The sequence below is a fragment of the Maylandia zebra genome, linkage group LG3, assembly GCF_041146795.1.
Source record: "Maylandia zebra isolate NMK-2024a linkage group LG3, Mzebra_GT3a, whole genome shotgun sequence".
NCBI lineage: Eukaryota > Metazoa > Chordata > Actinopteri > Cichliformes > Cichlidae > Maylandia > Maylandia zebra.
Genome location: NC_135169.1, coordinates 12,883,451 through 12,955,539, shown reverse-complemented (window position 1 = coordinate 12,955,539; position 72,089 = coordinate 12,883,451). Strand labels below are relative to the sequence as shown.

Below are 72,089 nucleotides of genomic sequence, written 5' to 3'. Positions count from 1 at the left end.
GCTGGAGCTACTTTCACAACTTCACCAGTGATTGGAAGATCAGGCCTGTTCACTTGTTGTCGATTGTTTTTAGCTTCTTGCAAAAAAGAGTAAGGCTGGGCTTATTCAAGTTTCTTAAAAGAGCCCGTCTATGTCTGCTGTGAACGACTGTCTTCGACCAAAGAGGGTGGTCTATGACACCAATTGTCAGCCACCTATGATGCAGTATTGAGATCCTTTCTCAGACGCCTCAATCCCCACTCACACCTTTTGTTAGGTCACCTCAATAGATCACCCAACTAGGTGAAGCAAAACAGCGGTTTCACTCAAAACCTCTGATGGTAATGACCCACACCTTTTTCACACCTTGGGCCATGTGATGAGGCACATGATCAATAGTGGGTCAACAATCCTCTTCAGGGATAACTCCCTCTGGGTTTAAATTCCTGACACTCTCCACCATTTAGTTTTAGGACTGAAGAAGCCTCTTGGATGGGAGTTGAAATATCTTCACAAAACCTAGAGTCCAATGCTAAGGTATCTCTAATGCATAACTGAAGGGAGAGGAGAGATGGATGTCCATGAAGGATTTGTGTCAGTGCTGCACTAATGAGGTGAATTTAGATAATTCATCTATCAATTTCCCCCCACTTATCCAGTTCAAACTATGACTGGACTGGAGCCTAACAGGGCCAACACAGTGAGACAGATGGGGACCCATGCTTATATTCACACCCACAACCAGTTTAGAAACACCAGTTAGCCTAATGCATGTCTCTGGACTGTGGGAGGTCCTGGGTTTGAATACATCATCTGGCCATGGCCTTTCTGTGTGGAGTTTGCATGCTCTCTGCGTGGTTTCTGAATAAACAGTCATCTGCCTCTATGTGTTAACCCTGTCCAGAGTGTACCTGGCCTCTTGCTGTATGGGAGCTGTGATAGGCTGCCACCTATGACCCTGAATTGGAAAGTTGAATCAAATGGATAGAGAAAGTCTGTAATCATTATGTAAGTTATCCATTGATTTAATAGATAAGCAAAGAGGCCAAAACCCCCACATGCTTATCAAAGTCTACAGCAGCCAAAACATAGGTAGGACCTTGAATTGTTGATCGGCACTGACAAGTAAGAAGACTTGTTAGTCTAATTCTCCGTGTGTGTTACAGTTTGTTTCCAGGTCAGTTACCTCTCTGTTTGGGTTCTGGCTTCTGCATATCAGTTTTTGACTTTGCTTGATAACACATGGTAGTTGTTGACCTGTTGACCTCTGTGCCCCTCCCCTCAGTTAGAGCTAACACACCTTTGGATTAGCCAGTGAGCTGGGGCCATTTCATTTCCTCACAAAGGCCCACAGTAACTTTTTACCCATTTTCTCCTCACCCAACTAAATGTTTAAAAATTGTTCAGAGGGATCACCTATGTCTTTTTCGTCCTGCACTTGGTCTACACCTTTAGAAAAATTGTGACATAGAAATTAAAGTTTATTTTAAGGTTTAGGTTAGATCCAGAGGATAGGAAAATATACAATGTGCTAAACAATAAACATACTACTCACACTTGACATCATGATGAGCAGATCAAGTGCCAAGTGCAGCAGATGGCCCCGCCCCTCCCTGACCCTGGTTCTGCTGGAGGTTTCTTCCTGTTAAAAGCAAGTTTTTCCTTCCCACTGTCGCCAAAGTGCTTGCTCATGGGGGGGTCATACGATTGTTGGTTTTTTTTCTGTATCTATTATTGTACAATCTACTGTACAATATAAAACACCTTGAGGTGACTGCTGTTGTGATTTGGTGCTATATATATAAATTGAATTGAATTGAATGAGCTGATGAAGTTTGATTTAGCCCAGTAACTAAAAAATCCTCCTTCCTATAGGCTGTGAAAATAAATAACTACAAAGTTCATGATTTATCTCAGTTTTTTATACTGGAAATTAGAGGAAGTGATATTTTTGAGATTTGGTGGATTTTATTTAAATGACACGACCCACTGGTTTAGTTTTTTTTGTCAAAGATATTAAGTGACTGGTTTAGTTTGCATGTTTGTTGTTTGCTAGCAGGGCTACTAAAAAAGAAATCAGTGGAGCTTGGCCACTCACAGAAGTGATTCGTTTTTGGATTTATTCTGGAAATGGCCCTGAAATTATAAGATTGCAAGATATGGCAAAATCTCACATGCGTACCATTTTAATGTGGTCAGCAAAACATCTGGAAAGAAAAACATCTGGGCCTACATCTCCTTCTTGATCCAAAGACTCAGTTCTCGTGTGGAGAAAATGTTCAGCCTCTGGTCACCTCATATTATGTAACTCATGTCTGATTGGTTGCAACACTGTTGCCAGTCTGCCAGTCTGTACCGTGCAGTTTTGCTGAATAGGCATTAGTGAGGCACCCAGCAGGGAAACAATGTCACAGTGATTCTGCATGTTTTTCTTGTGTGATGATATTAGCAAGGCTGCCAGAGCTAGCACAAGCTGAAATTTCTCACTCGGTAAAGGTCCTATAGTAAACTGTATGTTATTTAAATGAAAGGTTTTCTGTAAACAAATGCAGCTTCAGAAGAAAGCCTAAAGGAAAATGCACTGAGTTATATCTTCTTATAGAAGTAGTTCTAATCATGCTCGTCCAAACTCTGCAAGATGTTTGCATTGTTGTCGTGGGGGTGGAAAGATTTTTAGTGCCACTTTAAAAGAAAAGGAAGATGTGTCCTGAAATGAACTTGAAGTGCTTTTTGTTTTTAATGCAAACTGATTTGTCATTAACCGAAGCCTGGGCCTTTCTCTTCACACATCACTGCTAAATGAAAACCTGAGCTTGTCTTGATGCATCATCCAGGTAAGGAAATCCCAAATGGTGACGAAATGTTTCTCCCACTGAAAACCCCGTGTTCACATGAACACAATCAACGTTTTGGAGAAACCCAAGCTTGCATCACTCACGATGTAAGTCAAACACCAGCTGTGAAGTTAGTGTTGCAGTGTAGAAACCTGATGCCCTCAAGCAGAATGAGGAGCAGTTGAAGACATGCGATAAAGTCAGGTGTGTTCTATTTAAATTAAAGTGTGGAGGCTTACAGGTATCAAACTGCAGCTGTGACAGCCTTCACTGTCTGCAGAGATAGGAAGTTCCTGATAGGAATTTCTGTGTAGGTCAGTTAAGTTCTTCTACACCAAAGTATGTGAACATTTCTCTTTAGATACAGCATCATGCAGAAACTGTCCATAATGTTATTAAATGCTGTTCAGGATAAGGATTTGCCTGTATGGAAAAAATGTTCGATATAGTAAAAGAATATATCCACTTAACCACTTTAGCTGCCTGACTTCAGAAGAAAGCATGCAAAGGAAACATGCCAACACTGTTTCAGCACACTGTGTTCTTCGTTTGTTCTGCAGCAGGTTTTTCTTATCTTTAAATCTGCTTATCTATGTTGCTCTTCAGGTCCAGGACAAATAAAAGGCCTAATAAGGAAGGTAGGATAAAGTTTTATCCCTCTGATGCCAGAGAAAAGACCCAGATTTTCCCAGTCCCAGCAGTTATCGATGTGCAAGCTGGCCTTGTCAGCATGACCAGACCTGCTTCACTCATACTAAATATTGATTTTATGTGTCAAATTGTGTGTAAGAGGTTAAACTGAGGGCCAGTGTCCCATTTTTTTAATCATGAAAAAAAACAAAAACAGTTTTCTTTTAGGTAAAACTTGTTTCTGTAGGTCAATCAAATCCCTCATTATGTGGAGGCGCAAACAGAGACAAGTCCCATATTTTGGCTCTATAAGACACTTTTCTAAATGGTAAATGGCCTGTATTTGTATAGCGCTTTACTAGTCCCTAAGGACCCCAAAGCGCTTTACACATGCAGTCATCCACCCATTCACACACACACACATTCACACACTGGTGATGGCAAGCTACATTGTAGCCACAGCCACCCTGGGGCGCACTGACAGAGGCGAGGCTGCCGGACACTGGCGCCACCGGGCCCTCTGACCACCACCAGTAGGCAACGGGTGAAGTGTCTTGCCCAAGGACACAACGACCGAGACTGTCCAAGCTGGGGCTCGAACTAGCAACCTTCCAATTACAAGGCGAAGGTGAGTGATTGTGAAAGCAGCATAGGTGCCTGCAGGTTAACCTGTCATCACCTTTTGCTGCATATGCAATGCTCAAGGTTGAACATTACAAATTCACAAGCTACACTGACTTTGGTGGGATGGGATGAAATTGACCATAAATGAAATCAACAATAAGCCACCTTAAAGATGGAACTTTAAATAACACTTTGAATCTGAAATTTTTTAAAAATAATTTTGTTTTTTGTAAGTCCTACTAGAATTTTTTTTAGAAAATATACAAAAAATTAAATGCTAATAAGGAATAAAAGAGATGCTTCCATGTATTATTATTGTTCACACAGACATACTTTTGCATTTAATGGCAATTTACAGGTTGGGAGATGAGGTCAGGCCAGAGTCTCTGTGCACTATGATGTTTGCAGATGACACTGTGATCTGTAGTGAGAGTCTGGAGAGGTGAAGGAATACTCTGGAGAGAAAAGGGAATGAAACAGATGGAAAGGTGAACATGCAAAGAGCAGAGGTAGAGAAGGATGAGCTATATTGGGTGAACCATCCAAAACAGCAGACAGTGCACAAGAGAAGTCAAGAGGAAGCAGGGTAGAGATGAGCATCATTTTTGGGACAGAAAGATAGCAGTAAGAGTGAAAGGTTTACAAGGAGGAAAAGAGGAAGATCCATGGATATAGTAAAGGAGAACATGCACAGGTCTGCTGTGGTGCCCTCTAGAAGGAGCAGCCATCCATGCTCATAAAGAAGACACACACGTGTGTTTATGAGGTTTTCCAAAGTCCTAAATGTTTAAATTTCAAGATTAGTCAAACCATGTTAAGATGTCAAATGAACATCTTTTTTTGAAAATGCGACACTCCATCTGATATGAGATTAAACCATATAAAAACTCTTCTGTCGAGATGGAAACTTAATGAGGTGAAATAGAGAAGCTGAGCTCTGAAGTCTACTCACGCTGAGCCGCAATTACAGCTCCAGGCTGCAAAATCAGGTAAATGATGAACTCAGCAAAACAGAAACACATGAAAGCTGACTGGACTAAAACTTCAGCTAAAGTTTGTGGAACATGTAAATTGTTTCGGTGTTATTTCAGCTGCCGTCTGTGACCTTAAAATCCATTCCTCTGTCCTCCTCGAGGGTCAGCGGAATGACTGGGAGCCATGTGGCCTCACCTACACGGTGCAGATGTGGATTTTATGGTGTGACATGTTGTGAACAGTCATGTGAAGTTGTTCACGAGAATGACCAAGTATAATGGGAATAAAAAGCATGAACGTTTTTGCATATTTGTAGAAATATTTGTGATATTGTCATCAACCTGACTTTCCTTTTAAGTAAAGTGGGTTAAAAAGCTGCAGAAGCCACAGAAGCTCCACACAAAAAGGCCCCAGGCTGGTTTCAAGCCCGAGACCTTCTTGCTATGAAGCAACAGTCCTGATCACCGCCCTAGTTTCTTAATCTGAAGGAAACTGGCTGATGTTCTTCGTAACCGCTCGAAAACCTCTCCCACATTTTCAAATTGCCTCATCGTGGGATTCAAGCTTCTCATCTTAGTCGTTCATATTTTGAATGATTGTCCAATAAAGAGATCAGTGGATTTCCTCACTTTACACTTACAGTTACAGTGATCCGCTTTGACATTATATCCACTATTAATGCCTCACTAAACAGTGTCTTTATATCTGTGGCTTAGATACTAGAGTTAATACAAAAGTGTCACTAACAGAGACAAATCCAGGGGAATTTGCACTTCACGTGCCTTATTGTGAATAAATCTTGATACTGGGACTCCATGAGAAAACAATGGGAATGTGTCTTGAGGTAGAATCACTTGTTCTCATCCTTTCTGCAATAAAAATCTGGTTACATTAAACTAAAGAAATGTACAAGTTCAACTTCTTTTTCTTTCCAGAAGTGAGGCACACTCAGTTATTATCATACTGAATTTCATTGAAGACTAAAACAACCATCTAATCTGGATTTCAATGGTTAGTGAACTAAAGCTGCATGCATGCTGAGACAAACCTTTAGAAAAATCCAGATCGCTAACTAATCAGTTTACTTATCTGTCCAGATTATTTAGAAATGCACACGGGGAAGTTTGCTCATGGTTATTTGCCAGAAACTCTGTGCTGCACACAGGTCAAACAGTTGTTTATATTTCATTACGCTGTCAGACTGTGCCCGCAGACTCAGAAACATCTTTTCAGTAGATAGATTTTAAGTTGTGCTGTAAGTGTCACACTTGTAACTGTTGTGAAAAATTATTAAAACGAGTTTGTACAGTACAATACAACTTTTATTTATATAGCACATTAAAAAAAACAACAACGGTACACCAAAGTTACAATAGAAACAGGGAAATTAAGACATGATTAAATAAAAGACCATTAACCAAGTACCACATATGTCAGCAGGTTGAAGGCACTAATTATACAGGAATAAAAGGAAATATGAGAACAAACTTAGTAAGAACAGATAGATATAACTAAAAGATAAGTACATAGATAAAAATGGAGCAAATTCTAAAATAGGATGGAAAAAAAAACAGATGGAAAATCTAGGGTAAATAAGTGAGTTTTTAAATGAGATTTAAAAGAGAGAATGGAGTCTGATGCCCGAATAGCAATGGGAAGGTTGTTCCACAGGTTAGGTGCAACCAGGGCAAAAGCACGGTCACCCCTGGATTTAAAGTCTAGATCTATGCTGAACCAAGAGTAATTGGTTCAGCCCAGGGACATAAGGACTAAGGAGATCAACAAGATAGCTAGGGGCTAAATTATTTATACGATATTTACGTACGATATTTGATGGGTAATGCAAATCAGCGAGAACGGGGGTGATAGAGGCATGCTTTCTAGCACCAGTCAGAAGATGAGCCGCAAGCATTTTGGAAAAACTAAAGTCTATGAAGGAGAGCAGAGTGAAGAGCAAAGTAGAGACAATTACAGTATTCCAATCTAGAGGTCACACAAGGATGAATGAGCTTTTCAAGATCTTTATGAGGAGCATAGTGCTTAGCTATAAGACAGCTTGAGGTGTGTCGGACACACATTCCACATGCATGTACGGAGCTGTAAAGCTGGAACATTATCCATGTGAAAACTGAGTCATGTGCTCAGACTTTAAAGGACTCTGTGAACACAGTGGAGATTAACTACCTGGTAGAAACTGGACTTCAGAGCAGCTGACTGAGATTATTTGTCTCTCTCTGATTGATAATAATTATACAAAATAACAAAATCTGCCTGCACTGCTGCGTGATGCTGTACGCTCAGAAAGTTGAAAAAAAAATGAAGGTCAATGTCAGCAGAGTGAGTGAGGATGATGGTGATTATTCAGGTTAGAAAGTCCAAACATGCATTCAGCTGAGGTGTTAAAAAATGTAAAAAACCAGTAAAAACCTAGATGATTTTATCACGTACTCTCACCCACATAAAACTGACTGAACCACCTAAATGACAGACTTCTGGTTGTGTATTAAGACAGAATTACATAACAGGGGATCACATGACCTGTTTCTGTTTGGAGTTTCAAGCCTGTGTGTCAAGGCTCTGTGGATTGGTTGCTTTAGCTGTTTCCAGCAAAGATAAGATGACGCGATAAGCGGGAGTGGGAACTAGAAGGCAGATATCTGGTCTGTGCTGGAAATAAATGTCTAAATTCTAGAAATGTCTGTACAGTGTCTGATCCTCGTGTTTGAACTAGTCATATCGGCCTGTGATAGATGTGCACATTTTTCACTCCATATTTCAGCGAGGTCAGCCCTGAACTTCTCTCTTAATCTCTCCTTAATCTGTTACAGCACTCATTTAAATTTTTATATAAGAAATGTTTGTGACATGTAATAACACATAAATATACATAATCAAACTTAAATAAAATAAAAAAAAACAAGAGAAATAGTCAGCTCATGCATAAATAAATAATTTAGTCTGACGTTTACCTGTAAATAAATAATCTGTAAGTAAAGAGAAAAACAGGAGATCTGTTGAGTTAAAAGGTTCAAACTAAAGAGGAGAAAGTGTAACGTGAACAGCAGTTAATCAATAGCCAGATTTACGGTTACGGTCCTTTGCTTTGAGTACACTGAGGCTGAGGGGGAAGAGTGGCAGATGTCTTTCACGCCACCATGAGCTACAAAGTTTTTATTCACTTTTTATTTGGGTTATCAAACAAACCAAAATAAAATACAGTTTTCTATGTTGTTATTGTCCAGCTGACCCTCATTCAGAGTTTCCAGCCGATTTCTCAGACTTTTTATCTGACTTTATACTGTGTATACAGGGAGTGCAAAATTATTAGGCAAGTTGTATTTTTGAGGAATAATTTTATTATTGAACAACAACCATGTTCTCAATGAACCCAAAAAACTCATTAATATCAAAGCTGAATGTTTGTGGAAGTAGTTTTTAGTTTGTTTTTAGTTTTAGCTATTTTAGGGGGATATCTGTGTGTGCAGGTGACTATTACTGTGCATAATTATTAGGCAACTTAACAAAAAACAAATATATACCCATTTCAATTATTTATTTTTACCAGTGAAACCAATATAACATCTCCACATTCACAAATATACATTTCTGACATTCAAAAACAAAACAAAAACAAATCAGCGACCAATATAGCCACCTTTCTTTGCAAGGACACTCAAAAGCCTGCCATCCATGGATTCTGTCAGTGTTTTGATCTGTTCACCATCAACATTGCGTGCAGCAGCAACCACAGCCTCCCAGACACTGTTCAGAGAGGTGTACTGTTTTCCCTCCTTGTAAATCTCACATTTGATGATGGACCACAGGTTCTCAATGGGGTTCAGATCAGGTGAACAAGGAGGCCATGTCATTAGTTTTTCTTCTTTTATACTCTTTCTTGCCAGCCACGCTGTGGAGTACTTGGACGCGTGTGATGGAGCATTGTCCTGCATGGAAATCATGTTTTTCTTGAAGGATGCAGACTTCTTCCTGTACCACTGTTTGAAGAAGGTGTCTTCCAGAAACTGGCAGTAGGACTGGGAGTTGAGCTTGACTCCACCCTCAACCCGAAAAGGCCCCACAAGCTCATCTTTGATGATACCAGCCCAAACCAGTACTCCACCTCCACCTTGCTGGCGTCTGAGTCGGACTGGAGCTCTCTCTCCTTTACCAATCCAGCCACGGGCCCATCCATCTGGCCCATCAAGACTCACTCTCATTTCATTAGTCCATAAAACCTTAGAAAAACCAGTCTTGAGATGTTTCTTGGCCCAGTCTTGACGTTTCAGCTTGTGTGTCTTGTTCAGTGGTGGTCGTCTTTCAGCCTTTCTTACCTTGGCCATGTCTCTGAGTATTGCACACCTTGTGCTTTTGGGCACTCCAGTGATGTTGCAGCTCTGAAATATGGCCAAACTGGTGGCAAGTGGCATCTTGGCAGCTGCACGCTTGACTTTTCTCAGTTCATGGGCAGTTATTTTGCGCCTTGGTTTTTCCACACGCTTCGTGCGACCCTGTTGACTATTTTGAATGAAACGCTTGATTGTTCGATGATCACGCTTCAGAAGCTTTGCAATTTTGAGACTGCTGCATCCCTCTGCAAGATATCTCACTATTTTTGACTTTTCTGAGCCTGTCAAGTCCTTCTTTTGACCCATTTTGCCAAAGGAAAGGACGTTGCCTAATAATTATGCACACCTAATATAGGGTGTTGATGTCATTAGACCACACCCCTTCTCATTACAGAGATGCACATCACCTAATATGCTTAATTGGTAGTAGGCTTTCGAGCCTATACAGCTTGGAGTAAGACAACATGCATGAAGAGGAAGATGTGGACAAAATACTCATTTGCCTAATAATTCTGCACTCCCTGTACTGGGTAACACTGAGGTTCCCTGGATGCTATGCTGCTAATAAAAAGGTAATTCAGAGGGTAATAAATGCAGCACAAAAGGTCATTGACTCTTCCTTCCCTAAAAGAGATTGTAAAAGCAAGCTATCTCTCAAGAGCCTTAAATATCTCTAAAGATTAACTACAGTAGGTTGAAGCAGTAACAATGTTGTATTAGCTCATCCAGGATTGGTGACTTTACCTGTACAGAGACTCATCAGCACAGTGATTTGTTGTAATTAAACAGTTTTTTTTATTTATTATCAAGAAAAGCATAAAAAACATAACAAAGCAGACTAACAAGAAAGAAAGAAAAAACAAACAAAGGGAATATATTAAAGTCATTATATACCTGTGCAAATACACATATGGGGTAAAGAGGAGAAAAAAAAGAGAAAAAAAAAGAAAAATATTTTTGTTCATTTATCCACAGATTTAGAAAAAGATAAACTCCAAGAGTGAATTGTTGTCCTTTACGCTTACTTCCTATTTACCTGAGAACATCTTAAGCGCAACCTCCCCCCCTCAACAGTTGGGTCAAATCATTTGGCAAATAAGAAAGCAAAGGGGACCAAACATTGAGAAAGAGACCCTCATTTCCTCCTAAAACAGCAGCAGTTCTTTCGTGAGGAAAAACTTTAAATAATTCTCTGTACCACAAAGTCACACAGGGAGGTTTATCCTTAACCCAGCTAATGAGAATACATTTCCTAGCTACCAGCAATAGTTTGTCACATAATTTGCGCTGCGAGTGATTTAATGTTACTTCTTTTTAGGGTAGGCCAAGAAGAAAATATAGTAAATATATTATATATATAGTAAATAATATTACTTAATTCTTGAGATATGGAGCTCCAAAATATTTTGATTAATTTACATTCCCAAAAGTAATGAAAAAAAGTGCCAGTGCGCAGTGATTCGTGAACCTGTAGACCTGCTTCTGTAAAAACAGCTGATTTAATATCCCAAGTTGAGACCCTGGAATCACAGCTAAGCAAGCTGATCTCTAAATCTGAAACTTTGTGTCAAAGATTGGTGCCTCCCTCTCATTCCATCTGGAGCCAGTACTCACTGTTCTTCATTCCCCACAGGTGCACGCTGTCCAGCACTCCCTCACCCTTCAGAGAGTCTATTGTTCTCAAAGATATTGCCCTCCCACAAAGGAAAGAGACACAGGGCGGACAGATTGGTCATGGTGCCTCTGATATATGCTACAGTATCAGCAAAAAGATTAATAGAGTGCTCAGAGACAGCAACAGCAGGGAAGGAATAATCCAAGGAGTTCTGAAGCCACGCACTATAAAATAAATGCAGCAGGGTGGGAACATTTATAATCTTGAAATAGGAGAGACTTGGGAAAACAAACTCCTGGACATTCACACACTACAGGGAGTGCAGAATTATTAGGCAAATGAGTATTTTGTCCACATCATCCTCTTCATGCATGTTGTCTTACTCCAAGCTGTATAGGCTCGAAAGCCTACTACCAATTAAGCATATTAGGTGATGTGCATCTCTGTAATGAGAAGGGGTGTGGTCTAATGACATCAACACCCTATATCAGGTGTGCATAATTATTAGGCAACGTCCTTTCCTTCGGCAAAATGGGTCAAAAGAAGGACTTGACAGGCTCAGAAAAGTCAAAAATAGTGAGATATCTTGCAGAGGGATGCAGCAGTCTCAAAATTGCAAAGCTTCTGAAGTGTGATCATCGACCAATCAAGCGTTTCATTCAAAATAGTCAACAGGGTCGCACGAAGCGTGTGGAAAAACCAAGGCGCAAAATAACTGCCCATGAACTGAGAAAAGTCAAGCGTGCAGCTGCCAAGATGCCACTTGCCACCAGTTTGGCCATATTTCAGAGCTGCAACATCACTGGAGTGCCCAAAAGCACAAGGTGTGCAATACTCAGAGACATGGCCAAGGTAAGAAAGGCTGAAAGACGACCACCACTGAACAAGACACACAAGCTGAGACGTCAAGACTGGGCCAAGAAATATCTCAAGACTGGTTTTTCTAAGGTTTTATGGACTGATGAAATGAGAGTGAGTCTTGATGGGCCAGATGGATGGGCCCGTGGCTGGATTGGTAAAGGGCAGAGAGCTCCAGTCCGACTCAGACGCCAGCAAGGTGGAGGTGGAGTACTGGTTTGGGCTGGTATCATCAAAGATGAGCTTGTGGGGCCTTTTCGGGTTGAGGATGGAGTCAAGCTCAACTCCCAGTCCTACTGCCAGTTTCTGGAAGACACCTTCTTCAAGCAGTGGTACAGGAAGAAGTCTGCATCCTTCAAGAAAAACATGATTTTCATGCAGGACAATGCTCCATCACACGCGTCCAAGTACTCCACAGCGTGGCTGGCAAGAAAGGGTATAAAAGAAGAAAAACTAATGACATGGCCTCCTTGTTCACCTGATCTGAACCCCATTGAGAACCTGTGGTCCATCATCAAATGTGAGATTTACAAGGAGGGAAAACAGTACACCTCTCTGAACAGTGTCTGGGAGGCTGTGGTTGCTGCTGCACGCAATGAACAGATCAAAACACTGACAGAATCCATGGATGGCAGGCTTTTGAGTGTCCTTGCAAAGAAAGGTGGCTATATTGGTCGCTGATTTGTTTTTGTTTTGTTTTTGAATGTCAGAAATGTATATTTGTGAATGTGGAGATGTTATATTGGTTTCACTGGTAAAAATAAAGAATTGAAATGGGTATATATTTGTTTTTAGTTAAGTTGCCTAATAATTATGCACAGTAATAGTCACCTGCACACACAGATATCCCCCTAAAATAGCTAAAACTAAAAACAAACTAAAAACGACTTCCAAAAACATTCAGCTTTGATATTAATGAGTTTTTTGGGTTCATTGAGAACATGGTTGTTGTTCAATAATAAAATTATTCCTCAAAAATACAACTTGCCTAATAATTCTGCACTCCCTGTATGTCAAACCATTTCCAACAGAGAGATTCAACTAAACTTTGCTGCAAATGTTAAGAGCTCTGAGAGAAAAGGAAAAAAAAAGGGGGAGGGAGATGCAACCACATGTGATTCATGCCCATAACTCTACTAGACATGAAGCAGCTGGATGTTGGTCTTTGTTTAATTTACCTGTGGATGTATTTGGTCTGGTTACTGTCAGCTCTCTCAAGGGTCATTCAGGGAAGTGAGATACATAGATGAAGGAAACTAACGCATTTAGGAATAGTCAACAGTCAAGTTCCTGTGGAAAGAAATTCGACAGCTGTCATTTGAGAAGTTTTTTTTTTTTTAACTAGGTCAGTGTCATGCTGCAAGATGGCCCTGGGTAATCCTGAGATCCTTCTGGGAAAAAACCATGTTGTGAAGGAAAAGGATTGATGTGTATAAAGTAGCTCCAGAAGTAAGAGGATTAAAGTGAAAGCACTATGCCACAGCCTCCTCCTGTTAGACACTGACACAATACTAAGACTCACCTCAGAAGCCTCACAAACTACCATCAGAGACAAAGAAGCATTCGTATCACATTTGGCTTCGTGAGATGATGGAGAGCTAAGAAGAGCCAAATGTTGAGATATCGAGCAGTGGGCCTTTAGAGCATACCTGCAAGATAACCAGAGAGCTTTCATCCTATACTAAACAAAGACATAATGTACCCACTGTAAAGATAATAGCTGATGAAGATGAGGCAGAAGAGGAGTACGTACCTACTGTTCCAGACCTGGTAACAGGTGAACAGGATCATGTGCACCAGACTGATTATGAGATAAAAAAAAAAACACTGTTGAAGCTAATGTTTGAGGGTGAGGTTTGTAAATGTTTCTCTTCTGTTGCTGATGCTTGTCACATGCTCTTCCAAACTGAGAACTTAAACAGTTAATAAAGAGTAGCCTCCCACTCATCCTACTGCCAATTAATGCAACCAGCCTAACAGTCAAACTGTTCTGCACTCCCCTCAGCTATCAGACACTCTGACTGCTCTCAAAGGCATTTCCCTGCTATAGAGGTCAAGATCCAGGGTGGAAAAACTGTAACACAGACTTAAAGTAAAATCCTGTTTATTTTTTTTTGCAAAGGACCAAAGCCCCACTCAGGTTACCCAGCAGATCATTCCCAATCGTCATTAGGAAAGGCACATGGGGTATAATATTTGCCAAGTTAAATATGTGAATCATCAAGAATGGTCATAAACCAAAATTCTGAGCAAACCCATCCGTCTTCTTTGCCATTTATGCTCTCCAGGGTTGTGGTTAGGTCTATCCCCCAGATTTTAGCAGACTGAAATCAGCAAAGACACCATCAACACTTCGATGGCTCATCAAATGAACACCTGTCACAGTTACCCTCTTCTGATTACCTGTTGAGATCTTCAGGTCTGGATCAAAGCGGCGGACAGGCCAACCACTGCAGTCGTTGAGGCTGCGGCTCTAACACGAACACCAACATCATTCAGTGTTTTAGCAGTGTTCATGAGTTTACAGAGAAACTGCTCCTTGACACTGAAAGAATGATCACAGTTCACGTGTAATTTGGTGTTTAAGTGACTGGAGATTAAATTTTCGTTAAACCATTTGGCTTGCCCTCGTGCACTTACAGGCATCAAATTCCATTACCTTTCTTGAGCTGCTCCTTTACTTTTTTACTTATTGGCCTTACACAAGTGGAAAGTGAGTTTCTAGTCACGAGATGCAGCCTTCAGTTTCCTTTATGCACACGCACATGATCTGGTTTACAGTTTCCCCAAAAGTAGATGCTTTACTTTGTAACTTAAAGAATTTGGTCCAGATATGGCCTAAGACTGTTCATCATTTCATCTCTCGGTGATCTTGGCTTACTCAAAAGAGTAGGTTTAAATATTTGGCCAAATAGAAGGCACGTTTTAAAACCAACACCTCTGCTCAGATACCTGCCATAATCAAGAGCAGTGGCGACCTCTGGAGGACACCACTGCAAATTACAACAACAAACCTCACGTTTATGTCAAGCTGATGATTATTATTTTTAATACTTTACTCTTCATCATCACTCATCTACTAACTTCATCTTGATTATGTTTGATAATAAAAAATAAGATTTCCTTGAGTTTTTAGTGTTTAAAGTAGAATTAGACCTGCTGTGATATATAGCGTGGAGACAGTGGCACTGACAAAAAGACAAGAAGCAGAGTAAAAGATGTTAACGTTTTTATTAGTGACCAGGAGAGACATGATTATTGTTACAGCTCAGGTTGAGTGGTTTGAAGATAAAGCCAGAGAGACTGAGATGGTTTGCACATGTGCAGTGGACGGATAGTGGATATATTGGACAAAGGATGCTGAAGATGAAGCCGGCAGGTAGCAGGAAAAGAGGAAGACTACAGACAAAATTCATGGCTGTAGCGAAGGGAAGGCATGCAGAGAGATGGTTGTTATAGAAGAGGATAATAGGGATAGGGTGATATTGTGACCCCTGAAGGGAGCAGCCAAAACAGCGAGAAAAAGGCAAAGAGTGTTCCTTCAGTGAGAGGCAGGTGTTTTTAAATTTTTTAAACTTAAAAGTTTAAAACCAGATTTTCCTTCAATTGTGAAATTGTGTAACCACTAGATGGAGTGAGAGGTTAGTGTGAAACATACAGTAAGCGCCGTGAAGGCCTCTCACTGTAATCTGCTATAACGCTGTTAAGTTGTTAACTTGTTAGTCGTTGAATTTGTTATTTTGGGATGTTTTTGATGAAAAGAATAAAATTCTCTATCCAAAATGTTTATCTGACAGCGATACACAGCTGTCGTATGGATGGATGTCCCGTAGAGATTTGGACACCTTGTTTTTAAAGCGATAGTTGTCTCTGCTAATAATATTACACTCAACAGTATTATTCTCTTCTTTTGCTGAAGCTTCCCTCTTTAATCAGCTGTGGTCTACAGTAACAGAATAAATGACCAAAAGTCAGGATCTAAATAGAAAACATTTGTGTGCAAGTATGTATGTGTGTGAAATGCTACATTAAAAAAACTGCATTCTTTCAATTGAAATTATTATTTTGTTTTGCAATATTCATTAAAACTTTGGGAACCTCTTGAAGTTCTTCTCAGTTGGCCCTCTATTTCTGTTTCTCTTTCTGTGGGTATATGTGCCCTTTATCGCTCATGGTGTCAGGGCACCTGTTCTTGCATGCTTTCACGCTGTCTGATCTTGGTCTACTTTGCATGCAGTGGGGTTTCTTCACCCTCAAAGTGGAAACAAAGGGCGGGGGAAGACATGTGCAACATGTGATGGAAACACAAACCTTATTCCGGGTCAAAGAAATGGATCAACAAAGAGAAGGGTGGACAAAAAGGAAAAGAGGAGTTGCATGAAGCAGAGAACCTTCCGAGCGGTCCACAACAAAACAGCATCATGTTAATGTTGTTTTTTCTTCCTTCCTTCAAACCTCCTCTTTTTTTGTCTCTCCGGTCTCTTGTTGCTTCTCTGTCTTTAACGCCCCATCTGTTTGCTTCTCCTCTTCCTTCCTCTTTCTCTCTTTTTCTTCATACATTGTGACTCATATGTACTTTTTCCCCCTTCTTCCCCTCTTTTCTTCTTCTGCCGGCCTCTTGAAACTCACGCTCAGTAATCTCTGTCGCCCAGTTTTCCTAGGTTTTGGTATGAAAACATACATGTCTTGGTCTTGTCAGCATAGCAAGGTCACATTCTTTCATATAAGTAAGTGAGAGTTAAATAAGATACACAGCAGCTCAGAATCTTTAGCATGTAATCAGTGTCGGGAAGGTTACTTTTAAAATGTATTCCACTACAGATTACAGAATACATGCCCCAAAATGTATTTTGAAATGTATTCCATTATGTTACTGAGAGTAACGTAATCTGAATACTTTGGATTACTTAATAAATATCACAGCAATGTACTATTGCTGTGTGATTTATTACTGTTACTGAAGGTTACTCGCCATACCACTACCAACTACATTTAATATAAAATGAATAAGTGGGGTGGACATTAGGTAAGGCTGCACTTTTTGCAGTGATCTCATGTAGAAAACTATTCTGCGCGTATATAAAACAGGTCTGCGACTCCGAAACTGTAATAAAGGGACCTCTGGCTAATATGTCAGGATCCGTAGCCAAAAACTAGCTTTACTTTGTTGTCTGGGTCAACTTTGCTAGCGAGAGACAGAGAGAGGCGTTGAAAGGCTGCTCCAACAGAACTTAGTGTTTCGGAGAAAAACACGAACACGGTGTGCAGTCGAGTCTTAATAGCGTACTTACAGCTGGGCTCGTCAGGCACTCTTCTTGGCTGCAGTGGTTGTTATTATATTTACATGCTTCCAGCTCCTGTTTCTGTTCAGTGACAACTGATACTTTTCGACTCTCCTTTTTCTCCCTCCTCGTGCTCACAGGCACATAACGGGTATCTGGTCTTTAAGTGATGACGTGATGAATCCTGCTTCTGGGCCCAAACTACCCTGTGTTTAATAAGGCTTTTGTGTTTTTAACATGTTTTAATGCTTTGTATCTTGTTCTATATATTCTCAAAAAGCCCCTAAAAACAGTCAGTGATCACTCTTGCCCTCTACCGGTTTTTATTACCACTATTCATTTTAAAGCTCAGTTTTTAAAACCTTACGATGCAACTACAGCCCAATTTCTAAATGATAGAAATGTTTGATCCAAACATGAAAACTTCTCCAGCATCTCTCACTTCAGATGTAGCTCCTCACCCAAGAAGCCAAGAATGAACTTGGCCTAAATCTTCATCAAATCCCCCTAAAAGGTAAACATTCCAATACAAGCTGGTCCCCTATAGATGCAGCCCCCCCTTGCCAGCTACAACACTGGCTGGCAAGTTGAAGGGACCCTGTAGATTGATGTCCGTGTGACACCAGCCGGGTAAATACTACAGAGTAGTATTCAGATCTGCCCTGCAGATGCACCCTCTATCTTTCTTTATAAGATCTCCTTCATAATAATAAGAATATATACTTTTTTCAGTCAATTTTCATTCTTCAAAAGAAGACAAGTTGACAAAAGACATGTAATGGAGCACAGAGTTCAATCTTCCCAAGTGAAAGGTCTGTGAGAAAAAGTGTAGACCTACATACCGGTAATACTAATTTACACTCCTGCACATTTCCCCTTACATCAAAGAGAAGCATTAGACATCCATCTACCACAGGGCCAGAGTTTGACTGTAATAGCAGTTACTTCCTGGCCATCTCGTGCCATCCATTCACAGTAGGACCGTGCGTACTCGCCGTTACACTACCAAAGTCCTCCTCTTTGCAGGCGGGCATGGCACAGCCTCACAGAGATGCACCGACAATATCCATTCACCGCACACTGGCCAACGCAAAACTGCAAGAAGCCAAGTTTTTCGTTTTTTTCTTTTCTTGCCTTTGATTTGTAAATACCTCTGTTTCAGTGCGACAACTTCCAGGCTTGTATCTTATGACCATCGAACATTTACATGAGAAAGTTGACAAAGGCTGAAACAGCGGAGGAGGCCTTGCAACAAAGAGTCCCATTTATAGCGTACAGTCAGGGAGAGACAGTGAGAGGGAGGGTAGGAGGAGAAGCTGGGAGGGGAGTTGAATTAATGAATTAAAAATGTTGTGAAGCAGCGTCCGTCTGAATAGTTTTGGGTTTATATAGAGAGGCATGCTGGGTGGACCCTGGAGGAGTGGACAGCGCAAGCTTCTTTAACTTGTCCCTGTGGGGACACAGAAGGCTTCACATGCAAGGAGAGGCAGACTGTGCTCATCCGATTACATAATGATCCAGCAACAGTGAGCCGGAACCGGTACTGCCAGTGCCAGCGTGCTGCTGCGGTACACTGACTGACCGCTGGGACTCCTCATCCAGGCCTCTCCTCTCCTCTGACGGCTTTCATGTTTTTCTCAGTGAGTTTTTCTTTCTTTCTCTTTCTTTTAATCTTTTTTTAATGTATTTATTTATTTTTTAGAAATATAGGATGTCAGCAACGTAGGAGGACTGTGAAAGAAAACTAGGAAAACAACGAGATGAGGTGAAACATGCGAAACGTGTCAACAAGTGCTATTTGTTCAGCACCCTGAAATTTCACACCTGTTTTGGAAGGCAGATAACTTTCACCTCTTCCCACATGTTTGGTGGAAAGTGAAATTAAGTACATTTTTAAAATTTCCAAGCTGTGGGCAAAGTGAAAAGTCAAGGGAAAGGTAAGAAATGCAAATATTCTTAAAGGAAGCGCATAAACAATCTGAAAAACTATTCTAAAATGTATATTCTGTAGCTGTTTCCACTCACCAAGACATGATTATAAGGTTAAGTTTTGTATTGTTTTGATATTTGTGGTTAATGTAGCTGACATATGTTAAATCTTGGAATAGTCACTTTTTCTTGCTATATTATAAACATGAGAAATCCTGCAGTTTAGTCTTTGAACTTTTTTCTATAGGCTTGAGGGAAACTGGTGCTGAGTTTTGTTGCAGCGGCTGTGTTGTGTTTACAGTGCAGAGGGGTATGAGTGGTGTGTAGCAATGGACGAGTTTCCACTTCTAAATCTGTGCACTGTGACACAGAGTTCATGTAGCTGTGAAGTTACAAAAGTTTCCAAAAAACAAGCCTGACTTAGTCATCGAATACTTAATTTTGGAGCTGGATGTATCGGAAGTCGAAGATTGTTGGCACTGTACCACAGACATACATTACTAACAAAGAGCTCTACAAACCACAGAGGAAACAACAGGTGTGGTTCTGTTTCACTACTCTACAGAAAATCTTTGCTGGAAATATCTGGTCAAATGAATCACTTCTTCTCATTGAGAAATCCCCAGAAGCAGCCATTCAGATTTATATCAGATTTATATCAGATTTATATCAGATTTATAGTAGCTTTGGCTACTGCTGACTTAGAAGAAGATGGTAAAAGTCACTCCTGAGTAATTCCCCTGTGGCCAACAGCCGCTCGCCATTGTTTAATATGGGCCAGCGTCGTAACTCTCCAGTCACTGACTCTTGGAGACGGAAGTGAAAGTGAATTGTTTCATGTTGGATTTAGATGTAGTCTGGTACAGTCTGATGCTATTTTGAGAAATACGTCTGGTCACTGTAGACACTGTTTACTTCCTGTTTGTAAAATGTGAATAAATGTAAATCACATTTTATAGGTGTAGAAATACAAACAATCTGAACATTATGTAAGTTCAAGTTAAAATAGCAGAAAATGATGTCTATAGCTTATTATGACACTCATATGGAGTTGCATTTAATGGGGAAATGTACTGCCGGAGGTGCATGCACTGAATGAACTCCAGCAGCTTCAGATGCACAAGCTTTAGTACATTCTGAATAATAATATTATTTACTTGTAAACAAACTGCATGTCACATATTAAACATTAAGCAATTGGTTGCAAATTATACATTTAAAGGTATAGTCTGTAATTTTATAGGTTAGTTAATAGGAGAAAGGATATGTAGAACTCCAAAGGCAGAGGAGAAGATGAGTTGAAGGTGTTTATGAGCCATGAAGGGACATCAATTCATGTCTGCACCTTCAGACTTATGACATTATGGATCATATCTATGGATTATCATCAGAGAAAGAATCCCCTTCCCCAAAGAAATAAAATGTGAAGGAAAGCGACAACACCACCAGCATCTTGATAAAATGTCACCCTCTTCCACTTCACCACAAGCATGATCTCCTGACTTGTCAGGGCTCTAAGACACAAATAATTATTTATTGTCACAAATAATAATTATCAGACATTCAACCCTCCTGTCTCCAGACAGCTGCCAATAAGCCAGCTAAACATCAACAGCAGGTTACAAGCTAATGCTATGTTAGTGAATGCTAGGCTCAAGTGTCCTTAAAATCATACTTTGCCTCTGATAAAGTGTTTGATTACATTATCAAATCATATGAGAATTTATTTGCTAAGCATCCATGTCCAACAATGTACATTCACTTCAAAGATAGCTAACGCTGGCAAACGGAGCTAATAAAGGCTAACAACAGCTAACAGCGGAAACAAAACAGTAAAAATTACGACAGTTCAGCACATACTCAGCAACTCATCTTAGCATCCAGGGCTGGACTGGGACAAACAATCGGCCCGGGCATTTTGACTAGAGACCGGCCCACCAGGTATTATAGGAAAAACCATAAAGCCTTTGAATGAAAACAAACGCTGTTGTCACAGTGATGTACACTGTCTTGTTGGTATATATGTATCAGTCTAATAAACTTAAACCTACACCATCCTCCCTATTCTGGTACTCTAAACAGTACCCGAAAGTAGACTGCTTGGTCGAGTTAACCTCCTGAACTATCTACAACACATGGTGAAAACCTGAAATTAAGACAGAGAAGACTAGAGGTGAGACATGGTGCTGCTGTTGTTTAGCACGACATCCGCCGGTTTCTTCTTTCTGGCGCGAAGTGAGCGATAAACAAACAAGAGAGAAAAGCCGATCAGCTGATCATTGATCAGTTTCATGATTGAAGTAGAAACAGGGGAGGGAGGGGGAGAGAATGAGAGAAGAAGAGGCAGCTGTGCAGCAAAGACACAGAATAACTCCAGCTTTGTGTCTTTTTCATTGTAGCTGAAGTCCGGGACAAACTGTGCTCCTTTTCACCTCAATACGAAACGCATAATATTTTCTCTGAATACGAGACGATTCCGTTTTTTACGGGATGGTTGGAAACTCTAATAACTAACCTTATAAATAAAATAAGATAAAACAAGTTCAACATCATTAACGTCATAGCACCCGCCCAGCAGTATATAAACTCCATCGTGCTAGCTAGTACGCAGTACGAGTTATTGTAACTGACTGTAAAAAGTCAGCATAACGAAAATAAACTCCACCTAAACTTGGTTTAAATCTGACCCAGATAGACTGCAGGTCATAACTTCTTACCTGAAGTTCAGTTCACCGCCTCGGGTCTCTGCTCCTCCTGCCTTTCCGTCATCCACCTGCCAGCGTGTTGCATCTGCTGGCCTCCACCACTTGCTAATGTTACTGAATCTGTGGAAGCTCCGCAATAGCCACCACCAAACAATTGAGTTATTTTTACACATCTCCCAGCACCTGGCCAATCCACCACCTTTCATTGTTTATACCGTTACGGGAAAAAAACTAAAAAAACCCAAAACCCATAAAAATGAAAAATCACCATCGGTCCACCGGGCAAATCGGTATGCCCGATGGCCAGTCCAGCTATGAGAGCATTTGTAATTGGTCAGAAGTGAGTTTCACTGACTAATCAACTCATCCCTTCACAAGTAAATAATGGCAGATGCTTCCCACCTGGCATTGACAGCTGAGGTCAACAGCGGCCCAACAGCCTTCCACAGTTAGGGAAAAACTCTGGGGTGGAGTACAGTGCAAGCGGTATTTCAATCATGCCCCAATTTAATGCTAGTTTTGTCTCTCTTGGCTGAATAAAACATGTTCGTCCCATAGCTGCAACCATAGCTAGAATTATGCACTTGAATTGGGAGACTTCAGTTGACTGCAATCTACTGACATGTAGCAGTGAAATATGTTACACACTGTAACTTTACTAATGTGTGCTACTTAGTCAAGGTTCCCACTAATTATTCCCAAACCCTCTAAATAGATTCATCTTTTATAAATATGCCTTTTGCAATAGTTTAAATAAAGTTTTCACATACAAAGAACAGCTCGAGTCTGCAAAAGTTTTAGTGTCTGAACTTCAGCCATGAGACAACAGCAGCTCATTTGCATGGTAGTGTGAGGTCCAGAAAGTTCGTCTTGTTTGGCCTGAGCAGACGCCCTCTTGGCACATTGTTGATGCTTAGATTGTCCTTTCAGTCCAGTGCACAGGCCGCTGTGGTGTGGCCAGTGGTCGCAGCCATTCAAGCTGTGCTGTATAGACTCTTTTCAGTGCAGCGTACTGGCTGCTGTGGGTTCTTTATGATTGTGGACCCTGGATGGAGGCCCTGAGTAGAAGGGATTACTCTCGCCTCTGGAATACTAATGACGCTCTTTTGTCAGCGATCTGCTTCCTCCACCTTCCCTCCATCTTATTCCTTCCTCTTTTCCCCCCACCATCCATATCTCTCTCTCTCTTCCTCTTTCACTCTTTTTGTCATCAGATGTCCAACTTTCTCTCCATCCTCCCCTCAAAACTAATTATTCTCTCTCTCACCCCGCCCCATCTCGGCCCCCTCACAGTGTCAAACACTGCATACTCGCACACCATCAAACACATTCGCAAAGACACACAACACACACACACTTCAGTGCTCAGTTCTCCTCTCCTTTCCCCCCGTCTAACTTGCTCTCTCGTTCACTCACTCAGTCGTATTTTTCAATGGTGGCTTTTGTCCCTTTCATCTCCGCAAAAACAAAGGATTCTTGTGCACACAGGACAGAGGGGAGGAGAGGGCTGAAGGGCAGGACACAGAGGAAGAGATCCTAACCTTGAGTGGTCATCCAATAAGTCATGTTGAAAGTGTGGGAATCCATCAGTCTTACTGTCAGCAGGAGGGATATTTGCTTTAGCTCAGCTAACATTGGTATTCTTACCCTCTAAAGAGACATTTGATGAAAATGAAATTGTAAACAGACATTTTGGCTTTTATTACAGTTTGCTTTAGTATGTCTTTATTTATTATTTGTTTATAGAGAAGTGCCCATCTATGGATGCTTAAAAATAGCAAACAATAAATTTCTTTATGTCTAAGACTATACTGACAGAGGAAGTGTTGTTGAAATTTAAAGTTTTTCTTATCAATAACGCTCATGAGGAGATCTTTGTAATAAATCTCAACTGTTGTCCAGCAATTATAAAATCAAAGTAAAAGCAATGCTTGACATTAAGAATTCATCCACAGAAGAAAATAGTGCCCAAACAAATGCACTACCATAGGTTTTTCTACAGTGCACAACTTTGAAATAATATTTTACAAACGTGATTGTAAAAAGATTCGGATGCTGTGTAAAATGCAACTAAGAACAGAATTAAATGATTTGCAGATCTCATAATGCCCTAGTTTATTCACAGTAGAACACTGGGCTGGCAACAGGTCTGCAAAACGAGTGGGTGTGAAAAGAGCATCTTGGAGAGTCAGAGTTTCTCAGAAGTGAAAAATGGGCAGAGGTTCACCAATCTGCAAAAGCTGCATCTACACATTATAGAACAAATTCAGGATAATGTTCCCTAGACTACAATTTTATGAATACCAAATCAACTACAGTACATATTATTGTCAAAAGATTCAATTTAATGCCAGATGCCAGAAATTAATACAGGATGTTGCATTAAAAACAAATGATTCTGTGATGGAAATCCCTGCATGGACTCAGAAACACTTCCAGAAACCACTGACTGTGAACACGGTTCACTGTGCCATCTTAAAAATGGACTGAGGCAAAGTAGAAAACTCTTCTGTTGTCAGATAAACTGAAATTTAAAATTTCTTTTTGGAAATCATTGACAACATTCTCCATACTAAAGAGAAGAGTGACGATCCAGCATATCACCAGCACTCTGTGTGCTGCATTGTTTGGTATGGCAGTGTACTAGTATCTATTTGCAACTTGCACATCTGTATAGGCACCATCATACTGAAAGGTGTAGCAGGTTTTAAAGTGACACATGCTTCCATCCAGATGAGATCTATTTGAACAAAAGCCTTGTAAATGATAGCAAAAACATTGTAAACCAAATCAAACTGCACAACAGTGTGTCTTCATAGTAGAAGTGTCAGTTGAAAGAAGAATGGATGTGACACAGTTAAACACGTCCCTTCCTCTATCCTAACGTTTTTAAGACTTGTTGCTGCCATAATACTCAAAATATCCTTCTTTTTTTCCCTTAAAGTAGTAATTTTAAAAATGGATGTGTTTTCCGGGCCCTCTGACCACCACCAGTAGGCAGTGGGTAAAGTGTCTTGCCCAAGGACACAATGACTGAGACTGTTGGAAAAGGGGCTCGAACCGGCAACTTTCCGATTACAAGATGAACTCCCAACTCTTGAGCCACAATCGCCCCGTGGCTGTTTTAAAATAGCCTAAAAAACAGATCCTGATTCTTTATTATAATTAAATTACCCATATTTCACGTGTTTTTTGCTTTATTTGTTTATTATAAATGGCAGACAAATATAACTGGAGAGCACAGTAGAAATATTTCTCTTTTGAGCTGTTGGCGTGTAAAATGAGCTAAAATAAGACAGAATGTTGGACTTATAGTTACCACGTGAACTTAAACATGATAAAAAAGAAACAATAATGCTGTTCTGTGTCTGCTTAAGGTTACTATATGCCAATATTGTGTTGCCACTTTGTTGTCTTTTCCCCAAGTTAATAAAATAACCTTTTACTTAACAGCTAAAACAGTGTCCTCAGTTGAAACGAGCAGGCTTGCTAAGACAGGGACTAGTTTCTTGCTAAATTCTAGTATTTTTGTGATATTTCAGGACAGTAAAATTGAATATACGGAATAAAGAAGGCCTTATCCTTTAAATTAGTTTTAGGTGATGCATGTTTTTTTTGGACTGTGTTGTTTTTGCAAACCACACATTCCTTTGAACAACAGCTGGGGTTGTGTTACTAACGCTAACTGCTCAATATATATCCAAAGCACAAGTGTGCATTTACTGTATGTGTAGGCAGGCTTTCTGTAGGGTTCAGAGTTCAGCTGGAGATGGACAAGGCCAATCACATGTGCCCGCCCCAGACCATGCCTTCCTCCCCTCTTGCTCCCGTCCACATCTTAGTATTCATAGCAGTGCAGACTTCAACACAGATCTCTATTCATTCACTCAGTGTGAGCTGAGCATGGAGAGAGGGGAGACAGGGGTCAGGAAGGACAGGAAAGGACAGTGTGTATCAGATTGCCTCGATCCTTAGGCCTTTGTTTGTGTTGTTTTTGTTTATGGTTTTGTTATATTTGCTCCGGAAAGCAGAGGCAGTTTGAGACAAAAGGGCTGTTTAGTAAACAGCGAGCGCAAGAAGAGGGAAGAAAGGAAAAAGAAGGATGTGTAGAAAGAAAGAGTGCAGCCCAGATGAGGGTGAGGTTGTTGAGAGCACAGGAGGGAATCAATAAAGTGACAATAAGTGTCCATGGCAGCCAGAGGTGGGGTGGCAGGCCTTTTAGTTAATATACCATTGACACTATGAGAACCACTTAAACCATCACTTATTGTACCGTAACAGGGTATTGCCAGTCACGCACATGCATGTGACAAACTCTCTAGTTCAATGATGAAGTTGTAGCTTTGGATATTAAGCCATAGGCTTTAATATGCTGCTATGATGAGTGAGTCTTTTCATCACATTTTGGAGCCTGGCTGCAGGGATTTGTTGTCAGTCCTCCACAGCAGTATCAGAAAGACCTGACCTCCAGCTGGCTTTCCAGTTCATCGCCAGAAGGTGTTGGATTTACTTACAAGCCCATCAGAGTCTTCCAAACTCTTAAAATCATTTTTTTGGAACTGGATTTGTGCATTAGATCATTATTGTGTTGAAACAGGAGCAAAAATATCAACAAAATGCATACATGTAACTTTGTCCACTGATATACTGTAGTTATTTCTTATGTTTACTTTTTATTTTTCTATGGTAGACATTTAAACATCTCTGACTAGCAAGTCAGCTCATCACCTGCTAAAGCAGCATTAACTTACATGCAAACCTCTATTTTTTCGCTAATACCAGAGCAGCTACACTTCCCTAGCTTCTACTACACACTCTGCCAGTGGCGGTCCTAGCCTGTTTGGCGCCCTGGGCGAACACTCCCTCTAGCACTTTTTCTTGATATTTATTTATAATCACCTCTGTTAATCCTTGATATTTATAATTGAGTGATCTGTATATAATAGTGCTATTTCTTAAATGTGTAAAATCTGTAACATAATGTATTGTTTGGAGTTTAGTTTGTTACTGTTACTGTTACCATTTCTTCTTGAAGCAACTGTAACCCACATAATTTCCTTAGGGATTAATAAAGTGTTCTGATTCTGATTGTTTCAGGATGACCTGCCATTATCCAATGACACATCTGCTTACCTGTATCTTTTGCTCGTTTCTCCTCCTCTTCTTTTCTCTTTTTCCTAAACTGAGCACCTGATGGCTTTGAACTTTTCTTGTCCATCTTCCATTGGTCTTAATTTTGAACTCCAGTATGAACACAAATCCCCCAACCCGAGGATCACCACAACATAACCTACACCTTAGTTCACAGATTCACTTTGTCTAGGCTCTATTTCTGCGATTTCGCACAACCCAGGATTCAAATCATGAATACATAATGGGCTTGGATTTACAACATTATGAAGGAAATGTGCTCTATTTGGAAGCAGATAGAAAACCGATCTGTGCCTATGCCATCCCCAAAATGCGCTGGCCTGATGTCGGGGCAGCATGAGTAGGAGTAACTTTTTTGCTGATGCTTGTGATGCCGCCCCCACCACAATGCCGCCCTGGGCAACCGTCCATGTCGCCCGTATCAAAAACCGCCACTGCACATCCCTCGCTAGATCCCTGTCACCTAAATTAGCCACTAATACTAGTAGCACTGATAACAGCAGGCTATTTAAAAAAGCTAGATTTAGCCACTGTAACACCATCCAACAGAAACTCCAGTTTTGAAACCTCGGCTTTATCTTTACAGTGATCTTCACCAATAGCATGCTAGACTTTCATTTAGTAAAACTGTAGATTGAACTTCTTGGAAAGTTGGAAAGTAAAATCAACCACACAGCAACCCATATTACTCATCAGAGTTTTGGATTGAAAATTACTCTAAAAAGCACCAACACTACAAAGGGGGTTGGGGGGAGGGGGGGGGGGGTAGTCATTCAGAGCAGTGGAGGTAACTCCTAGCTGGTGACCACAGCATTAACAGTTTTGCTACTAATATTTCACTAAAAATATTCAAGACACTGCAGTTTTTGGGCCTTCTGTGTTGGCTTTACTCTTCAAACCCTAGTGTTATTTACAAAGTACATGTGCAAGAGGGCAGTTTGTCATGTGCTGCAAATGCTTCACAACTAATGTCAGTCTTAAAGTAAAAACACATTAAGAAGGAGTGAAAACTGCTTTTTCTCCTCCTTGAATCGCTACCTTATCGTGGTGGAGGGGTTTGTGGGTCCCAGGGATCCCAGGGGCTATGTTGTCTGGGGGCTTTTGCCCCCTGGTAGGGTCTCCCATGGCAAACTGGTCCTGGGTGAGGGACCAGACAAAGAGCGATTCAGAAGACCCCCATGAAAAGAATATCGAGGGAACAGTTTACCCTGCCCGGGATAGGGTTACCGGGGCCCCGCCCTGGAGCCAGGCCCGGGGAGGGTGCCCGAGGGCGAGCGTCTGGTGGCCGGGCCTTAGTCCATGGGGCCCGGCCGGGCACAGCCCGAAGAGGAGACATGGGCCCATCCTCCCGCAGGCCCACCACCCGCAGGAGGCGCCATAGGGGTCGGGTGCATTGTGAGCCGGGTGGCGGCCAGGAGCGGAGGCCCTGGCGGACCGACCCCCGGCTGCCAAGACTGGCAATAGGGACACAGACGGATTGGGGCTGCGGCTGCAGTAATGCGGACACTGCACCGGTCAGTCGTGGTGAAGAGGGAGCTGAGTGTAAAAGCGAAGCTCTCAATTTACCGGTCGATCTACGTCCCTACCCTCACCTATGGCCACGAGCTGTGGGTAGTGACCGAAAGAACGAGATCGCGGATACAAGCGGCGGAAATGAGCTTCCTCCGAAGGGTGGCTGGCCTCTCCCTTAGAGATAGGGTGAGAAGTTCGGCCATCCGGGAGGGGCTTAGAGTAGAGCAGCTGCTGCTCCACATCGAAAGGAGCCAGCTGAGGTGGTTCGGGCATCTGGCAAGGATGCCCCCTGGGCGCCTCCTGGGCGAGGTGTTCCAGGCATGTCCCACCGGGAGGAGGCCCCGGGGCAGACCCAGGACACGCTGGAGAGATTATATCTCTCGGCTGGCCTGGGAACGCCTTGGTATTCCCCCGGACAAGCTGGAGGAGGTGGCTGGGGAGAGGGAGGTCTGGACCTCTTTGCTTAGGCTGCTACCCCCGCGACCCGACCTCGGATAAGCGGATGAAGATGGATGGATGGATGGATGGAAAACTGCTTTTAGAAAAACTGAACAGGGTGTTCACATCCGTGGCTCAAGTTTAAAGACCTCTTTTTCTTTTATATAAAAAAAGGTCACTGGTGCATTCAGCAGCTGTCTAGTGCAACCAACATGTGAAAGAGCCTGTGCTTTCATGCTTTTAATGTGAAAGGGCAGCTGTGCCTTCAGTGAAAGAATAAAGGGGTCTTAAATGGACCGCCGTGGATAGCTAGCAACTGTCCAGCTGAAAATGTGCCTTTAATGCCTGTCTTCTTCTTCTCCTCTCCTCCTAAATGTTCCACTCTGTCATCTTTCTTTTTCACGTGCTTATCGAATTCTCTTTTTCTTACGTCCTTCACTCTTTCATTTTAAAACACCCGCTGTTCATTTTATTTTACTGCCCATCCAACCAATTCCCCTTTATTCCTTACTATCCTTTCCTTTCTTTTCCTTCATACTTCTTTTGCACACCTTTCCTTGTGTCCTTACCTCTTGCTGTGTCCTCTTTCTTTCTCCAATACCATGTAGCTTTGGTCATGACCTCAGCCACACCGCCTTCCTCTGAAGGCACCTCCCCTCAGAAAGTTTGCCATTCTCAGACGCAGACTGACATCACCAAGCCCCTGCTGACCCCCACAGATGGAACTGGCGGTCATGCAGGAGTGGGAGGAGCTGCATCTGGAGGTCCAAGTGCTCTGCGAAGGCGGCGGCGTGTCCTTTCTAAAGATGGGCGGAGCAATGTACGCATTGAGCATGTAAGTGGAAGAGGGGCGCTGTACCTCCGTGACCTCTGGACGACTTTCCTGGACATGCAATGGCGCTACAAGTTGTTCCTCTTCTCGGCTACCTTTGCGGGGACCTGGTTCGTGTTTGGAGTACTTTGGTATCTGGTGGCCATGGTGCATGGAGACCTACTAGGTAAGCATGAAGAAGGGTCGACAGTGGAGAGTCAAACGAGAGGGGAAAGAAAACTACAAAGTAAAAGCAGAAAAGATTTTAATTGGCCTTTAAATGACACAAAAATCGAAATCATTAATTCAAAAGAAGCAAACTGTCATACTGAATAACTCATGTCGTAAAGGGAAAGTGCCTCAATGGGGGAAATAATAAGTTTCATTTTAATGGACAGAGACAGAAGATCACAGTACATAAAAGTTAGAAACTGATTACATATCGATGTGTGAAATAAGTATTTGATTCACTACAAGCCACGTAAAATTCTGCCTCACAAAGATTGCCAGTGTGCTGATGTGGCACACAGGTTTCCATCAATGAATCAACCAATCAAAGATATTCCCAATCCAACTCCTTATGTATATAAAGCACACCTGTCCACAAAACAAATTTCTCTGATTCCTGTCTCTCCATCACCATGGGGAGCACTAACCAGTCAAAGCACATTGGGAATAAGACTGTAGACTTGCGTGAGGCTGGAATGGGCTACAAGACCATCAGCAAGAAACTTGGTGAGAAGGTGACAGTTGTTGGTTTCATTACTTAGAAATGGAAGAAACGACCATCAATTGCCCTTGGTCTGGAATGCCAAACAGGCTGGCATGTCTAGTCATTAAGGACACGATTGGTAACACACAATGCTGTAATGGATAGCAATCTTGTAGTGACGTTCCTCTGTTCAAGAAGGTTCAAGGAAAAATCTAAAGGATTCAGGCTTGGGAGAAAGTTCTGTGGTCAGATGAAACCAAAATCGAGCTCTTTGGCATCAGTTTCATAGCAACTTGAGTTACTGTGACATGCTGTGTATTGAGGAAGCGAAAACAACACCACCACCGATGTCAAGCTTTTCCTAGAGGACCTACTTCACTTCCTTTCCTCAGTCAGAACACTGAAGATGAGTTGTTGACAGGTCTTCTAGCACAACAATGACAAGCAGACTGCCAACACAATAAGAGACTGGCTAAAGAAGACGCACATTAAAGTCGTGGAGTGGCCTAGACAGTCTCCAGACCTCAATCTATGGGCTTGAATTGTGGTCATAAATATTTTGTACTTGTAAATCAGGATTTGTATGTGTAAAAAGAATTAATGTGTGTGTAAAAAAAGATTTGTGTGTGCACACAGCAAAAAAAATCCATGTGAAACTGCACTCAAGTTTCAAGTTACAAGTACGAATTTTGACCCTATTTTTCTTCCTTTCAGCTGATAGGTCAATGTCATGTCAATCACAAATTGAACTATCCAATCAGAGAACAGATTGGTTTGGCTGTCGGAGCGATGCTTTACTGAGCTGCAGGTCCTTGAAGGGTAATACAGTTTGAAGCTGGAGGATCTTTATATAAATATTCCATAAGGCTCATACAAGCTAGGTCCTTTAACTTTTGGTAGCTGTTGAAAGGATACAGTTGTGGTATACCAGTGGTCAGAAATACCATTATTACTTTAGTATTACTTTAACACAAAATCAGTGTTGAACCGGGACCACTGCAATGAGTCACACTATGCAGCATGAAGGTGGTTTCACATCAGACACGGCATGGATCCAGAATTTGTTGCGCTGACTGCTGAGCTCTGCTTGTATATCGTTTTTTAGCGGCCGCTCTAGGTGTACTAGATGCACCTGATCCTTGTCGTTTCAAAACATGTATCTCTCTGACTTTATCTCCTCTACGAGAGTTTGTGTTGAATCATGTTCAAATGTTTAATAAAAAAGTATCGCTCATTCATAACGAGGAAAGCTTTGTAACTGTCCCGACTAGTGAAGAGTGTGTCAATTCCACAACGCTGCTTTTCCTCCGAGGTCAGCAGTGCATTTGAAAATGCTCTGCTGGTTCCTGTGTAAGAACGTCAACCTGTGAGAAAAAGTTTACTTGGACACACACAGATGCTTTCCTTCAAGCGGCAGCTGAGATACGCTAAAGGATTTAGAGAGTTTCTCTGAATAGAAATGGGCAAAAATCCCCTGAGATTTGCGCAAACCTTGTAACCAACTACAAGAAATGTCTTAGTGCTCTACTTGCCAACAAGGGATTCCCCACCAAGTACGTTTACCAAGTCACGTTTCGATTGGGATCCACTACTTATTTCATTCAGTTGCATGCAAATCAATTCTTAACTTTTAGGTAATTTCTGTCTCTCTCCTATAAAATGCATCCACCATAAAATTAGAGACTTTTCATTTCTTTGAAAGTGAACAAATTTACAAATTCAGTGGGTGATCAAATAATTATTTAACCACTGCATACAACATTTCATCAGCAGTAGTGTTGCAGTAGTAGTAGTTGGCAATTTCATTAAAGTCTTAGTCACACAGACCTAGAGACTGGTTACCAACTATGTTGATGCCACCAGTTCCAAGGGAAAAATTTGCATTAACCGAACAGTGGTTTTTCGAGGCTGGTAGCAGTCCAATCAGTTGCTAAAGCCACATTCACGCAAGCATAGAAACTGATCATAGAAACCAATCAGAAACCAATCAACCCAGCAACCCCCGGTCACTAAATTGCGTATTTTGATGAGTTAATTTTAGAGGTTGCTGACAGTGCTGCACTCAGAACCTGCGTGACAGACGCTGACGTGACTGCAAACTTGTGCAAGTTGCTGATAACACTGGTAGTGAAACTGTGAAAAGTGCAACACAAACCAGAAACGGAAACAGTTCACCCGCAGAGTTAAAGCTGTGCTATTTGAAATGTGATGACTGCAGCAGTAAAGCACATCTTTTACTCTGAAGATAAGTGTTCACCCTTTCTAGTTTGTGTCTCACAGTTTTTACATTTCAATGCTGCACAGAGAGTAGACTGATTAGTGTCTGCAGACATGTGCGGACCTTTCATGCAAACTGTGAGTTACTGTGTCAATCTGCCACTGACCGAAGGAATGACAAGGAAAGAATGAGCTTTGCTCACTCAGCGTTAGCCAGCAACCTCTAGCAACCACTTGCAACTGATTGACAAGACACATTTTTCCCTCGTGAGTGGTTGTCAGATCATTGCTAAGAGGTCTCTAGCCCCGAGGGCTTAGTTAGTTACTATTCGATAGATTTCCATGAAATAAACATCTGGTAATCCCTTTCATTTTTCTCCCGTGCCACCATGATGTTGACATTTTTAATTTTAAGTGTAATAGATCAGTGACTATCAGGTGGATTGTAATGAAATGAGGGAAAACACAGACTTTGCATCTGTAGCCAACATTGCAATTTGCAGTTTAATTCTCAGGCTTTTGACCACATAGCAGTAAAACCTAAACTAAGATTTCACACATGGTCAATATTATACTATAATGAAGTGTTTAACTGACATGAGTTGAAAAAAGAAATTAAGAGTGTTAATCAAGCAGATCTTATTAGGGCATTCCCACATATTTTGTTTGAGGGTTCTCTTCAGTTTCTGATGCAGGTTTGCAGGGATGTCACTGTATCCTTTACCCGTCGCTTGTTATGGTAAGAACCCAACAGCTTGAAACAAGTTTGAAGACCAAGCCAACATTTGGTCTCTTTCTCATGTGTTTCAAGGCGTTTTCTGTTTATTTTGTGTTGTAACGAGAACCACACATGTCCTCTTTGTATATACTCATTCACTGTATATAAAGTTCTGTCTCTCTCTTTTTCGTTGCACAGTCGAGGAGTGTATCAGGTCACATTTCACTGCGTGTTATACCTGTATAACCATGCATGTGACAAATAAAGAATCTTGAATCTCTTGAATCACAAAAACAACAACAACAGAAACTGCATCAGTATTTAGATAAGTAGTACATTCCAAAGTACAGCACTCAGCAGAACATCGTTTTGCTATTGGACAAATCACTTCAGATATTCTATATTTTGTGAATTGTTACATTTTATAGTTTTTAAAATGTTATAATCCTTTACATTACTGCCTTTGCAGTACGGTCACACCTTTCTGTAAATGAGTAAACAATGAAGAAAGCATGACAAAGGCAGGACAGTGAAGGCTGAGAAAAGGAACAATGTAGTTATCCTGTAAGTGATTTGCAGATCTTTCTTTCTGCCTACATTCTCACAGAGTTTGACCCCCCCTCCAACCACACGCCGTGTGTAATGGAGGTGAAGACCCTGACAGGGGCCTTCCTCTTCTCTCTGGAATCCCAAACCACGATTGGCTTCGGCTTCAGGTGCATCACAGAGGAGTGTCCTGTAGCGATTGTCCTTCTCATCTTCCAGCTGGTCGTCACGATGGTGATGGAGATCTTCATCACCGGCACCTTCCTCGCAAAGGTAGTTTTAAGTTTAGAAGAAATTTTAGAAATGCCAAATTTGATCATCAGAAAAGTTGTGAAAGAGAACAAATTAAGTCAAAATAACTGCATCTTGTCCTTTTGTGTTCATAGGATTATGTATGTGCATACAGTGGCCCCTCGTTTATCACAGGAGTTACGTTCTAAAAATAACCCCGATAGGTGAAATCCGCAAAGTAGCCAACTTTATTTCAATTATTATAGATGTTTTCAGGCTGTAAAACCCCTCACTACACACTTTATACACTTTTTTTCAGACAGGCATGAACATTTTCACGCTTTTCTCTCTTGTTTAAACACTCTCAAAGTTCAAACCTTCGTAGAAAAATAAACCCAGTATTATAGAATGAAACCAAAGGCACCCATGGTTACCTTTGACGGTGCAAAACGTTTGGTCGACATTGTTGTGTTTGTTGGGGAGAAAACTTACAAACGTAAAGTGCAGCACTTCAGAATGCTGAACGCATTCTGGACTGTACAGGAGACACGGCATGAGACCAGTCATGATTGGCTGGTCTACAGCCAATCAGGACGCAATTTTGTTTTATTTAAAAAAATAAATAAATAAAAAAGCATGCAAAATTGCACCAAAAAAAAAAAATCCCCGAAACAGTGAGGCCGCAAAAGGTGAACTGTGTTATAGCGAGGAACCACTGTAAATACAAAGTAGCTTACTTAAACCATTTCTTCTTGCTGTCTGCCTTCAATGTTGGATTCTTTGTTCAGCATCTTAAACATGTATTTTTAAAACATGTGGGTTACATTGTTATCACTGTTCCTTTTAAGTATCTTTTGACACATTTTCCCGTCAGCTGAGGGGGTTGCTACACGTACCTCTATCTTTTGCCCTCATATGTTTTCTTCACAGTATCATTACAGCAATCAGTATCCTTATCAAGAAATGTCACGCTGCGTGTTGGTATTACAGTATATCAGCACTCATATCTATCATAATGAGGTTTCTCGCAGCTGCTTCCTCCTGCGTGTGGTCTAAAAATTCAACAGTCTGTCTTGTCAACATGATCTTGTAATTTCCTCCTTCAATGTTTTCTTTTTCAACATGTTCGGGTTATTTTGTTTCAAAAACTGAAATAAGAAGCCTGATAAATGGTTGCCGAATATCGACAACAGCTTCGACTTTGCTTTTCTCGCCTTCCAGGTTGCTCGTCCCAAAAAGAGAGGAGAGACGGTGAAGTTCAGCCAACACGCTGTCGTGTCGAATCACGAGGGACGGCCGTGCCTCATGATTCGAGTGGCCAACATGCGTAAAAGCCTGCTGTTAGGTTGCCAGGTAATGCAGCAGCACCTACAAACTGATTATTGCTGCTTAAAATATCCTTTTGTAATATATGAAAGCCTTCTTCCTGTAACTGTTTGGAGTTACTATTTATGTTTAGTTCCTGGAAAGTGTGTTTTTCATTATGAGTCGCTTCATGTCTATAAAACGTTTTCCTGTTATCTGAATATTTGCTTTGCTGAGGAAAAGCTTGCTGGTGACAAATAAAGCGAATGATACGCATCAGTGCCTTGCTTAAGGACATGGAGATGATGGCCAGTGCAGGTATTAAACCTGGGGCCTTCTGGTTACAGGATGCCTTCTCCAACCTCATGGCTACATTTACTCACTGCATCTTGGCTCCCAGGTGACGGGGAAGTTGCTTCAGACGTCCCTGACAAAGGAGGGGGAGACGGTGCGGCTGGACCAGAGAAATGTGCCTTTCCAGGTGGACACGTCCAGCGAAAGCCCCTTCCTCATCATCCCTCTCACTTTCTACCACATCATTGATGACAACAGCCCCCTCAGAGCCTGGGCAGCAAAAGGTAAATCCCAGCTCGAGTCAGAATGATGTGGAAGGATGTGATGAATAAGTCAACAGATAATTGTCGTTTGTCAGTTTACAGCTATGATTCCTTTACACATCATATGACCACTGTACATTAAATAGGGATCCATGTACTGTAAATACTAATGAAAGTGGGCACCGTGACCTCATCAATTAGTTTATGGTTGACTGTTTTAAAGCCTCAGTTTGGCTCTTAGTCATCACCGTAGCTCACAAAGCCATGGCTTACTTAGAAAGACACTTTTATTATTCAGTGTGACAATAAGCCAAAGGTACTTTTTTTGGTTAGTGAAAAAAAAACTGTAACAAAAACTTATTACTTATTTAAACGATTAAGTTGAAAAACCCCGCTCTTCCATGTGTCTTTTGTTAAAACTGAAAATTAACCAAGCATGGAGCTGATCCGATCAACTACTGGGAAACTCCTGGGTAAATCACAGAGAGTCATCGCTTAAGAAATACTCTGTTTCAGCTAATAGTTTCACTCTACATGGGATCATAATTTACAAAATTGACATCATTGTTGTATTCAGATGATTTTAAACTAGATTGACAACAAATAAATAAATTCAGCAGAACAATGAACACAGCAATAAATAAATAAGTAAAGTCAGCAGTTGCTTTATTTTCCAAAGACTTCTATGCAGCTGGACTTTTGTAAGAATGCAGGTTTAGGGCTTTTTCCAACTGGCACCATTTTTCAGATCCTGATGCTTTTTATATTGTGGACACGTCTTTTATTAGGGTAAAAGCTTATCTGCTTGATGCTGTACTGTATGAAATTTATAGCATGTTGAATAGTGCAGTGCGATTCTGATGAACTGTAACATGTTACATGTAAACAGAAAAAAATACGAATGATAGGTTTGTAGCATAAACCTATTCGCTGGAACGTTAAGACAATATAATTACACTGCAAGCAAGACACAAGTAGGCAAACTTCTTCATGGTACTCGTGCACGGGAGAGAACCAGACAAACGCCGTTCCTTCGCTTGACCCCAGTAGCTCTCGTCCGTCCTCCCGTAACACTGTCCTTTTATTGAGGTTACATGAATATGCATAGGTTCATTAACATACGACGTCTACATACAAACAAAGAGTACCTTGCCTGTGTGTGTGTGTGTGTGTGTGTGTGTGTGTGTGTGTGTGTGTGTGTGTGTGTGTGTGTGGTTGCTGATCAAAGGGTTAAACATCCTTGGTCAGGAAGAGGGTAGCCTCCCCCTCACCCTAGATGGTTCATCCTAGATAACACGGTGAGGAAGTCCTGCAGTTCATCTAAACAAAGAGCACTTAGACTAGAACAGATGTAGCTACGTTAATCCTACCATAAAACAATAAGACACGGTATGACCTCTCATGCTCCCAAAGTGCTGTCTAATACACACAAAGTTTGCAGACTATCAAGGATCAAAACCTCTACCAATCTACAACTAATTACAAAACTCTAAGCATATATAAGTAAATATTTCTAAGCATAAATGACAATCAACAATACAAATCTAACATTTCCCCCCTTTTTGACCTTTATGCTTGAAAAGTTCCCAGGTATGAATACCTCATGTCTGACAGTTTCAATGCAAACCTTTTTATACTCAGCATATGTCAAATCACCCTAAATTACTGAAAAGGTACACAGTTTAACAAATGCATTAGCGGTTACCCCATTCATTGAGCTCATCTCATGGCAAACTGCATCTTACGAGCAACCAAAGAAATTGTTAATTTAATAGTGAAACTAAAAAAGTAACATTTTCAAAAACATCTCAGCTTGGTGGTGCTTCCTCCGGGTGTGCACATCACATGTCTCTCTGCAGAGTGGTTTAAGCTCTGCAGGGCGTCATGAATGTCTCTTCCAGTTGTTTCCATCACTGTCCATAGGACCAGAGTCCAAATGTATGTAGAATAGACATTCAAACATACCAGTTGGTTTTGTTGTTCGTCAACATGGGTCTCAGCTATTTCCAAGCTGCAGACCTCTCAGCACTCTAGTTTTATGGCCTCTTACCAGCCCCCATCACCTGACTTCAGACCTTCGTCTTGTGAGGGGGATATTTATGACTCCTTAATTGTCCACGCTCTGCAGAAAAAGCTCTCTGTGGAAAGGGTGCTGGGTTCCGTCATCTTACTGCTGTTATGATCCCAGCAGCCTTCAGAGTGTCATCGTATGCACAGTATAGTGGCACAGCATTAGGTGATGTTCATAGGAAACTGCTGTCATCACCACCATAGCTTCTGGTTCCTGTGCTTTCACAGAATCATGATGTCATCCTCGAACTCCTTCTGCGCTGTCGATGGAGCTTGGCACGCTCCCCTCATCCCACGAGTTTTCATGTTCCAACGCTGCTGAAGGTTTAAGGCAGAGCACGTCGTACACCTTAGTTGTCTTCCTCAGCGTCAATATTGAATCTTTCATTTTATTAAAAATCTCCTGGAAGCTCAGTAGCACAGCTCTCTGTGTGATGTCTGCTGTGCTGAAGATGATCTCTGATCCTCCTGAAGCCTCTCTCCTGGCCTCAGCTCCCATCTTGTGGACGATCCTCTCCTCTATTTTGCAGGCAGTTTCATGGTCCTTGCTGTGGCTCCAAGGTCTGATCTCATGATGGGCCCCAACCAGCTTGACCTTTGACCTCAACCACTGCCTGGCTGTCAGCTATGCCTGGAATGGTTCACGCTTCTCACTGGGCCTCTGAAGATTTCTCAGGAGATTACTGCTGCACCTGTATTTCCTTGCTAAGAAGAAAAACTTCTATTTGGAGAGCATGTCAACAATCATCAAACCACATTCTTTAGTTCAGTGAACTTCACTTATAGGCCATCAAAGCCTCATCTGAACATGGATGCACCACTTGCATAGGTTTAATATTTGTAAATAAAACGGCTAATCACACAAATCACTGCAACAATAATAGTAAACATTGTTTAATGTTAATCCTTGCACTCCACCTCTTGACGCATGGACACACCCATGCGTCAACTCACCAAACCTGGATCCCTGTCTTAAAGAAAAAGATTAGCTAGATCATGTCCCAGGCAACATCAGGGCATCTCCTCCGGAGTAGCTCCGTAACCCTGCAATAAAAGATGTTAGTGTGTCTTGCATATTAAGTTTGCTTAACACCTGGCTCTCCCAGGAGCCTGCATACACACCATCATGGCCTGGAAAGCAAAATCTGGAAGTGAAATCAAACTTCATACCTGTAAACAATTGTATCATAAGAGTAATAAGCATTCAACATCAGCAAGACAAGTGTCATGTGCAGGTTTTCTCAAAGCAGTAACTACAACTATTACCCTAATTCACCTCAGACATGGATTATCCCATGTACTCTGTTAACATTAATGTAATCAGTGACTTCTCTTAAGCAAAGTCACTCCACTCATATATTATTATTATGGGTTCAAAAGTGGCCAGCAAATGAGCCCATAATAAACTATTCCATAAATACCGTAATCTCTTATTTGTTTTACTCATGTCACTTGTCCGCTTCAGCTGAATCTACTACAGCATTCTCAAAGAAACAAACATTAGCAATACACATTGACTGTGGTCAGACGGAGGTCAGACACAGGTCAACAGATTCTAGAGGTGCCATAAAACACCATAAAGTCAACACTCGCTGTGGAAACAGTAACACTGGTCTCATCACAGTATGTCTCAAACCATATTAATTTCTCCATCAACATATGCCTGTAACTACAGTTTTCTTCACACATAAACCCAGAAATCTTGTAGTAGAGAAACATTAGCCAGTATTCCTATAAATCACATGATCAAACACATGAAGAACCGTAATGCTGTAAAAACGAAAATGCAAATGTTAGCGCTTGCGCAGGCGTATGCATACTTTGTCACAGATATCTCTGTGAACACACAAGCTAGTGAATGACGCACACATAGTAAATTCACAGACACAGAAAATGGCATTTAAAATGTTAAATCATCACGCAACCTCGAGTGTTGCTGTCATCTTTCTGCTCCTGTAAAGGGAAGCACACACAGACTCATCTGCACCCCTGCCAGGCGGGGGTCAACTTCACACAGTCGTGTTACATCAGTAAAGTCTTGTCAGCTTTTGTCAGCTTTTACCAGTCAGTCAGTTTGTTTTCCTTTCACTCACTCATTCATGCATTCATTCTTTCTTTCTTTGCTGATAGTGGAACCTATCGTCGCATTTAGTTTCCACTCTCAGCAAAATGACGTCATTTCAAAAAGAAAAAGAAGAACTTTAGTTTGGATTACATCGCTGAATCCTTTTGGACTGGGACTGTCATTTAATAATTGTCCCAAATAAGTGGCTTTCTCCAGAGTCCATTTAAATGTGGAGAACTCACTTGGCACAATTTTCTCGACGACGTGTAGCGCTTTTAATTCCCGACGTGCAGATCTGCTTAAAGAACAGAGATTATCAAACAAAACTTTCAGTGCACTGTGAAAGTATCAAAATAAAAAGGCCTTGTTAAGTCATGACACAAGCTCCTCATCTCAGGAGGGTAAATCATACCATTAGCATGGTTTATCATACCATCATACTAATCGGCAGGCTCAACTTCACAACAAAAGAAAAATCATCAGCTAGATTCACTCCAAATCAACCATCAGCTGCACAACACACAACATAATCCTAATGTCTTATTAGCTATGAGTTTAATTACCAGGTCTGTGCTCTTCACTCATTTAGGCCACAGATCTATTTTATTCAATTTTCCTTTTCCCTTCATCATAAAACATGTGACATGCTGTCATGCACTTCACAAAACAGTCTGTTCTGACGTATTCAGAGTTGTGTATCTAAATACAGGATTCACTCGCACATCAAAGCAGGAAACTCAGTGTTTTAGAGTCTCCACTCAACACACAACAACTCCAACACATCTCATTCACTCATACTAGAATTCAGTCACCTTTCATTAATCTAAAACCGATCAACTAATTTGCATATCAGCTATTAACCCACTAAGTTGACAGGACGACAGAAAAGCATGTTCAAAATAGTATCACAAAAGACAATTTCCCTCATACAGTAAATTACATGTGCTGCCTCAATCAAGCAGGAAGCTTCTCCCAATTTACCATTTTAACAACTAAATTTATTGTCTGATCACTGGTTGGTCAAACCAGGATCTTTTTTCCCACAAAAGTTAAACTGTTGTCCTCCAACCTGGAGAGTCAATTTTTTGCATTGGATAAATTCAGTATTTAATAACAAGTGTCTGCTAAATTGACACTATTTTAACACTGATGAAAGATAACAAGCTAATTTTCATTACATGTGTTTGTGTTATTAGGCAGGTCTAATGCATGTCTGTGGAGCTGCATCTCCAGCAGAGCATGTTCTTAAAGCTGCCTTTCCTACACACTTCTCTGCTATTATTTAATCATTTCTTAACTAATGTGCTATGAGTCTTCATGAGTCATTTTGTGTTTGGAATTGTTAGTAGGGTTAATGCATGTTCTGCTTGTGTGTGTGTGATTTTGTATATGTTTCTATTTTCGCAATGTTTCAGACTCCGTCTCAATTTTCCAACTTAAGCAGTCAGTTTTCTTTTCCCCAGGTTTGCTAACCCAAATTTTGATTTCCCACATTAAATAATTCCTATGTGTTCTCACCTAGTCTTCTCACTCTGTTGTCCTCTCCCACTTCAACAGTCCAACAGCCGGCAGTTCTCCTTCAGCTTTGTCCTGTGTCCCACTGTCTCTTCTTGCCATTTTACTCCACAGGTGGCAAATGTCAAACTCCAACTGTTCAGTTCTCCTCAAACGTTTTCTTCACATGCACAGTGAAGTCACAGCCACTCTCACTATTGTCCTCTGATGCGGTTGACTTCGTGCTAGTGGCTGAAGTGCTGCTGCTGCTGCCTTCCTGGGCGACTTCTTAGCAGCTGCTGCCGGTTTCTTGGCTTTGGCCGCGGCGGGCGTCTTAGCTTTGGTCTCAGTAACCCTGTTCATCTTGAAGGATCCGGAGGCCCCGGTGCCCTTGGTCTGCACCAGAGTGCCCTTCGCCACCAGACTCTTGATGGCGGTCTTGACACGGGCCTTGTTCTTGTCCACATTGTAGCCTCCGGCAGCCAGAGCCTTCTTGAGAGCGGCCACGGCTTTCACAATCAGCTCGCCCACGCTGAGGCTGACCTTCTTGGGCTTGGAAGTCATCGTCTTCTTCTTCTTGGCCTGAACCTCGGTGCAGGGCGTGTTTATGATGGAGCCTTTCCCACCACAGCGCTGGCACGTTGAACGCATCATGAAGGGTCCATTTCTTTCATGTCGCTAGCCAGCATGCTAGCTGCATGTGGCTTGCCCGAGTCACTCAGTCCTTTTTGAGCATTTCAACATGCTGCCACCGCCATCTTGCTCGCCCCTCCGTGGAATTCATCCAATCAGACAGGAAGATGGGTTTGCTTTCTTCTGCTGCTGCTGTTTATCCACATTGCTGCTGCTTTGCTGGGACTTTTTGTGCTCAGGACTTGCTGCTGTCTCTTTATCATGGAGCTGCATTCCTTATCTTCAGGGAGGAGTGAGCTCGCTTGTGAGGTTGAGAAACACATGGCACTGTAAATAAGTCAGCCAGAAACTTGGCCTGCATGTTTCCAATGATGTTAAACTATAACTTTCTTCCGACCGCTGCATGTGGAAAATTGATTCAGGTCTGCTTTTCACCTGAAAGTGACAAACTAAGACATTTCATTATTATCATCACTGCTTAATCAACACACATCTCTCTCTCTCTCTCTCTGTCTGTGTTTGTGTGAACAATCCTTTCTTAAAAGCAGAAAATGACATTGTAGTTGTTTTTCGGCTGATCAACACAAAACCTTTTTCCTATGATTATTTCTCTTCGTCTACAATGTAGTAATTTGTCTCTTTTTCACTCTTTTTTTTTTCTTCACAATAGCTGGTGGTCTGCAAAATCACCGCTCTCACTCACAATCAGAGGCAATCACTTTTGCACAGTGCACAAAAACACTGTGATGTCAGACACATTCACACTCACTTTTTCATCTGCATAAATAAACCATATGGCTGGAGATATGTGCCATGGTGATCCATAAGCATGATCACCAGTTTATTTAATTATTTTTAATCCAACAAAACAAATAAACAAAAACATGATGCTGATGCTACACACACACGAGTCAAGGTGCAGAAAAACTGCTCATGGAAACGCTGCACACTCTCTGTTTCCCTCTCTTTGAGTAGTTCTCAGACAGCTCTTGATCTGATAATGTGTAGCTTGCTCATCAGCTCAAAAAACAAAAACAAAACTGCAACGCGACATCACACAGTAGTTGCATGCTCTGCCCACAGTGGCAAAGTCTTACACTTACATATTCAACACAGCTTCTCCATCATGTATTTTTAGATGTTTCATACAGGGTTGAGCATATTAGTTGTTTTCACAGGTGTGCTGTATATCTCAACAATGGTTCATAATAAGACGACAGTCTTCCACACAGGTCAAGTGCCTCTATGCACTTCATTAGTTTAAATATTTACCTATATCACTTCACCTCACATGTCATCGTACTGAATTTAAGCAACCACAAGTTTAATGTAGGTTACTTTTAACAACTATCCACCTCAGTGGTTTGGCACACAGGCTGTTAACATTTTGTGTCAGGAAGGGGTGGGGGGAAAGCCACCCACCAGAGCACAGCTGCTGATGTGGGCTGGCCTTTTCCACACACTCTTCAAGGCTGGTGTGTTTTCTGAAAACTTCTAACATTTTAATCTCTTCCATTTTTAAGCCTGCGATTAACCGCACGGCTCAGGTCCGCGTGAAACCCGCGCGCTCGCGTGAACCCGCGCAGCTGTGGAGCCGTCGCTCCCTCTCTTTTTTACATAAATACTTTGTGCTGCCAGGAGCAAAGTCCAGCACAAACGTCTGTCTCCCTCCGACTCACTCTTGGTTGCTTAGAAACCCATGATAACAACAACAGTCGGTGTCACAGACCACATGTTCTGCTCCGCACACACCCACACAACAACAACAACGACGACGACGACAACAAAAACAACACAAAATAGGCCTACTGTCCAGCACAGTCTGGACCCCGCGGAACTTCTCAACGCCCCACAAAGTGGCGGAGAACTCACCTCTAGCCACACAAAGTAGCGAGGAACCTCTTGCTCCACAAAGTAGCAAGGAACCCGGGTATCGCTCCACAAAGTAGCGAACTTCTCAACGCCTCACACAGTGGCGGAGACTGCACAACGACACGGTTATAGAGTCGGCCTCTTCTCAACGCCTCACACAGTGGCGGAGACTGCACAACGACACGGTTATAGAGTCGGCCTCTTTAAACTTACTTGGCGTTGCTTAGAGTGTAATATCAGCCCGAATCCCGCCGACCGTCATTCATCGAGGAGAAAAGACAGACCGCGAATCCACAGGAACTTCCTGGCTGACGTCAGTCTTTCAGCGTGCCTCTCCTCCCCTCGGTGAATGCGATTCCAGGGCTCCGGCATCGAAGGACCAATTAATGATAGGTTTGTAGCATAAACCTATTCGCTGGAACGTTAAGACAATATAATTACACTGCAAGCAAGACACAAGTAGGCAAACTTCTTCATGGTACTCGTGCACGGGAGAGAACCAGACAAACGCCGTTCCTTCGCTTGACCCCAGTAGCTCTCGTCCGTCCTCCCGTAACACTGTCCTTTTATTGAGGTTACATGAATATGCATAGGTTCATTAACATACGACGTCTACATACAAACAAAGAGTACCTTGCCTGTGTGTGTGTGTGTGTGTGTGTGTGTGTGTGTGGTTGCTGATCAAAGGGTTAAACATCCTTGGTCAGGAAGAGGGTAGCCTCCCCCTCACCCTAGATGGTTCATCCTAGATAACACGGTGAGGAAGTCCTGCAGTTCATCTAAACAAAGAGCACTTAGACTAGAACAGATGTAGCTACGTTAATCCTACCATAAAACAATAAGACACGGTATGACCTCTCATGCTCCCAAAGTGCTGTCTAATACACACAAAGTTTGCAGACTATCAAGGATCAAAACCTCTACCAATCTACAACTAATTACAAAACTCTAAGCATATATAAGTAAATATTTCTAAGCATAAATGACAATCAACAATACAAATCTAACAACGAGTACCATGCAAAAGATGTGGATGTGCTGCAGAACACAGAGAAAGGTGTTCGTACTGGGTAAACACAGATTTTTATTTCTTTTGTAATTTTTTTTTGCAGATGGCCTTTTCTTGCCAAAATGTATGTCTAAATGCATGAAACAAACTTTTAATTTCAAGAAAATATATTTTATAGGGGCATTAGCAGACAGAAGCATCTGAGTCTTCTGCATTAAGCAATTTGTTTCTTTCAGTTCATGGAGAAAGGAAACTGAAATACGCATCGGAATATTTTCAATTCAAAACACACATCTGTTAATCCTGTTGTCTAAAAGGATTCTCTCAATATTAACATTAAGTGTTGACAAGTCTTAGAATGTGACAACCGTTGTGTTATTTCTCATTTCTCAGTCTTATTCTCAGCAACCACTTAATGACAAAAAATAAAGATATCATATTGTATGAAATGGGTTGTTTATTTACATTTGCTTTGTATGAAATGTATATCATTGACAGAAGTTTTACTGTATGCACATACATACTCAATGTGCATGTAGGTGTGTTGGTATTTACGATCATGTGCTGCGTGCTTGGCTGCCTCTCGGTGTCCAGTGTTTGGCTTGTTTGGCTCTATGAGAGAAGATTTCTCTGGCTGGAATGTGTGTGAGAGAGACTGCCAGAGACACCCCTCATTAGAGCACAATACTGTACAGTCTGGAGTGCTGACACGAAGCCTGCACAGATCCATTTACAGGAACTCAGGCCTGATGGAATCGTACTAAAAATGACTCTATATATACATATATACATGTATATGTAAACAAATATTAATATTATTAATTGTTTTTGTTTCTATAATGGTTAATCCACCTGTTGGTGAAATCTCTTTAATTAAAATCATATTTTTAATGCTAAAATTATTACTGTTATGTATGAATTTTCAAATGGACTGTTCTACAAAAAAGCAGAAAGAATAGTAAAGCACATCACTATTTTGGATTAAGAAACCTAGTTAAAGTTATTTACTTCCATTCCTGAACAGAAAAATTGGTTCTAGTTGTTGAATATTGTGCTCGACTAATTTCCTGACTTCTCATAAGTGTGCCGGCTCAAATGTGGGTATTGAAAATGCGGACTCAGTTTGTTATTTGTATATACTCCATAAGGTTTAATTTTAAACAAGCTTTTGACAAGTTTCTAAAATATTTCTACTGTAATTATGTTTCATTTTCACTTCCTCTAAACTAAAAAATAATTTGCATTTGCAAGAAAAACTTATTGAAGCAAGCTTTCATGACCACGAAGCCTACAGCAGTACAAGCACTAAATCCATCTTAAAGACTCCAGATCTGTATCATTGTGTGTCATATCATCTACACACTGATGTAACCTCCTGCATGAGTAATAAAACACCCCGAAAACATTTTATCTTTCAGTTCAATATTTAACTTGTTTTGAGTTTTTCTTAGTAATGGAAAAACTGTCATATTTCACGTCACTGATCTGTTTTTCAGTTGTTAACCCTTTACACACTGACGTACAGAAAGTATACAACTGCTTCTAACGATTGTGAATGCATGCATGAATACCTCTCATGCATACTTCATGGACACAGAACACTTATGGAAGTTCAGCAGTGAATGCCTCCTTATGGGATCTATGGGAATTTGGCTTCAAGTGCAAAAAAAAAAACTGTTTCTCCACAGTTGGAGCAGCAGGGCAGAATGCTCTGGCTCTCCAACTGCTGAGACAGAGAAGCACACCTTAACCACGTCATCACTGAAAACTCCATGCACAGAAACTAAAAAAAGGCTTGCACTGAATTGTGTAGTGAAAGTCTTTGCTTACAATAATCTTGGGGATTGTGAAACTTTAAAGTGCTCGTCAGCTGCGAAAGACATACTTTTATAAGAAACTGGTTACACCACAAAATTACAGCTACTAAAAAAAAGTAATCTGTTATATTACAGCATTACATAATGAGAGAAGTAACTCCTTAGAGTGACAGATTTAGAAATTGTCATGGGGGCATAAAGTTTTATACTATAAACTGTATTTTCAAAAGAATACATTTGAGTCGAGTTGATATTGGTAGCCCCGCCTTGGTAGCCCCGCCTCCATCCTTTAATTGGAAGAAGCTTCTTGGTTTTGCTCACAGTGAGACGTTAGCTAAAAGCTAACAGTGAGGGCTTCAGAAATGTAGCACTACATCGTTCTCCTCCTCCACAGCTCTCGTCATCAGTGCTATGCAGAGGTGCAGGTGCTTCATAGTGTTGAGTTCCCAGGTAAATAATGAAATACTTGCACAATGTGACTGCCATCCTCTCGACTGTGTTCCCCGTCCACCTCACTGACACAACTGCAGCATTGATAATTTAACCATGCATCTAAAAGTCAGAAGGACTTGGAAATGATGAACAAGGATCTCAACAATTCTTACACTTTCTTAAATATCTTACCTCACAATAATACATCAAATTACTGAGAGGGAACTGTACTCAGAAAAAAAATGCATATCTTGTGGTGAGCAGGCCTCTCAGCTGAAATGCAAACAGTGCAGATATCTAGAGGCGTGCTTGAAAGATCACTACATGCAGATGAGGCCTTTGCTCCGCCTGTAAAAAGGCCAACAGAGAGAATCCCGTGTGTATCAGTGGTTGCGAAATGTGGTGTTGTTGCCGTGGTGGGAGTGATTGTGGGTCTGGGTGAGGGGAAGACATGTTTACACAGATGAGTGAGTGTATTCTGAGTGAGGCCTGTTGATGCAGGTGTTTGCTTGTTTGGGTGCTGAGGTCGTGCACCGATGATGAGTATAAAGTATATTTTGTGTGTGCTTCTAAAGTACGTTCCACCTGTCTGTGACTATGCAGCAGTGCTTACTCTGCAGGCTTACTGACATTTCAGAAATGAGTTATTTCATTATTTGTGTGTGTAAGAGACTGTGTTGAGTGCTTTTGACAATGGAAAGTCATAAGTGATGAGTTTTCAGTGAACAGTTACTGTTTGTGAAAATGTGCTAAAAGTTTTTGCTGATAATTTTTCCTTAAGTTCTGTATATTTAAGTCTGTGAAGCAGTTCTGTGCATGTTTGTGTGTGTGTGTGTGTGTGTGTGTGTGTGTGTGTGTGTGTGTGTGTGTGTGGGTGTGTGTGTTTGTAACACTCATTTTCCACCGCAAGAGGCTGCAGCTTTGCCCTTTGTTCTAAGTAGTGCTAAAGGCACTTCCGAATGAGTGTTAATTTCTTCAAGCACTCTCAACAGAAGGCGTTTGTATTGTGTGTTAGCAAGTTCAAGTAAATAAGACACAATCTGCAGTGTTTGTGCTTAGGTTACAAATGTATTGTACTTTGCTGGGCGTAGATGAGTGGAGTTTTTTTCCACTTCCAGGGCCCAAGACTGCATGTCTGTGGACATGAGTTTAAATAAACTGTGCTCTGATGTTAACAGTGGATAGTGTTTAGTGTTTCTGCTTTTCACACCAACTCACAAGATTCTACAGTGGTTTTTATTGTAGTTTACATTTCCTCATATGGAGGAAGGCCTGTTGCCTCATGATGGAGGCAGATTTGTAAGAAAAGCCGGAATATTTTTTATTTTTTAATATATAAGGCGGGTTTGCACTACGCTGTGTGTGGCTACATGAAGATAACAATAACTCTGGAAATGAAAAGGTTTTTTTTTTACCTGTTTTCATAGACAAACACATAAGTCAATATGCAACAGCAACAATAACCAACCTACATATGAATGCAAATTATTCAAGCAAACCTTTTTACCCACTTTGACATGTGAGAGAAACTGGTCTAGACCACGTTTCACACTTATATCTCAACAACTGTTTTCTCTCCTGCCTCTTCCTTTCATACTTATGTGACTTGTAATCAATGCTGCATCATATAAAAACTTTTATGCATTAACAGAAGAATTATGTGTTTCTGTATCAAATTGTATGTTTTTTTTATTAATGGGCTAAAGCATCAGAAACCAGTCACCTCGATACTCTTCTGGTTCTAGGTGGTGGCTGGACAGACCCAGAACTGGCTGACTTTGAGCTGTTGGTGATCATGAGTGCCACGGTTGAGCCAACCTCCGCCACATGCCAGGTTCGAACATCCTACCTTCCCGACGAGATCCTCTGGGGCTACGAGTTCCCCCCTGTCGTCTCCCTGTCCACGTCAGGAAAATACGTGGCTGATTTTGCCTTTTTTGACAAAGTGGCAAAAACCAAAACTCCACCCCTTTTCAAGCAGGGCCTGCCACCAGACGTGCAGTCGCAGGGGTCCCGTCAACGTAAGGGCAAGGAAGACGGAACGGACTTGGAAAAGATGAGACTGGAGGAGAGCTACAGGGGGGAGGAGAAGGGCCGCCAGAGAGGGCGTATTCGGGACAGCAGCCCACTGAGTGTTCGAATTAGTAATGTGTGAAAGGGAGTGAAAGAAGAGGTTCTGAAAGTTGATGTGAAACCAAGATCAGGCAAAGATAGGAACAAAGAAGAAGCGACCACATTCTCATGAAGAAGCCTAAACTGCCAATGCATGAGTTATTCTAAAGTACGTGGCAGGAAACTGAACACCTGGGTGTTAAGACTGCGCATGAAAACCAGACACACTCTTTAACCACAAGGCTGTATACCAGAACAAACAAAGAAGATGTTTACAGCCTTTCAGAGTTCGAATATCAAGTTACAAACCTGACTTATACAAATCGACAGCATGCTAAAAGATTTTGTATTTTCAATGATGTCAACAAATTAGTGTCTACACCGTATTTTTTAGAGAAAATTGAACGAGATGAGCCATGAACTTTAAAGCAAGTTCAATATACCCTCAGCATCTTTCCATTGTCTAGATTCACTTACCCTAATAATGGCAGTCAAGTGGTCACATGAAGCTGGTTATCAACTTGCTAAATTAACCCAGGGTTTCTCCTACATGTCCATTTGAAAGGCAACAATAATACAGGCTGAATGTAACACAGCTGCTGCAGAGAAATCAGCAGTGTCAGTGTGTGTGTGTGTGTGTGTGTGTGCGTGTGTGTGTGTGTTGGGGGTGGGAGGGTCCTGAACAGTGGTTTAATATTAAAATGCATGTATGTATGTATGAATGCATGTGAGTGCTTTGGTCAGTAAGACTGGAAAAGAAGAGATGATATATTAATAAAGTTTAGCCTATTTGAATCCAGGAAAGAAAGCCAGCAGAAAAGGCCAACTCTGTGAATTAAAAGACTTATCAATATCAAAGCTCTGTCATTAAGACACAGGAGAATGATGCTCATCAGGGAAAAAAGAGATTTTAGACAGTATAAAAAAAACCTTTAGACCCTCCTACTGTCTGAGCAGAATCTTTCTACTGTCTGCGGAATCTTCCAGGAATGGTGACGCTATTTTCTGGAGAACTGATTGGTCAGCGAATTAGGTTTGCAGCACCGGACACTAAAAAGAAGTCATGCATTACTCATTACTTTTCTTAAAAGTAATTCAGTACATTACTTAATTGCCAAACAGAATATCACAGTAAAGCATGCAATAGACACGTTGGTCAAAGTGTCAATTTCATGCTTTTCCTTTTCCGAAGCAGTAAATGGACATGCATGCAAAGGTTGCATTACTAGCAGAGGGAGATAATAAATTTGCTGGCAAAGCTTTGGTGTGATATCAGGTTGAAAGTTATTCATTATACTGCTGAGATTACTTATTGTTACTCCATGAAATGACCTGAAAAGCAGTGTCCCATAATTACCATTTAAGGATATAAATCTGAGTCTACAGTCCCACACATCAACACAAATCAATATCCCAATGAGGACACACACACACGATCATTTATTTCGTTTTTACTTATGAAAACAAAGCAGATGAAAGATGAAAACCAGAGACTTCAAAGTCGTCGCCACAGTGATTCTACTTTAGAAACATGAACAGGTAGAAACAGAGGCTTCAGTCTTACTTCTCAGCAGTTTGTTATCTGTTAAAGTTCAGGGTCTGGCTGCTGGGCTGGGGTCAGCTTCACTCTGCTTTATCATCACTCTGGCTCTTGGCTAGCTTAGTGTTAGCATGCTGCCTGTGCAGATGGTTGTAAAGAGCTGAAGTTGTGTTAGTAACATAATGCAGCCGTTTCTTTCCCAGAAGCTGTTTGCACTTTACCATCACTTTTTTCTTCTTCCTCCAGCACACAAACTGAAATCAGCTGATTATAGCACATGTGTGTAAGAAGAAGACAAAACTTTTGTTCCATGTTTTTTCTTTGGATCCACCTCCCTTACTTTTGCAATGAAAGCAACAACATAAATATACATACAACAAATGTTAACTGTAATGCAATTATTGGATTACAGTAATGCATTAAATTACTGCGTTATTGAAAAAACTAAAAACACTGGATTTTCATGTAAGAAATGAACCACCTACATCATACAGAAAACCCAAGATTAACCTGGATAAGATGAAATCTTACTTTGTAGCACAGTCCTCAGGGCAGCAGATAAAAAATCAATCTGTAACAAAAATCATCAAAGTTAAGGATTATTTAGGATTTTTAAAAACATTTTATCTAAGAAGAAAAATGCTGAGGCAATTCTGGCTTGAGAGTAGTTTTGCAGTGAAGCTGAAGGTTGGATGTGTTGATTCACAGTACTGGTTTTGCTTTTTTGTAAAAATAAATAAATACCTGCAACAGGTAACGAGAACTGGAACTGTAGTATTTTAATGAGGGATTTTAAAGGGCAGTACCAACATCACTACGTGAAAAATGAGCTCTTTTATCCAGACGTCTCATTGTGTTCGTTGGAGTACATATATGTTTAGTAATGTTACTAAAAGCATTTTAACATAAACAAAAGGTGGCATTTTATACAGACAGAGTAACTGAACTAACTCTAATACTTAATGCACTGTATTAATATGATTTAAACCATGTGGAGTTTTGAGTGTGAGCGAGTTTTTTTACACCTTCAAACTGTTATCGAGTGAGTGTGATAATACTTTCTGTGTGTGGATGTTGAATGCGGATGTTAAATGTGAACTGTTTTAAATATTCTTTACAGTATGCTTTGTGTAGTCCCACAGAAGTCTTGAATCACTGTGCTTTTAAAATAATCTTTTAATGCTGTTATGTCATGATAACAAGTTAGCCTGAGATAACAAAGGTCGTTTTCTTGTGGTAATGACTATTTTTTATACCAAGAAAAAAAAGGTTGTTTACTCTTTGCTTATTAGACAACATGAGCTTCAAGCAAACTACAGGAGGACATTTCTTTTGGCTGTTTTGAATATGCTTATTAAAATACAGAGGAGTGTAAATTGTTGATAATGCGTTATTATTTCTGTAAAGATCTATTTTCCTCTTGGTTTTCTATCAGGAATCATGACGCCACTTTTCATGTATCGTTAATCCATAAAGGCGACTAATCATAAAATAAATTGAATTAAGACACATGAATGGGTTTATTCTGTCAACCCTAGTTTTCCATCTCATCAAAACAGAAAGTAAAATTGTGTGTTTATCCTTGCACTCAGATAAGCAGAGGTGTTATTTTCACCCCTATGGTGAATCATTTTTGCGGCTTTGTGGTGCAACAGGAACATCAGACAAACAGCGGCTTGTGTTTTCCACTCTTTTATCATTACTCATTCCTACGAGCGGAAATTATTCTTTATAAGCGCTTTACAATTGGTTTACAAATGTTGTGGCAATTCTTTCTGATACAGACAAGTGAGTTATTAAAGTTATTCTAAAATAACAGCATTAAAAAATTCACAGCATCACAGCCTTTCTTGGCTTCTGTACACTTATGTACAGTATGTATAAATATTTTATCTATATTTCTTGTTTCTGTATGTCTTTGACATCTTGTGTAAAGCTTTGTGTTATTGTGGCAGATTAACAGAGTTATGATAAAAGTTTACGGGGACTCACTGACTTTGACACAATAAGTTCAAATATTTTATTTACTTTTTCAGGAACCCAGTTTTATAAAGAATACATGCAAAAAGATAGTTATAGCAAAAAAATTCCTTTATTTTGTATTTTCTCCCCCACATTAAATGACCAGCAGAGATAAAATACTAATATGGATTCCTTCGCTGTTGAAGAACATGAAAAATATTCAGAATAAGTAAAAACACTTAAGTACAAGTCTCTGATTAAAGGCTTCCTGTATAAGCTGTATATGTATATGGTTCGCTTGTAATTCTGGAAGCTCATTGGTCTAACTGCTAATACACTTTCAAGTGTGTCTTTAAATAATAAATGTTTTATTTACAACATCCACAAGTCTCTGATTGTGTGTGTGTGTGTGTGTGTGTGTGTGTGTGTGTGTGTGTGTGTGTGTGTGTGTGTGTGTGTGTGTGTGATAAAGTATTCATCTTTGAAATATCTGCAGATACCGTCAGAATTATGAAACAAACACTTAAAAAATAATCTGATGACTTAAGTCATACTTGGTGCTTTTATAACAGCTTATGATGAATATTCAGCCTCCAACCATCCTGATCACACCGCAAATAAAGTTCTGAAATCTGAATTAGCTAAAAGCACCAATAGCTCATGTTCCATTAATGAATAATAGGGCCATTACTTCTGTGTCTGTGCACAAAACGGGGTATAAATTTGGACCAAATTCATATTTCACAAAACTATCCAAAAGTGCAAAACTAATAATAATCATGATGCTATAAACTGCTTTACCACAAATACAATATTACTGCTAAATTTAGCTGATCAGTCAATTCAAATATTAATTTTATGTTTGCTAACAATCAGCTTTTGCTAGACTTTGACTTCCATCTTATTATCTAGTTGTATTTTTTACACTTTAAGTGGAAGAGTTTGGAAGAGTTTCGGAATATAAATATGTATATGTATAATGTGTGTTGCTTAGACTCAGCCTACTTATTTACATTTTATTATTTCATTTATTTTATTTGGCATGTTCTAAAGCTCTGGTGGCGCTTGCTAATCTGGTGAGACTTTCAGGTAGAAGGGTGGGATTTGGCGGGTAGGTGTGGTGTCCACTGTGTGTGTGAGTTTGTAGAAAGACCAGCTAATGCTATCAAGTGGACATTTTAGTCTGTAGACAAGCAGCATGCTGTTATTTTCATGACTGACCAGTCACCTGGCGTGTGGAGCTGTTTTAACCTACCAAGAGGTAATTAGGAGTCTGAAAGGGTTTTTTCAAAACCAATAGACCCTGTGCACGAGAAAATGCTGACTTCCTGTTTTAAGACCGGATGTAGAGTTGTACATTTGCGGTAGCTTTATTTTGCGGTCAATTGCTACAGCGAAGGTGGACTCCAAAATCATGTCCAAAATATGAAAACAGAAAGATCGTGTGAAGTTACAAAGAGGAGAAGGTGGGAAAACTCACCTGTGCTGTGTCATAAACAAAATCAAATGATCAATTTTGATGTTTGAAGAGTGTAGATCGATTGGTTGTTTACATCACTCAACAGAAGCACAACTGCATTACAAAGTCAGAAGACACATCGTCCACATTCAGAAGCACATTTCTGTATAGTGACAGTTCTTATGATTTAAACAGGCAAATGTTCACCTTTTAAACTATCAGGAGCCATGAGTACTGATATTTGCATGTGCCTTTTATTTTATGGCTTGTTTATGAGTGAAGTGACCATTCAATTTAGGCCACAATGCACCCCAGCTAAGACTCAGGGCTGCAGCAAGGGTTGTATTTTCAGAATGTTTGGGAATGAGTGTGTGTGGACTCACCAGAGTGTTTAGTTATCCTGTTTCATTCAGTATTAGTAACCTAGTGATTGAACAGTAAGGAACACCACTTTATCAGTGCTACATATTAATTTACCACTAAACGCAAGTGATTTTACTTCACTAACTAAAGTGAAACTGTACCATTTCAAATGATATGCTCATCTTTAGGTTTAATTATACAATTAATATATTTATTATGAGCATCAACAAGGGAAAATCAAAAGTAAGCTACAGTGTAGAGACCCAGGCCGGCTCACAGATACATGAGACTAGTGTTACATGTTGGGTCTGCGCTCGCAGGCCCAACATGTAACACAAGACTTATCACCAGTGAACAAAGCAAGACAAACAGCGATCCATTTTAACTTGCAAGGGAAGCCTGGTCAAAACCAGGCTCTTGGAGATGAATGCTCCTCACCTGTTTCCCAGCCAACTTCAAAGAACAGCCTTCCCTGCAGCCTTTTATTCAGTGAATACAAGAACCACCCACTGTAACACCCATGTGGTCACAATACGAGGTTAGTCATTCATATACTGCTGCATGGGCTGGGCTGTAGTTACATCCTAAGGTTTTAAAAACTGAGCTTAAATAAATGATTAGTGGCAATAAAAGCCGAGGGAGGTCAACAGTGATCACTGACTGTTTTTAGGAGCTTTTTGAGATTAAATAGAAGAAAATACAAAGCATTAAACATGTTAACAACACAAAAGCCATGTTAAACGCAGACTACTTTAGGCCCGGAAGTAGGATTCGTCATGTCATCACTTAATAATCGGATAAAAGCTGAATTTTGTCTCCTGGGTCCGTATCTGGCCTCGTTTGGGTTCTTGACTTCTTTTAAGAGAGTGATTAAAATCATTTCAATATCAATCTGTCAATCAAAGCATAACAAAAACATATACATGAGAAAAATAATTAGGAAACACACAGCATTGAAGGAGGACACAACAAAGAGAGACAATAAATACAGCCCAGGTATAGAGGGGAAAGGAGACAAGTGGGACAAGAGCTGTAGCAAATCAGGTTTAATGAGACAAGGGAAGTTAAACTACATATAAAGTCCAAGAGACAAAAGACCAGAGACAAACATTAAAACACAGAGGCAAGACACGAAAGGGCGAGACATAGAGTGTGAACATAAAATGCTTTTCCAACCCAAAAGAATTACAAACTCACAAAAACTCAAACCGCTGACCGTGACAGGAGAAGATGAAAGGTCATCTTCTCCTTTCATCTGCTCCCTTTTAGGGTTGTGACAGCAGATCATCTGCCTCCACCTCACGTTAACAATCTGCATGTCCTCCTTCACCACATCCTTAAACTCCTTTGTCCAGTATGTCCACTATCCTTCTGCTGCACATGTCCAGACCATCTCAGCATGTCCAAACTGCTCAGCTTGAGCTGTTCCTCAGATGTACTCATTTCTAATCTTGTCCATTCTTGTCACTCACAATTAAAATCCGGACATCTCCAGCTCCACCTCCAGCCACTGCAGGTCTCACTACCATCATGTAAACCTTCTCTCTCACTCTTGCTGCTATCTTTCTGTCAGAAATCACCCTTGAAACTCACCCTTATCCATCCTTTGATCCATCCAAAGTAATGGACCGAGTTGTATTCTGTCTCGCTTCTAATGACTTTCATTCCTTTTCTCTCCACCTCTCCAGGCTCTCTTCCACCCGCTACTACTCTACTCTCACTACAGATACAATGTCCTACACCACCCTCACATTTCACGGCCACTCATTACTTCCTCTTGCAGTACCGCAGTTACACTCTTTGTACCCTAACATATGCTTTCTCATTTCCTCAAAGGCTCTCCTTCTGACCTCATCTCCATCAACACTCTCAAAGCAAACATGACATCTGTAGTGCTTCTTCTCTGATGCTCACTGCTCATCGCCTTGATGTCATTCCACAAAGATATCGATTATCAACTTTATCCATTTGTAGTTACTGCAGCTCTGCACATCATCCTGTCCTAGTACTCTTTCTGTTCAATTTTCAGGCAACCTCTCACTCTCCAAGATTATGTTGAAAAATATGGTTATAAAATCCCCTGCCTTCTATCATAAACATTCATACTTCTGGACCAATTACTTTTCCACTCTTCATCTTATATGATTGATAATATCTTACCATAGTATATAGACAGTGTATACCACAATAAATTGGTACTACAGTAGTATAGGCATTTTTTTGTCCTTCATCTTATATTTGCCTGGTTCTTCTCTGTGACCTTTATAGTGCACTTTAGTAGGAACAATGAGTTTGTAAAATGTGTATTTAATTCACAATGCAAAATATTTAAAATCATAAATTTTAGATGCCAAATAAATGTTACCAGCATCTGATAAGAGATCAATTCCTTCAATGTGAAAACTTGCTGCTTCCGGCTCTAACCATAATGTAAAATGTTTCTGTGCTAGTATGCTAACAACCACAGACACATTTGCACACAGACTTCATACAAAAACCACACATACGTATGCATCTGTTTCCTTCATACCATTGCTCTCTCTTATTTTCCACACGCTAACCCTGATCTCTTCTTGTTTAACCTTAAATATTAGGATTTATTTGCAACAGGCTAAAGTCTTTACAGCACCACACACACACACACACACACACACACACACACACACACACACACACACACACACACACACACACACACACTACCCTAATGTCTTCGTCACCTCTTGTATTTTAATCATAACATTTATGAATGAACAGAAATATCTGGATCATCATTAATTAATTGAAGTGTAGTTTAGCTGCATTTGGCAGACTTTTTTTTTCTTTCTCTGATCCAGCAGATGATGCATCGCTTCCTGGGCTTTGAAGCGTTTCTTTTTCTCTCTGACACCTGCCATATTTGCTGCATTCATAGCTGGCTACAGCAGAGAAACCATGCACAGCAGATTTCCTGTTTATGAATTCCACTTTTCTTACGTTCAGATAAATTTGTGTAGATTAAAAATGATTCTGCTTCTGAGTTTTTGGATTGTTACAGGTAAGCTGAATGAAAATGTTTTTGTTCTTTACATAACTAATGCCAAACTTGACCTAATTATCAAATCATTTTTTAAAGATATGTATCAGAGATTTCATTAGGGAAAAAATGCAATTGTGATGAATGAAGCAAAGTTTAATGAGTGAAATTAAATGTATTTTTTCCTTGGAAGTTTGATTAAAAAGGAATTACTGTTTTGCAACATTATGTTGCAAAACAAAGGATGTCAAAGTGATTTCCTCTTTCATACACCATACACTTACTAGAATATATCTATTGTGTGCATGTTGTGGTTTTAAGGTTTAATAATGTATTTTAAGACTCTTGCTGCACTTTTCCTCTTAGGTCTCATGGCAGAGGACCCACCAACGACATATTATGGACTAAAAAACAGCTCAGTGTGTCTGAATGTTAAGAAATTGCCAGAATATGAACGTGTCGAATGGAAATTTAACAAGACAATTATTGCTGATGATAGAAAAATCAATCCAAAATACAAAGACAGAGTGGTTTATAGTGCTGGAAACCTCTCCCTGTGTATTAAAAACCTGGCTGATACAGACGCTGGCATATATGAACTCTCACTCAGCCGTGACTTTATTTCAGTGTCAGAGAAACATCAAGTCATTGTTCAAGGTAAGTTATAAGCAGAACTTTGTCTTGTCCTATTTTAAATATTCAAATATTTCTGGATTTAGTAGAATTTGTCTTACAGTAAGCTTTTACATTTCTTTGTGACTGAAAGAAAAACAGAATCTGTCATTGTCTTTAATCACAACATCATATATCCTACAATTTTAGAATCACCTGGGTCATTGTCAGTTCTCTTTTTTGCATTAAATCATTAATTTATCTGTTTGGCTCAATGTTACAGACATGGTTCCCACACCTGTTATTACAATGTTAAAGCTGGGCTCCAACCAGTCTGCTGGACTCTGCAGTATCACAGTAAACTGCTCCATTCAGGATTATTGGCTTTGGTCTGTTTGTGATGAAGACAGCTGCAGAAGATCTCAGAAATCATTCAGTGAGGTCAACATCACCATCTTCACTGAGAACAGAGCTGTGGTCTGTAGAGGCAACAACCATGTTAGCACAAGTAATTCTTCTGAAACATTAACAAGGTGTAAGTATTAAATATTAATTTTAAATAACATGCTGTTGATTCATTTTACATGAATTATATTTCCCCTGTTATTTAGATATGTACATTGTTGTTTCTTGTCATACAATTATTTTACTTTTTATGTCTGAAAAAAATTGCTCATTAAAATTACGTTTCTGTGTCTGCAGGTTTTAATAACTCTAATCCTGATGATAAAGAGAATGCACAACACCCTCCACCAACGAGAGCGCTTGCATTTATTATTGTTTGTGTTTTACTCGCCTGCGTCTTCGTAACAGTTTCTTTCTTTTTAGTTAAAAGATTATTTTCAGCAAAATGGAAATCCTACCAGGTAAGCTGCATTCACTAACAGATATTTATATCTGTTTATATTTTATATTATATAACTTGTGCAGTGGTGTGTCATAATGTGACTGAATATTTGACTTTATTATTTACAGGCTCCAACAAATACTATCCGCTCAATACAAAGCCAGCCCATTAGTACTCTGCCATCATCTCAGTCTAGAGCCTCTACTGTGTCTTCGTCAAGTGATGCTGACCCTGCTTATGAGAATGCAGACATCCTTCAGTACAGCCAGACCAACAGCCCAGGAGAGCAAATTAACTCCATGGCAAGCTACACAATAGATACCATCTACACTGTTCCAGGAGTGAAAGCCTCTTCTGCTGGCAACAACAACCAAAATACTTCAGAGACTGCCACAGTGGAGGAGGCACAACAACGGCTCACACAGGTCGACACAGTTTACAGCGTGTTGCAGAAACCAAAAAATCTGAATGTGTAGCACCACCCAGAGGCCAAACTGGACTTTTGAACAGTGGGAAACAAAAGAAAACGAGAGAACAAAAACATTACAAGAAAATGAACATATATCCAGCATAGAAAAGAAAAAAGATCAATTCATAGAACTAATACAAAAGTAATCACAGGACTTATGATTATTTCTATATAAAAGTTACATTTCTGCTGAATAATTTGGATGCTTGCTGACATGCTGAGATGAAAGACCAAATGCTGATCTTTGTTTGGGAGCTTATTCACTTATATTTATTTGTTATAATAGTATTTTATTTATATTAGCAATGAATTTTTCTATCCACCAAATCATTTTGTTTTTTCTTTAGAAGTACAGAAAATGTATGAATTGTGCCCCATTAAATCACATGCTAATTGGGCAGCTGTTGATGGATATTTGCTTATGTTTGATTAAACTTGTTTAAGTGGATAAATTTAGCATTTACCCTAGTGCAGGGGTCAGCAACCTTTAACACCCAAAGAGCCATTTGGACCCGGTTTCCTCGGAAAATAAAACAGTGGGAACCGCATATACTTTTTGACATCTAAAATGAAGATAACACTGTATATATTGCTTTTTGTTCACCTTTTATGCTTTGTATAAACAACTAGAATGTGTTGCTTATGAAATCCATGAAGTGCTTAATGAGAAAAGTACGAAGTCACTTTCATCTTTTTGCAGGACTGTAAGCTGTCATCTGTGAGGTGTGATCGATTTGTTTGGCTATTCTTTTTAACATAGTTCATTGTGGAGAATAGCTGCTCACATACTTATGTGGATCCGAAGATCAACAATCCACAAATTAGGCATATTGGTCGGTCACTCGCGTCAGAAGTAAATGCAAATGAATCTGCCCAGGCATCATTGAATGTTTTATTTTCTTCTGATATTTTTCTTTTCTTACATTACTCCATACTTGGCCAACCTGGGGCTGAAAGTCTCGATGCACAGCGTTTTGGTGGGTATACTGGCTTGTGCGAGCGTGACGCTTATTTTGAGTGATGAAGAATAATAAAATATAATGTAATTTTAATATTTCAACATCACAATAATCTTCCAGTTTTGAACTACAAGTAAAAAAAGAACTAACACAAATAAAATACACTTTGCCTAAATACTTTAATTTATTTTCCCAAGCCACAGGGAGCCGCAGTATAAGGATGAAAGAGCCACATGCGGCTCTGGAGCCACAGTTTGCTGACCCCTACTCTAGTGGATATTAGCAAGGAGAACTATCAAAGGGTTCAGGCCAGGTGAGGTGGCTGGCCAAACACAGTAATAATATGATCAGCAAACCATTTGGTAGTAAGTCTGCCACTGTGGGCGGGTGCTAAGTACAACTGGAAAAGGAAATTAGCATAGCTATGGTACCATAGTCTACCAAAGCATAGCTGGATTTCAGTCATCACAGATTTTGTGGGTCTCCACTCATCCTGCCAAAAGTCATCCTCCATACTCTAGGGTTTTAATATCTCAAGTTATCCAACCAAGGCTCAAGGCTGGTTAGAGAAGCAACAGGGCATCAATCATCCCTGTTGCTTGTGCACATTTTGGTCTTACAATTTTGTCATCCAGTCAACTTTTCATGAATTGGTACAGTGCTCTGAACATTCAGCCTTTTCAGGAATAACCTTATATGGCAAGCTCTGGTAGATATGGAGTTTTGTGTCAGGAAGGGCGTTCAATGGAAAATCTTTGCGAAATCAAACGTGCAGATTGTCAAGAATGAGATTTCCTGGACCGACCACCTTTGGTGCGGTTGGCCAACAGGGTGTAGGTGACAACTGTGGTACTGTTAGTAGAAGAGAAAGGAAAAGAAAAAAGGAGAATGTGTTTGGAGGCACTGAGGCTTTTCTTACGTTTGAGCACAAGGTGTTAATCCTGTGGCAACAACACCCAGCACATTAGTTGCTGGTTCTGGTTGTACATCCGGTCAAAAAAACAAGACAAACTGGATGGAACCGAATAGTTCAGTATTACAGGGACTTTTGCCTCCACTGGATGAACCTGTCCAAAACCAACCTGCTTACCCATATATGTAACTATTGCTTTATCAATATTTAATTTAATATACTCATATTTTGCATAATTAAGGGTTAAGGAGGCTTGATTTAGCCACTGAAACACTGGTTCTAGGATGACTATGCGATCCACCCAAGCATCTGTGTATATCACCAAATCATCAGATACACATACCAGATGCATCAAATGCTAAAATATAGCAGGAGAGTTTTTCATGCCAAATGCTATCACAGTGTACTTAAAAAACATAAAATTCATAAAATTCCATAAAATTCTCAGGAGTGACAAATGCAGAAACGTCACAGGCTCTGGGGGTCAAGGTAACCTGCCAGTAACCTTTAAGGGATCCAACTTAGTGATAAATTTGGCAGGACCGATGCTGTCAATGCAGTCCTCCATATGAGGGAGTGGGAATGAGTCACAGACAGTGTTAAGGAAAATGTTATAAAACACTTCTTCAGTAAAGACTCAGAGAAGAGAAACACACAGGACTTCTTGCTAGCAAGGGCAGCCTCCAGACAGAGAGACTCGCGCTGAGCACTGCTCCTGTCTTTATTTTATACTTCAGTGTGTGTGTGTGTGTGTGTGTGTGTGTGTGTGTGTGTGTGTGTGTGTGTGTGTGTGTCCTGCTGATCAAAGGGTCATATAACATGAAGGCACAAAAGGTACATCCTTGGTCACAAAGAGGGCAGTCTCCCCCTCACCCTAAATAACATGGTGAGGAAGTCCAGCAGTTCATCTATATGTAAAGAAGCACTTAAACTAAAACAGACATAGCTACGTTAATCCTACCGTAAAACAATAAAACAAGGTACGAACTCTCATGCTCCCAGGACGTGGGGGTGCATTCCTGGAGTGCACACCAAGCCTGCAGCCTGTTAGAGATCACACACAATTGATTATATGCCTCTAAGTATACATGGTTGAATATTTCCTAATACAAATAACTACATGCAGTATTCTATCATATGCAAACTTATATCACTAAAAGATTATACTGACTACTAAATACAATTTTCCATTGACAGACAGTTACAGCAATAACAAAAAACTGTGCAGAAACAGGGCGTACCGTCAGACTTAGGGGTGAGCAGACACGTGGCGATCCAAGGTCTGTAAGTGGGCTGGACTAAACCATTGTCCTCTAGGCAATTCACCTCTTTTTTCATCACCTCATGTTTTCCACTGGGCATGGCACAAGCTCGCAAGTGTGACAGGTGTTACAGAACCGCAGTACATCCACTTTCATTCCTGGCCAGAAAAAGTGCTGCATGATACAGTTGTAAATCTTAGTAATATCTAGATACCCTGTAGAAGAATGATCATCAGCAGCTAGCTAATAATAAGACTATTTTCTGAATACTAACAAGTGCCTCACCAGTGAGTAAAGAGGTACTTTAGATTCAGCATCTGGCTCAACAATGCTTGGGAGATGATCTAAAACACCTGTCTAGATGCATGCTCAATCATCCGGGTAAATAAATCCCAAAAGATTGATTCTGTTCTTCTGGACCTCACAGCCCACTGAATGAACAATGGGCTGAGGTCAGTTCCTTGATTGATGATTGATGATTATTATGCAAATTGTCATGACCATTGATCAACAACCGCTGATCAAAGGGTATGTCTGCAATCACAGCATTGTAAGATGGCGAAGATGGCATGCCCAATTCTCTGTGAATGGTACTCATGGCCATTGAGCGGTTGTTGATCAGTGGTCACTGACCTCACAACCTGTTGTTCATTCAGTGGGCTGGTTTTAGTTATTGTGCAAATGTACTGTTTATAAGATTGGGGAAACCTGCAGTCAGCTAAGACTGAAGAAGTCACTCGGATGAGTGACGAAATGTTTCTCCTATTGAAAATGTGACATCCAGATGAGCAGAATCAACCTTTTGGGATCTAAATCACTGCTTTCTACTTCTTCAGCATGGGTATCATTCTTCCCCAAAGTAGAACCAATCACAGTCTCGGACAAATGAAAAAAGGAGACTCTTCTCCCTTGCAAAATCAACATTTGGTTGGGCCTACTCCAACTGTTTTCAGCTGAAGCTCCTGTTCCTGTTCATGCTCCTCCCTGGAGGTATGCCAGATGAGGTTTCAGGCCAGTGTCCTGTTTAGAACCAAACGAGGACTCCAACAACAGCCGATCAAAGCAAGGCAGCGTGATTGGCCTGTCCTCAAGCACCTGTGCGACAGGTGTTGACACTGACAGTGCTACAGTCTGATCTTGCAATAGCAGAGTTAAGCTAGAGGACTCTGGCAAGATATTGATCCCCCTTTACACTAGACCAGACACTAGAGAGGATCTTGGATCTCCAAGCGTCCAGCTGGGCGAGCCATAACACCTATAATAAATGTAGCCATTTCAAGCATACAATTGAACAAGCACCTGTTCCCTACAATAGCCAGGTATCTAGCTAAACTACTAAAGTTAGGATATACCTAACATGCAAAAAAGACCGAAGCAAATTGACAACTGATAACACAATAACATAACACTAAAACTCTCCCCAGTCTGACCTAACGCATCTAGCCTACTTAGTTCCTGAAGTGTTGTCTTTTGTGAGATTATTCTGTTATTATATGTTATCTTATATCTGTAATTGAAGTAGTTGAATTAGGATACTGCTGTAGGTCATATTATACTTCTTAGTATAGAGTGTGTGATCAGTATGTAGTTTTAGTTTGCATTATACTTCTGACTTAAAAGAGTGTGAAAAATCATTAGATCTATTGGATTGACCTGTATTATTCGACACTGTTGAATGTGTTACACTGTTTCTTGACATTTCATACTGCTGAATCATGAAGAGAATGTTGTGTGCAGAGGGCCTTGTGCCGATAATAGAAGAAACAGACCACATTCCATGCCCCCACCTTTACAGAGGGCAGAAAGACAGGGAGCCGAGGTCATAACTTAGGTGCCGTGACAGAGAAAGAATGTGAATGTTTAGGCTTTTACGACTAGGTGGGGGCCACTAGAGGCTATAAGAAGCTGAGTAACCCGTCACCATTTTGAGATTTGCTGTGACCCTCTTCATGCATGTCTCCCCATCATGATGGCTTGTGCTCATAAGTGTTGAATTGTATGGAAATAAAGAATTGTTGATTGAGCATTTATACACCGAGTATTGTCCTTCCTTCTGCCCAAAGATTAAAAGAATTGGGAGATTTTAACAACTTGGTGCCGTGACCCGGATCTTTGGTGTGCTGAGGAGGGGCAGATTTGGCCTGTGGTGAGATCGTGAGGCGAGGCGAACAGAGGACCGGTCCAAATATAAAAAGGTAAGCACAGCCTGTTGTATTATAAATACCAAATGTGCATATTGGGCTTTCCAAATTAATCTGTTCGCTGAGTTACACGTATTTTCACATTAAATTTGTCGGTGTCTGGTTTTCGGCACGAGATACTAACAACATAAGTTTAGGCTGAATTCCAGTGTGTCATAGGAACTGGCTCTAGCAAGATACTAAAAACATTCTACGTTGAGACTAGAGTTGCAGCCCACGTTACCCTCCACATTTAACTTTGTCTATGACTGGCTTCTGTTGCAAGAAACGGGGAAAACTTCTAAAACACGGCCAAAGTTTAGCATATGAAATAGAGGTGAAATAGAGTCTGGCTTGTGGTGCGCTTGCATTTTCAAAGGTGAGCTCAGAGGTTTCTGTGTGTGTTTCTGCGTGTGAGACGCGCTCTCTGTGTGTTTCATTGTGTGAAATATGAACATGGTGACAGTGACGGTTGATGTGTGAATGGGAGGACACTAGAGCAAAGACACATTTTAGGATCAAAGGTTGATGGGCCTCGTGGATTAGTTCCAGGAGTGGTTTCCCAACCGGTAGATCGGACGCGGCCCGGAGGTAACTAGGGTAGCAACCTTGGGAGTGGAACCCCTAAAGAGAGTTTATGTTGTGGCAACCCCCCTGTCTGTGGACGCTCAGGCAGGTCCAGCGGCGTCTGGTTAGCTGAGGTGGCGACTTGGGACGTTAGAACCCCCGCATAGCTACAGAGTAATACTGAAACCACTGTGTAATCACGGGTTTACATTTATTCTGGACTAGAACAAGACACATTTTGCAAACAAAGGTTGAGTTCTATATTAGTAAAAGAAAAAGGTTGAATAGAACAAGAAAATGTTTTGATATCTAAGGTTGAGTAAAAGATAAAAAGAAAAAGGGTTGAATTCCTCGTTTCAGTGGTTGAAATTGCTGTTTGCCTGTCCCCTGACGAGTGTGTGAAATTAAGTAAAGAGGGCAATTTGGAGCCACATAGAGATAGATGGGCTAAATTGGGTGTATTACTCTGTGGTGTAATAATAAAAAATAAAAACAGAGAGAGAGAGATAGTCCGAGGTGTGTAGTGGTGTGAAATATGTTGGGTTTTAAAACTGACGTAGAGAAAGGAGAAATAAAGGGAGAGTGGAGAATTATTGAGAAGTAGAGAGAGGAGTGTGTTGGGAGACTGGCATGCAGTCTGCGCTGTAAAGGTGGGCGTGTTGCCTGCTGGTCTATTTAACAGTGATGAAAATGATATTAAATAAATCTCTTATTGTGTTAATACAGGTGGCTACGGACCTGGACCAACCACCCCCCACAAGCACAGCGGCTGAAGCAAAATTATAGTAATGGAAACCACACCCAGCAAAAACACAAGTGATTACTGACGGAAAGAAATTTCTCTTTTGTGAGTTTAGACATGATCTTAAGAATTTGAACATGTGCATGTCGTCCTGTCAACTTGGTGGGTTATGAGTTGATTATATTGTGAGAAAAAAAAATAAAAAGGGGGAGAGAAGGCTGACACAGGGCCTGGCCCGGTGTTTCTCCCCTCTCTTTGTAACACAGCCAACACAACATAATTTTCCTGTTTGTTTGTTTTTGTTTTGTTTTGTTTTTGCTTTTTCTCTTTATGTTTAATTACAGGCTGCTTTGCTGGCCCTGAAAGCCGAGGCTGACCTGGACTCCTGCTCTCCCCTCTACCATCTTCGACGTGACCCTGACCAAAGGCTGCAGCAGCTGGACCCACAACAACAACCTGAAAATGTCAACAGTGCTGCAGGAAAGCGATCTCATGCAGCAGAGACGGAGAGCGTTAAAACCAAGGCTCGTTTCACTACACGGGGGAAAATTCTCAGACAGCTTCAGCTGACAGAGCTGTGACGAGACAAGGGGCAGGGATAGCTCAGTAGGTAAAGTGGTCGCCCCATGATCGGAAGGTCGGCGGTTCGAATCCACTTAACGGCTACCCTGAGGTACCCCTGAGCAAGGTACCGTCCCTACACACTGCTCCCTGGGCGCCTGCTTAGTGGGCTGCCCACTGCTTCACTGAGTGAATGGGTCAAATGCAGAGAAAAACAAGTAATTTCCCCATGGGGATCAATAAAGTATCCATTATTATTATTGTTATTAAACAAACTGAAAAGGAGGAAGGCAGGACCCCAGGGCATGCTTCAGGCCGTGGTTTACCCAAGACACCAGAACAGGGAAGTGATGAACACACACACACACACACACGTCTACACACACACCGATTCAGAATGAAGTGAAATACACACATGAACACATGTGCACTCGTTGATTGAGTGAGAAATGACACACACACACACCTAAATTGAAATGCTGAGTCACTGAGAAGTGATGCACACGCTTGTGCAATGAAGAGTGATGCACGCACACACACACACACACTGATGCAATGAAGAATGCTTTGCTAACAAATGCTTATGCTGATATGCAAAATGCTGCACACAAACATCCAAATATACAGAATTTGTTATAAGAAGCCATTGATTACTTAGAATGTGTTTTATGTCACCCAGAGGGCATTTATGTAGATTTAAGGAATAAGGTCTAAAACAGTTTGGTCATGAAAACAATGTCTGTGTGTGGTGTCTGTTTATGGCTCAAGGCCTTGATTGAATTGTTTATTGTGCTTCACACAGCCCTGGTGAGGTACAGTGGCACAGAGTGAAAATGATGAACTAATAGAGTAAGTTTTAGGTCGGAGTACGGCATTTTCTGTGATTGAGATTTAATTCAAGGAGGAACAAAAGGTGTTACGGCACCTGAGGTTCTCATTCCCACACAATATTGTCCCAGGAGAAGCAAAAGATTTCCTGTGAATTTCTGGTTGACTTTTGGGTTTTGCTTAGCGCTAGCTTGATTTTATCAGTGAGCTTTGGGTTGTGTTCTTTCTCTAAGAGAGAGAGATGGTTTTATGCTTGGACATGTCTGCAACGGGCCCTAGTATGTGTTATTTTAGTAGTATTGTGTTGGTTACGTCTGTTTTCGTTTTTGTTACAGTGCACTGAGATAAGAAGATCTGAGAGGTGATAGGTTTGTAGCTTGAACCCATCCGCTGGAACATTGAAGACAATATAATTACACTGCAAAGCAAGACACAAGTAGGCAAAGTTCTTCATGTTACTCATGCATGAGGGAGTCCTGCCTGGAGCCGAGTGTCGTTCCACCACTTGACCTCCGTCAGACTCTCAGCCAGGCTCCCCATAGCACTCCTTTTATTGTGGTTATATGAATATGCATAGGGTCATTAACATATGACATCTTACATAGGTATACATGTGAACAAAGAATACTGTGTATGTGTGTGTGTGTGTGTGTGTGAGGTCAAGGTGTGACCCTGTGAAGACTCCCCAAACGCTGGTGCCAGGAGCGGGTCCATCTGAACAAAAGGCTCTTATACTTAAACAGATATAAGTGTGTTTGCTATACCATATATCAGCAAGAGAAGATACGACCTCTCCTAGGAGGTGTGTGATTTATGCCAGAACACTCTGTAGAGGGAGTGAACGCCCTCCCCCTTCATGCTACTCAGAGCCGTTACAGACCTCCTAGGATGAGACATTCTTTCAATCTACAAATGATTATACACTTCTAAGCATATGTGGGTAAATGTTTCTAAGCATAAATGACAATCAACAATACAAAACCTAACAATCAGGACTTTATCTATGTTTTTATGCTATTTCAAATTGAAATAGATTTTCTCCTAAATACCCAGAATAGCTCATCACCTCTCAACTAGTAAAGATCCACTTCCCATTTATGTATGCTATACAGTAACCTATGAAGGCTATTATATGGTTCATATGGTGCTGCTATATGATGGACATTCTTCTGCTGGGAAAACAGGACTGCAGTCTGCAGAGGGAGAAGAAATGAGGAAGCAATTTGAGATGTAAGAAAATGAAGAGGGAAAGTTCTGAAAATCTTCAGAACTCATTGGACTAAATGTGAACCATAATGAGAAGGCTTCTCACAGTGATTGGAGATTGAGCCTGAATTATAACCCTGATTTAACCCTTCTTACATCCTGTTTTTCAGATGTTCATTCAGCAGCGTCTCACAGTGAGTCCTGACAGAGTGCAACACTTCACCTCTGACTCTGTCTCACTGACCTGTGAGGGAAACTTCACTGAGTGGAGAGTGAGGAAGTTTAGTGAAAAAGGCTTTTTTCACACTGCTGTGACTGCCAGAAACTGAGTGGATCCTCTTATAAGATCCACAGCTTACAGGAGGGTGTTACTGTGTACTGGTGTGAGTCTGGATCAGGAGAGTTCAGCAATGCAGTCAACATCACTGTACGAGGTGTGTTTAAAGTACTTTCTTTCTTTATTTAATTTTTTCTTTCTGGCTCAAAAGCTGGAGCTACTTAATTGCTACTTAATTAAAACAGACAAAAAAGACTACTGGAGATGAGACTTCAAATTGCAGAAAAACATGTTTATTGAAATACAGTTTTAACAAAACTACTTTTAAGTATCCCCAAGCATAAGCTATGTAGCATAGACTGAACATAATTGGAGACCGATCTGGGACAGCAGCTCTGGTGCCCTCAGGGCCTCCCAATTTATTGAGAAGTGTCCCCAGGTGTACCCAGGTCACCCAATCCATGGCTTCCTAATACCAGCAGATACTCTGAAAATCCAATACTTTCCAGTTCTCACCCTTAGTTCCCATCCCTGCAAGCATCCAACTCTGATAAGTCTTCTATGCATATACTAAGCCAAGTAGCACATCTCTCTGCCACAAGGAAGGGCTTGAGGGTGCAGGTGCTCTAAACCTCCCACTATGTTTCATGAACCAGAAATACAGATAATATGGCTGGGAATATAGAAAATAAACAGAAGACTATGGAGCTCAAACACAAAACTCATCACAGCCTAGAATAAACCTGAAGACCCAAAGAACAGAACTGTAATAAAAAGATTTTAAAAAAGAAAAGCAAACCCCCCAACATCTCAAACTCAAAATAACCATGACAATGGCTGCATTTAAAGGGACTTCTAAACATAAAACTTGTTAATGTTAAAATGTGTCTTTTTTGATCGTTTTGTTTCTTTACTTTTTTCTAGAACATTTATTTCATGAGTCCCTAAAAGTTGTGACATTATTGTTTCTTAATGTGGCCTAAACTTACTAAACTTACACATTAAGTACAGTTGATTTGAGGTTTGATTTTATCAGATCTGGTTCGACTTTGAGTTTTGACTTATTGGTCTGATTTTACCTGAAACTTTAGGCTTCGGATCTGAAATCGGTTCATTTATTGTTCCATTCATCATCGGACTTGTTAGTGGAATTATCCTCGTGCTGCTGCTGTGTTGCTGCAGAAAGATAAAGGGTGAGAGCTTTTCTCATCAATGATTTGATGTGACAATTTTAAGTAAACTGATTACAAACCAATGTAACAATAATTTTTAATTTTTTTTATAGATCGTTGTTGTAACAGGTTGGTGCAAAAGCTTTCTTTCATTTTAAAAATAACATGACATTATAGGTATTCCTGATTAAACTGATTAAATACCCAGCAAATACACTGATACACTGTATTTATTGCATATTTTAGTCTCACTCAGTCTCAGAGCACATCACCAGCACATCTCATCACCAACAATGATGAGAATGACGTTTACACCACTATTCTTTCTGGTCAGTCCTAGAAACTATGACTTGCAATATTTTTAACACTAAGTTTGTGAATAAACAGATATCATACAAAAGTAATTTCTCTTTTGTTGTCTGCCCTGCAGGTGATTTTCCAATTTATGAAACAGTCAGATTCTCTGGAAATGCTGGAGGTGGTACAGTATAACCTCTGATAATAACAGAGCTATAAAAGATGTAATGATTATAAACTGACTGATCAGACCTGATGTCATGTTATTATTTAAGGTGGACCAGCAGATGAACATAGAAATGTCACATCTACTCTTGAGCTTAAAGTTATTGATGAGAAGACTGAGTTCAGAAAATGTAAGGATCCATCCATCCATTCATTTCCGCTTATGCTTTTCAGGGTTGTGGGGGCGCTGGAGCAGGGTACACCCTGGACAGGTCGCCAGTCTGTCGCAGGGCCAACACACAGTGACAGACAACCATTTTCACTCACATTCACTCCTGCATTCACACAAATGGGCAATTTAGATTTTGATCAAGTAATGTACCCCACCAACTGGGCAGCACGGTGGCACAGTGGTTAGCACTGTTATCTCACAGCAAGAAGGTCCTGAGTTCAGTTCCACCATCAGGCTTGGGTCTTTCTGTGTGGATGTTCTCCCTGTGTTTGTGTGGGATCTCCAAGGGTACTCCCGCTTCCTCCCACAGTCCAAAAACATGCAGTTTGTAGGGATAGGTTAATTGATCAAACTAAATTGCCCATAGGTGTAAAAATGCAAGGATATCACACTTTATTAATATGTTATTGTAACTCCTAATCTCGAAATAATGATAAAAGGGAGCTTTTTAAAAAAAATTAAATATACTAACACTGTTATCTGAACAGGGAGAAATGATGACCCAGATGGGAGCTCTGACTACGATGAAGTGAATCTTGAAACAGACTCAGGTACTTCACAGGATCACTAACAGTGTTGGTCAAGTAATTAGTTACTGACTACTGTTTACTTTTCCAAGAAAGTAATCCAGTTACTTTACTGATTAATTATTTTTAAACGTAATTAGCTACTTTATTACTTAGTTGCTTTTTAAAAACACGATACACAACCTGAATACATAATAAAGCAATAGACATTTCAGCCCAATTCTATTTTTTCTGCATAATCCATCATATGAAATTTAATCAAATGAAAAAATCTCTTTTTAAAAATAATTTTATTAGTTTTAATCTTTTGACTTCATGCACATTGCATCAAGATAAATATTACACATTGTGTATCTACACACGTCTGTTGCTGGCACAGACATCACACACGTGTATGTCATGGTCATGAGACACTCTCACAAACAAAATTGCTGTTTAGTAATGCCTTGTAATT

The 72,089-nt window shown here is 40.6% G+C and overlaps 2 protein-coding genes across 3 annotated transcripts; both read left to right on the top strand.

Annotated features, from left to right (window-relative positions):
• The first annotated feature begins 18,492 nt into the window (after positions 1–18,492).
• Positions 18,493–53,361, top strand: LOC101477345 (ATP-sensitive inward rectifier potassium channel 10). 2 transcript variants are annotated; one of them, XM_004570659.5, is made up of 6 exons: positions 18,493–18,783; positions 29,487–29,876; positions 33,944–34,155; positions 35,335–35,466; positions 35,819–35,996; positions 49,113–53,361. In XM_004570659.5, exons 2-6 carry the CDS (start codon positions 29,495–29,497, stop codon positions 49,520–49,522), a joined length of 1,314 nt encoding a protein of 437 aa, XP_004570716.3. In that variant the 5' UTR covers positions 18,493–18,783; positions 29,487–29,494; the 3' UTR covers positions 49,523–53,361. The 2 variants fall into 2 exon arrangements, with proteins under 2 accessions (XP_004570716.3, XP_004570717.3); XM_004570660.6 differs by lacking the exon at positions 18,493–18,783 and adding an exon at positions 18,796–19,080.
• Positions 53,362–57,697: 4,336 nt separating this feature from the next.
• On the top strand, positions 57,698–60,799 carry LOC101477068 (uncharacterized). The gene is made up of 5 exons (XM_004570658.4): positions 57,698–57,840; positions 58,186–58,476; positions 58,715–58,966; positions 59,134–59,297; positions 59,407–60,799. Exons 1-5 carry the CDS (start codon positions 57,738–57,740, stop codon positions 59,752–59,754), a joined length of 1,158 nt encoding a protein of 385 aa, XP_004570715.1. The 5' UTR covers positions 57,698–57,737; the 3' UTR covers positions 59,755–60,799.
• Positions 60,800–72,089: the final 11,290 nt, after the last annotated feature.

Coding starts and splice junctions, on each gene's coding strand:
- LOC101477345 (XM_004570659.5), top strand. CDS start 29,495: ATGACCTCAGCCACACCGCCTTCCTCTGAAGGCACCTCCCCTCAGAAA. Junction 29,877..33,943: donor GGTGCATGGAGACCTACTAG/GTAAGCATGAAG, acceptor ACATTCTCACAG/AGTTTGACCCCCCCTCCAAC. Junction 35,467..35,818: donor GCCTGCTGTTAGGTTGCCAG/GTAATGCAGCAG, acceptor CTTGGCTCCCAG/GTGACGGGGAAGTTGCTTCA.
- LOC101477068 (XM_004570658.4), top strand. CDS start 57,738: ATGCACAGCAGATTTCCTGTTTATGAATTCCACTTTTCTTACGTTCAG. Junction 58,967..59,133: donor TTCTGAAACATTAACAAGGT/GTAAGTATTAAA, acceptor CTGTGTCTGCAG/GTTTTAATAACTCTAATCCT. Junction 59,298..59,406: donor CAAAATGGAAATCCTACCAG/GTAAGCTGCATT, acceptor TATTATTTACAG/GCTCCAACAAATACTATCCG.